This window comes from Clinocottus analis, unplaced genomic scaffold (assembly GCF_023055335.1).
Source record: "Clinocottus analis isolate CAN_PGR_092001 unplaced genomic scaffold, fCliAna1.0.p SCAF_13, whole genome shotgun sequence".
NCBI classification, from domain to species: domain Eukaryota; kingdom Metazoa; phylum Chordata; class Actinopteri; order Perciformes; family Cottidae; genus Clinocottus; species Clinocottus analis.
In genome coordinates this window covers 15,637,165-15,709,253 of record NW_027175854.1, presented here as the reverse complement: position 1 = coordinate 15,709,253, position 72,089 = coordinate 15,637,165, and the positions used below count along the sequence as shown (strand labels likewise).

The 72,089-nt window shown below is 44.9% G+C and overlaps 1 protein-coding gene across 2 annotated transcripts; it reads right to left on the bottom strand.

Moving 5' to 3' along the window:
- Positions 1-50,102: 50,102 nt before the first annotated feature.
- olfm1b (olfactomedin 1b) lies at positions 50,103-66,983 on the bottom strand. 2 transcript variants are annotated; one of them, XM_068573382.1, is made up of 6 exons: positions 66,833-66,983; positions 59,979-60,128; positions 59,133-59,288; positions 56,685-56,904; positions 52,790-52,896; positions 50,103-51,297 (listed from the first exon to the last, which is right to left on the bottom strand). In XM_068573382.1, the coding sequence occupies exons 1-6, from the start codon at positions 66,896-66,898 to the stop codon at positions 50,623-50,625; spliced, it is 1,374 nt and encodes a 457-aa protein (XP_068429483.1). In that variant the 5' UTR covers positions 66,899-66,983; the 3' UTR covers positions 50,103-50,622. The 2 variants fall into 2 exon arrangements, with proteins under 2 accessions (XP_068429483.1, XP_068429482.1); XM_068573381.1 differs by lacking the exon at positions 66,833-66,983 and adding an exon at positions 61,585-64,012.
- Between the last annotated feature and the right edge of the window lie 5,106 nt (positions 66,984-72,089).

Below are 72,089 nucleotides of genomic sequence, written 5' to 3'. Positions count from 1 at the left end.
AATAAAGATATAAATGATACAAGATGGTTTCTTTGTCAAGAACTTGTTGTCTCAGTACCTTGAAATAATCTGCTGTGAAGAAAGTCTTTGGTTCAACCCCAGTGTTACCCTCAAGGCCTCAAACCCTGAACCCTCAGGTTGAGTGAAGGCTCAAAAGTATTGTGTATAATTGTGTGTATTTTATACTTTTTACTTCCTGATTTTAAACGTCTTCTAGGATCTTTCCTCAAATATAATTCATTGGGCTGAACCCGCTCTTTGTTGAACCTTTTTTTCATCACGTCTCCACACTTTTAACTGCGTGTTTTAACGTCACGCTGCTATGCATTGTGGGTAATTCCCTCAGACAAAGTCTGCATCTAATGCCGACTTACGGAAAAAAGGGATAAAGGGCTCAAAATGGCTTCCAGATAACTAAACCCTCACGGATTTAGCGGAAGCGCGCCTCAAAGTCCGTGAGGGTGGAGACTGGGATTGGGCGTTTACAAAAAAAAAAAAAAGATGTTTTGCTTTTGTGTTTCCGGCCTAGAGAGACTCTTCAAGCTGCTCTGCCACGGCAGCTGTGACGGAGCGAAACAGGGGCACAGCATCATCATCTTCTTTATCATCTCCTTCTCCTTTGTCTTCTTCATTTCATAGCAGTTGGCAAAAAAAAAAAAAAAAACATATATTTTTTTAATAACTACCTCTAAATAAAATATAAATGTATTTGTGAATCGTTACCGCCACACACTTATCCAGAGTGTGGACTTAAGGAAAGTAAATCTCTTATAAGAAACCCAAACAAACAAAACAATTAAAAAACAATTAATTATCAGATTCTATTCATTAGTCTTGTTGACTCTAAATATTCCAGCTTCTCTTTAGTACATTCATTGTATTTCCCTCTCCCATCTCTCTTGGACCCTTTTCGTTTGTATTTCTCTTGCTGACTCGTATCTCTGACAGAACAATTAAACACAGTCCACAGTTTCTTCTTCTCCTCCACAGAATCACACTCTCCATTATTATGTTTTATAATAACACAGAGGGAACTGTCATGGCCGTTCCTCAACCGTTACCATAACCAGCTCCTCTTTTCTTGTTCGCCAACGAGATCCTGCACTCCCGAACCATTCGTTTCGGGAGTTTTAAAATGGATCCGACTGGCAGTCTGAGGGTTAAACGGTTTAAACCTGGCTGCTAATGAGATAACGAGGCACACCTGCTGCAGCAGCTCTCGGGGCCAGAAGGGCTGACGAGCTGACGAGCGTCAGGTGTGCGGGGCAGAGGATCGGCCGGGGTCAGCGGCTGGCATTGTGTACGTATGTACTGTATCGCTGCTTATGAGGTCAGTAAATCACATTAACATATTCATTAAGTACCCATTAGGCTTTGCAGTACATAACATGTTGTATTATTTGTCTCACCGGCACTTGCAGTGTAAACTTTTTTGGGAAGAATCCTCCAAATGTTATCGTCATCAACAGCTAAATTTGCACATTTTTTCTGCTTTTCGGTGTACATAATGCATTTTTAAAAGTGTGTTATGATGTATTACGCAGGATGGATTTATATCAAAGCTCCATCGAAAGGAAAGTGGGCATGATCCATCTTTATTATTAACGTTTATCTCGTTAATGTTTCCATCTTTGTGAGATTTGTCAAACTTTATCAATACAGAACTTCACCTTTACCTGTCAATGAGATAATGACATAACTTATCAGCAGCTATGCTCACCTTAAACCCCATACTAAACTGCTTTTTTTTTTGTGGCGAAAGTTGTGGACATGAAGCTGAAATGTCACATTTTAAGTTGACGTGGTGAACACACAGTTGCTCATTGACATCACCCCGTAGTTACATAGCAATATTCTCATGTATTTGTAGTTGTGTGCAGTGGGGATAGTTTTACACTCTACATTGATTCATTGCTATTCTTAGGATATTGATCGTAGCTTCTTTAGCCAAGTGCCTAAAACATAACCATTAAAATATTCATTATGCAGTTGCCGTGAACCGTTAGATTTCAAGAGGGAATATGTTTTCCCAAAAAACATTTCCTTATTAAAAATAATCCAGGTTGCGTTATTTGCCTCTAAAATGTATTTGATGTTTTAAAATGGGTGTGTATGAATTAAATTAGGTTGCATAAAGTGGTCATTTTAACCTTGCAGTTTAGCATAAAGTAAAAAAAGGATGTAAGAATAAAAGAAATGCTATTCTGCATGGACCATGAAAACTGTTTTAATGAATTTACTGAATTACAGCAACATGAACATGTTTATAAAGCACACGCTATATTATTATGTGCATAAATTAACACTATAATTGCTTTAATGTGACAGTGCAGTCTCCTAAAGCCACAGTGCAGTCTCTTAAAGGGATAACGCTTTTTCTTAAAGGGACAGTGCTCTCTCTTAAAGGACCAACACAATAAATCTATTTTACTCACAGTCACTACGTGTAAAGGTAGGTAATGTTTTAAAACATTGGAATAATGCAGTATGAATTTACATAAATGCCACTCATTTAAATACTTATAATGAATTACAATATATGTTTACTTGCATGATAAAGCGCTTTTAAAGTAAATTATTAGAAATGGACACAGTGGTATTAAATCAGCAAGATGTATGAAATAACATGTTTCAGGGCGCTAAACGATCAAAAGAAATGTTCTTTCCAAACGAGGAGCTTCCCGTCTCTCTGCTGCTCGCTCGCTTTATTATTTTTTCCCGTTCACATAACCGGCTTCACATTAATGAGTTTTTTTTATTTTTTTTTAAGCAAATGCTGGGTTCAAAAGAATTAATCTTATGGGTGATGCTGACCTGTGAACTGAGTCAACATCTTTTTTTTTTTGGAACATCAAGCCCCCATAGGAGCAGCCTGATCTTTTTCCATTTGTTCATGTTTGAGTGAATAAATACATCATTTTCCAAGAAAATTTTAAATCAAAGAATTAATTTGTTTTTGGCACAACACCGGATCTGAATCGCAGCGTGTACCTCGATGCATTTAGGATCATCCTTAAGTGTGTTTTTGTAGCATATTTTAACAATGAGACGACTCAAAGTGCGTCACATAAAACCATTAAAAACATCAAAACATAATGCAGAAGAAAACAAGATTTAAAAACAATTAAGAACATTCATTTTAAAACATAAAGAAGCAGTCAAAAAGCAAAAAAAAAAAGTTGCACTGCAAAGTGAAAGAAAATGCAGTAGTGAGATGCAGAAATTGATTCATATCCTTGAATATGGTTCAATGAAAGGAGCTGAGAGGGTCTCAGCAGACCTGCAACTTTCTTTAAGAGACCTTGTTTCCAGATATGTGGAGCAGAAAAACAGCGTTCTTTTGGAGGGAATCCAACAGAGGGGGGGTGGCAGAGCAGGTAGAGGAGCGTCTGCGTTTGATTGATGAACACGCTTTAACAAAAAGGAGCGTCGGCGACTACTCGAGGTCGAGGCTCCTTTTAAAGCGTTGGTTGCTCATCATCACATCCTGGATCATTTGCAGCATCTGAGCGTGCATCATGTATTACAAACATGTCAGAGTCAGAACCTGGTGGACACGCACACAACTTACTCTCTATTTGCTCCTTTCTTCTTCATCCTCTTCTTCTTCTCTGTCTGTCTCCTTCGCGGTGACTCATCCATCTATAGACACATATTTTCACAACTCACGGGGTGAAACTCACATTTCATTTACACGCCTCTCGCTGTCGCACCGAACACACGAGGTGTCAGATTATGTTTTATTCTTTTCACTGAAGTTGCATTGTGTGTGTGTGTTTGTGTGTGTGTTCAAGTGCGAGATCCGGGCCTCGGCGTAAGTTCCCACAAAGGCAAAAGAAAGGAGAATACGCACACTGTGTGTTTTACGGAATACACAAAGACACGCACACATTAGCCGCTCGGGTGGAAACGAGAACACACTTGACTGAGAGAAGTTATTTATTTATGATTCCATACTGTATCTGGTATTTATTCAGTTTTAAAGACTTGACGGTGGGTTCAAAGACCTCTCCATTTGAAGCGTTTCTTTAAAAGGTGTTTACTCTTTCTCTGTCGGGCTCGGCTACGCAGGCAGTTTTGCTCATTAGCGCCCTCGTCGTGAGACGGCGGCACTGACGACGCTGTGCCGAAAAAAAAAAAGAAAAGCAAATATTTGAAAGAATATCGGCTTTCTTGACCAGAAAACAACATGCGATGCATTCACTGCACTGGTGTTAAAAACGGAATAAAGGAAAGCTAGCGATCAACAATGACTTTACATCTGACCATCCCGCCACGTCACTGAGGCCTCAGCATGCTGGAGAGGAAAGAGGAAGTGCGCCTTGAGGGTTCGTTTTGACCGGCGCCGTTTGTTGGAGTGAGCTCAGTTGTCATGGAGATGGTTGAGTTATTATCAGTGACCTAAATATTGAATTTCGTTCCGTGACTGAATTCCTTGATCTTTTTTTTTTCTTCTTCTTTCTTGCCGTCCACTTGATTTCCTCGGCGCCGGCTAACAAAATGTCAGAGCGACGCACAGGGAGGGGAGGAGAAGATGCTCTTCCTGCAACTCTTATTCCAATCGGACTTTCCAACAGTTATTCCTGCAATCGACCAGGTGTGAAGCAAGGCAACGGTTCTCTCTCAACCTCTCTTTGTGTCGGTTTTCCTACGAACAAATATTTCACGAACGCGTCTCTGTGTTTCAGCAGCGGCACGCCTCCAGAAAGACTTCCTGAAAGGCTATAATCAATATGTCGTTCTGTCTACAATGGAAAACCTCTTTAATAATACGTTTTTATAGACAATACCACTGAACATTTACTATTAGTATTTAGAGCCTTAAAGGGACAGTGCTCTCTCTTAAAGGGAAAAGGCTCTCTCTTAAAGGGACAGCGCTCTATCTTAAAGGATAAACACAATAAATCTCTTTTATACACAGTCAGTATGTGTAAAAGTAGGTAATGTTTTTAAACATTGGAATAATACAATATGAATTAACCTAAAGGGCAAAAAAAAAGACCATATATGGTTACTTTACTAAATGATCTGCTTTGTTGGTACTAACTGCTTTCCATACAAACAATTATATATTGAATAATGTTGTTTTTTTCTGCAATCAGAGCGGTGGGATCTGCATTCGTCACAGTCCTCAACAACGACAATGAATCTGCACCGCCTCCTCTTTCTGTTTGCACTAATCTCCTCCACTCTTCTGCTCTCATAGCATGATACTAATGAGGATAAGTGTTTCTGCCACCTACTGCACCCGCACAACTTATTCCAGGACTCCACTGGATGACAACACACAGACATCCCCCCTCCGTTAGCATTAAAAGTGAGCGGCTAACCGCCCTGCGACTGAGAACTGCAGCCTTTCAGAAGCAAACGGACCACCTGGCCTGCTGGGACTTGCTAGCTGTGAGACTTGTTAGCACGCAATGAGTCCAAGCACTATAAATACAAGAGGATGAGGGAAAAAAGAAGCTCCGGGGCTGTTTAGTATTCCTGCTGAGGAATGGAGAATTTTAGTGAATAAATCAAAAGTGAAATGAAATCCACCACGAGAGAGAGTGAAAGGATCCCCACGGGAGTGTAAATGTATGGCGGTGTTGTTGTAAAAGCGTCATGTGTACAGTGATATCCCCTTGTGTGTGTGTGTGTGTGTGTGTGTGTGTGTGTGTGTGTGTGTGTGTGTGTGTGTAACCACGTCACCTACAACATCAATCTATCAATTCCTCAGCTTTTTACTCCTGTGTTATTAAATATGCTGAGGCGCCCTCATAGATAAATAAAGTGTGGCGGGGCTCGATAGACTTTTTTTTTTCTTCTTCTCCTTTTTTGCCCTGCAGGTCACATTGAGCGGCCTCATCACAGAACCAGGAACTACGGCTGACCTCACACGACTCGGACTAAATACATCGCAACAGAGGACTGTATCGGATTACTCTGTGTGTGTGTGTGTGTGTGTGTGTGTGTGTGTGTGCGTAAGAGCTTGACTGTGTTCATGTCTTTCATCCTGTCCTCCACCACACAGTGATAAAGGTTGAAATTGGGTGGTGTTTTTTGATCGATGTGAGGTAAGTGTGTGTGTGTGTGTGTGTGTGTCTCTTGTGGCCAGCTTATGGGGGTATTACTGAGAGTGGGAGTACTACGAGTGAATCTTTGTCCGGCCTCGACTGGTCACTGCACCTCCAGCCGACCTTCGGGCGACCTTGAGCACGTCACTGTGCGGTGAGTCTCGAGAGAGGAAAGATGTGAGGGGGAGGGAGTAGAAAAAGATGGCGAGGAAGATGATTGTGAGACTAGACAGGTGAAGACATACACTCCACTGGTATTTTGTAATATCAAGTAACACTAATGCACTGTTTTGCTTTTTTTGTGTGAGAAGACTAGAACATCCGTACTGCTTGTTAGCTGGCGGTTAGCTTAGCATTAAGACTGGAATCAAAGGAGGGAAAACTTGCCTGGCTCTCTCCGAATCAAGCTATCTACTTACACATTATATCTTTGGACAGAGCGGGAGGGAGGACAGGCTAGCAGTGTCCTCTTGCCTCCAGTCCTTATGCTAAGCTAATCACATTTCTTGCTGGCTCCAGGTTAATGGTGGTATCACTCTCATCAGCTCACTCCTGCCGAGAGAGCAAATCGGCTTTTTTTCCCCCCCACAACATATTGTGTTACCACCCATATGTGCAGACATTTGCTACTTAAAAACCACACAACATACTGAAAGTAGCCCACGAGCACAGTCAATGACAGTTAACCCGCCTGCACACACACTGTGAGCCGTCATAAAGCACTAAAATCAAAAAAAGACTATTTGCAAGTACCTGTCAAGGTCGAGTCCGTATTCCCTTCAGATCTACTGCACTACGCATTAAAAGGAGAGCAACATGATAATAAAGCGATTGAGTCATACCGCTCGGCTCGTAGCCTCGAGCCGCCTTTTCAGCACATCACTGATCCTCAATTTGGACCACAATGCAGCAGTCAGTCAGTCTGCTGCTCGCCATTGATTCTCTGACGGACCGCCGCGCGGTCCACGAGACGAGGTGTCGCGTCGCTCGGCTTCAAGTGAATGAAGCAGGGTCAGATGATTGACGGCAGGCGTCAAGGAGAAAAAAAGACGTGTGACAGGCTTTGATGCCACAATCTCTGCTGGCGATCCGACACGACTGCATGAGCGCGTGTGTGAAAGCATTTTCATTTGAAGTACCTTCCTCTGTGTGTGTGTGTGTGTGTGTGTGTGTGTGTGTGTGTGTGTGTGTGTGTGTGTGTGTGTGTGTGTGTGTGTGTGTGTGTGTGTGTGTGTGTGTGTGTGTGTGTGTGTGTGTGCATGATTTCTCTGGACTTCCTGTTTTTACCTCTAAATGAAGCGCTAAAAGGCTACGATTTTAGCTTTTTATCAACCTGCCTAAGTCCCGCCCCCTTTTGACTGTTTTCCAACACGTTCTCACTCCCAACTCACCCAATACTGCGTCTAGGTCAGTGGGTCTCCTGTGTGTGTTGTGTATAACAACCAACGAGTTGTATATATGTACCACTGTACGTTTTGATTTTCATATGCAACACGAACAAGTGGCCTCCTGGGTAAAAAGTCGTTTGTCGTCCTCTCTCTCCCACCGCCATGCTTGACTTCCTCGCTCTTTATACTACATAAGCGGCGTGGATTGTGTACTAATGATGTGAATTTGGGTTTACATTGTTGTAAGTGAAATGCTAAAGAGCGCTCCGGTGTGTGTTTTATCCTGTAGTTTGCATTAACCTGTACTATGTATGCTTGAAAAGCCTTCATATAGGCCATTGCCAATATGTCTGCTTTCAAGCCTCAAACTGCAGCTCTGATGAGTAATCAGTGCTCACACGGAACAAAACCCCGATGATCTTATCAAACAAGACTCTTGTTTGCAGCGTTACTTCATGCATTTCTACTTTGATCGGAAATCAAAATACATGGACCTGCAGATGGCTCGGAAAGATTCACGCAATATGCTCGCCAGACTGAATTGATGCAAAATAGTACTCCAAAAATAAAGCTAACTCAACAACAAAGCTTCTGACAGCCGCCATGAGGAAAATCTACAAGATGGCCGACAACATATTTAAATAAAAACTAGCCAGAAATCCATTTGATCGTCGGTCAACGTATGGGTGATCTATTTGACATTTCGGCCCCCGAGGTTGGTTCAAAGTAAGCGCTATATGTCGATTGCTTTTTGTACTTTGATTAATCACGCGCGCTAACGTCTTCCAGAGAGGCCTCCTGTGTCACAATCGGTTTAGATTCTTTTTTGGAGATGTTGCAGGTTAATCAAACTGAGGGCGGGTTGGTTGTTGTATGCAAATTAGGAAGCCCCCTGGGGCATTTTATCATTTAAGGATCCGTCACATTGTGATTTGATCCCTGAACGGATCCGGGCCCACCGGATAGACCTCGCTTAATTCCTGCACGGCGTCATTGGGGATATCGTTCCCAAAAAACGTGCAATAATATCACAACTGATGGAAACAATGGCCAGGACTATAAAAACAAGACGAACAACTGTAATTGTCCGGGGGGAGGATGAACCCTCCCGACTGATAAATACACAGCAGACGACCAGAACAAGCAACTCCCGTGTTTGTGGTCGTAGCCGCGAGCTAATGTTATTACACTATGACTCGTGTATTTCCCTGCGAGGCGAGAGATGGCTGAACGCAGTTCCCTGCCTCCAGCTAATGAGATCCCACCAGAGTGAGCGCGATCAACATTAAGACCTAAAGCAGCCGCATTACAATACTCTCCGAGGAGGCATAAGCTCTCCTCTCTGTCTTCACTTTCTACTTTCGTCTTACTTCCCTGATGCTCCTTCTCCTCCTCCTCCCTGCTGTTTTCCTTGTCCTCCTTTTTTCTTCTTCTTCTTCATCTCGTTTCGGTTAGCTCTTAATCAGCGAGCCTTGTTTGGCTCCTCTTGTCACAGCCCCGCTCTGTCTCTGCCATCGGGATCTATTTGATGTCGTTACGGCACAATGAGATTCCTCTACATCTGGGTCAATTTTTTTTTCTGTCTAAAAAAATTAATTTTACATGAGCCTATTTCTGGGGCTTCCCGGCGCACTTGAACGCGTGCACGCGCGACCGCGAGCCGCTAACACACCTATTCATCACCCAGCCAGTCGGAAATGAAATGAGACGCGTGTGTGTGTGTGTGTGTGTGTGTGTGTGTGTGTGTGTGTGTGTGTGTGTGTGTGTGTGTGTGTGTGTGTGTGTGTGTGTGTGTGTGTGTGTGTGTGTGTGTGTGTGTGTAGGAGACCCTCGCACACACACCTTTTTTTTTTTTTTTTTTTGCAGTTTCACCACGCAGGCATCGTGGTTATTATCCTCCAGGAGCAGAGTAATCTGCTGAGAAGGGGGAAGCGGGCGATTTGGATGTGTAGATAATTAAATCCTGGCCTGTGAGAGGACTAATGATGAGATTTTCCTCAAAGCCCGCGCTACCTTATCGTTTGCATCTGAGCCATGAAAACGGCACTGAATGCGAATCATGCCCGCGCTTTTTTTTTTTTATTCATCGCTCAGCAGTTCACTCCCCGAGATGAACCCTTCTGAGACCAGGAGAGCATAAACCTGATGCTTTGTAGCGGAGCCAACTGGAAATCTGACTGCCGGTCTGATTTTGTTGCGGGTTCGATAGCTTGCAGGCGCATGTGACTGATTCCTTCAGATTGCAGCGGGGTGGGAGGAGGGAGATGCTTCTCATCCTCTTCCATATAGTGTCCACCTTTTTGTTCGAGGTTTGACTGCAAGCACACACATTATCCTTCCTCTTGTGTAGAGGTTGCATCGAGGCTTTTTGTCAGGAACTTCCATTTCAACCACAAAGCTTTTTTAACTACATTATAAAAATAAACTGTAAATCACAGCTTGTGGTATGAAAAAAAAGCCCTAAACTGCTGTATTTGGATGTATTGAACACCATAAGTAATGTTCAAGTTTAAATATATGGTTTGGTGCATGAGAAATTTAAATGTCACAGATGCAAATCTTAGAGACTCTACCTGAATGTTCTCTGTACTAAAGCCTCTGTAACTTTGTTCTGCTTCTCTTTATCAAAGTCAAAGAGAATGTTCACATGTTGAATATTAAATGTTCACGTGTTGTGCTATGCTTCGGGTTAGTGTAGTGACCTTACAGCTGCATCATTTCAAACAAATAATCATCCTGAAAGTGTTTTTTAATTTTTTTTTATAGGCGGACATGAAACGTTTTTATTTCTGTGTCATCTTCATTCACTCGTAACCAGTAACATATTCTGATATTTACACATCTGAACAACAACTCACGTGTGTAGCCTTTTATTATAACATTAGCATTATTCAAACAGCCCTAGTGGTTGCAGAGATACACCCTTTTTAGTTTGGGGATGACATCATCCAGCAGAGGCCTGGAAATAGGTTGGTTTTCAAAGTGGTCTATGATTTTCACCACATCAAAAAATGTGCAAATTTTTTGAATTGACGCCTGCTACCAATACAAAATGATAAATTACTCATTGTCGATTGAATCAGCCACAGGCTGACATTTCTTTCCCCGGATCTGCCGGCTCTCGCATAGACTTCTGCGTATCGGTGGTCTCTCTGCGGCTCAGTGGAGGATTAGGTGTCCTCTTCTTTTATTCCAGCCACAGGGAATGCCCTGTTTGCTATTTCCTCGCAGAATGTTTTGGATTGTGCTCAGTCGGATGATGTGATATAAACCGTCTTTATCTGGTTTCCTCAGCGCTATTGATCCGCAGCTTTGTAAAGTATGGAGGCACGGCCAAGCGGTAATCTCAGACTGATCGTCCGATCGATGCCGCAGCGTCGCACGGGTTCTCTGGGAGCTCGTTTGTGGAAATGTTTTCGGTTTCCTCTGGTTTTTTTTAACAATTAAAGCACACAAGTCGCACACCAAGGGGACAGTTTTTCACGCAGCGAGGCTTGCTGCTGCGGACACTTTTAACTTTACAGTTTCATCCTCTGGGGACCAGGAGCAACTAAACAAAAGGTCGCGGCAATGGAGGCGTTTCAGTTCAGACCCCACGCGTTGACAATCTTCAATGTTACGCACAAACATCGATGTGCTGTATTTCAGCAATTTAAATGAAGTTAATCAAGGTTGTGGTTGCGGAGATCCTGCAGGAAATGTAGCAAAACGTCGTTTTGCCTTTTTTTTTAAAATTTCCTTGTCTGATAATGGACGCTGCGGGGCGCTCGGGGCTAAAAAGGTTAAGAAAAAATGTGATTAACATGAACTGCACATAAACGACACACTCGCATAAATACGCTTTCTTGCGTGTCTTATGCAGGCGTAAGAGACACTGAACAAGCATATTTCCAATTTAATAAATATGGATTCCACCTGTTGAACATGCAGCTTGATTGAATTCATTACACTGACGTTTTTCCGTCGATATGCAATTTGTATTGATTAATCGGTTGCAGAAAGCTGCACGGCAATTATGCCGAGAAACAATTCTGGATGAGGAAACTTAACCAGCTAAAAAAAAAAAAGAGAAGGTTTTTAGGCCAAAAAACAAAACAATTAACTTTGCACAACCTCTGCAGAAATAGCGAACGCACAGCAAGAGAAGACACACGGTAACGAGTGCTCTTTGAATTCAAGGGAGGTATCGCTGCTTTCCTCCTCACACCCTCCTCCGCTGGATATCTCCACCTGACTGCAGTGACTTGTGGAAAAAGTTGTTTCCTGACTGTGAACAATTTCTCTGATTACTTACAAATTGGCAGGTTGACGCGAGGTGGAGACGGGGGGGAGGTTTGTGATTTCATAACGCGTATCCCTTTCAGACGTGACCTTCACAGAGGGCAAGGCCGGACTGTTGCACTAATTACTGCGCAGACGCTGACATCTAGGATATTCATTACGTCTTCTGCAGTGGGAGGGATGGAGGGAAGCTGAGATCAACAGAGAGGGAGGACGGTGCACTATGGGTAATAAGAATAATAAGGAACCTCACAGCTGTCAAGAGGAACAAATCAAAAGAAGTGATCAGTATCTGATACGCGCCGGTCATCTGTTGCAAGCTGAGGTTTCCTCTGAGGGGCCGGCCGGGACATCCGTCAATGACTTCATTAGCATGGACAGAGGGTGATTGTGGGTAATGTGCCCGGCGCCGGCACTACACCAGTGTGATACTGCACATTATTACTTTAACTTTATTAGAGAGGTTTTGTCCTAGATTCCATCCTCATATATATATTCCCCCATAATCTTTCTTATTAAAATGAAATGAGAATTAATGTGGAGCAGAGAGGGGAAGGGTGCTGCATAATGGGAGAGTTGGGCCAAGAAAGGTGACTATGGTGTGTGTGTGTGTGTGTGTGTGTGTGTGTGTGAGACAAGGCAGAATTGGCCTAACAAAAAGAGGACACTGTTTCGGCGACAAACTACCAGAGAGGACAGAAACGAAGGGGGAATGGATGAGGTAGGAGGATGTAACGGGAAGAGGAAAAGAAGATGATTAGAGACTTTAGAGGTTTGCTGGATGATTTGTTCCAGCTGCACCTGATCCATCCGTCTGTGTGCAATTGGGCTTCTTTATACTGACAGAGGGGCCGTGTTGCTGCTGTAAATGTCCAATCAGTACTGCTGTTGGCTTGGGGCGGCTGCCATCTTGTTTCTTTGGCAACCCGAAGGGACACAAGAGGGCGGGGCTAAGTACAAACGAAACCCTAAATATTGTATAAAACTTAGGCAAGTCCCGGCGCGGACAACACCGTGGCAGCGACCTGTCAATCAGAAGGTAGCGCCGCCCTAAAGAGAATGCATATTTAACACATGACGCAAATACTTCTATACAACCAAAGGAGCCCCCCCCCCCTGCTGGTCAGGAGAGAGAATGCAGCTTTAACACATGAAGCATAGACTTCTATACAACCAGAGGAGTCGCCCCCTGGTGGTCAGCAGAAAGAATGCAAGTTAAAAAAAATAAAATAACATTGAATAAACAAAAAAAGAAAGACCTGTGGTCCTTTACTTTTTTCAGTCAGGCTGAAGTGCCGTGCTATATGTAATGTAATTCTTCTGCAACATCTTTGTTGTTCTAAATTATTGTACCTGATCTGAAAAGGACTCACAAAGAGAGAACACCGACCCACATCATCATCATGCTGAGCTCGGTCTATGAGCAGCTGCAGCTGTAAACAGCTGCGGTGCAATAAATGTCCTGAAAACAGAACAGAAACCTCTGAAAGATCAAACCAGAAAAAACAAGAATGAGCTTCTACGCCTTTGAGACCAATTTATAGAAATAATTGAGTGATGTATTGTAAATAGTACGCAGCCAGCAGGGCGATGGAACGACGCAGATGATTTAATTTTCTAATTTAATTCAACATCTGTGAAACAAATTCCTCTTTTTCATATTTTCCTGGCGTACGGGTTGATCAGAGGTGATCTGTTTGAATCCTGTTGTGCGTTACAGACGTACACAGAGTCGTGACAGCAGAAAGAGTATTTATGTATATAAAGAGAGTATTTACAGGGGCGGTCCTGCTCCTTAACTTTCACTAAATCATCTTTATTAATATCTCTGTGTTATTGGGCCCGCGTCCATTCCTCGCCCACATCACACAAGGTGTGCCGCGCACGACTTAGTGCCACTATCCACCATTTTGCCAGTTTCTTTTCACTCCTTTTTCAGCGTGAGGTCGTTGAGCGTCTTGTTTTTTTTTCCACTCTAAATGTTGTTTACCATCACAGCTTCCTGCAGCACAGTAAAACACAGTTTGACTTGCATGTATTGTCATTGATGTTACAGTATAGAGCTCCCACTTGGTAATAAGTCTTTTTATTTGGATTGTGACTTGCTTCTTTCTTGCCAGCTATTGTAAAGACATTACTGGAGATCTTGCAGGAGCCAGCTCTGCAGATATGAGTCTCGGAGAAGCACATAGAGACGAGGCCGCCGCGTGCATCCTGTGAGTCCAAGGGAAATTACGTTACAGATGCAATATCGTTTTCTCCAAATTAATTAATGAATCGTGACTCATCTGATTTATGACACAGGTTGTGTTTTTGGACGGGCGATATCAATAAAATACGGTTTTCCTGCTCTAACGTTCACCTCATATTGTGATTTCCACATTGCATCAAGTATATTTATCACGTTTTTTCGAAAAGGGCGGAAAAAAACAACAACTCTCAATAAGTAATTAAAAGCCGACTCATTCATCAGCTGCATAAACAAGCAGGTATTTCCAGACTGGAGGTTTATCATAATTACAATAAAGCAATGTGGCTGTTGCTGATCAGCACACACACACATTAGGCAAAGGACTGACGCGTGTGTGTGTGTGTGTGCTGACACTGACAGTGTGTAGCTGCTTGTTGCCAGTGGAGAGCTCAAACTCGACATATTGAATGAGTGTTATTCTGCACACCGACATGCCAAGAGAATATACGGCTTCAGGGGGGAGTATCAGTGAAATAACAAGGTCTGCACTTTTCTGAAAATGAAGTTATCCAGTCATTCAGAACTGAAGTTTCACATGTTCCATATCTGATTCCCTGCTGGCAGCAACACATTTCTCATCCTCTGTGTTCCTGCAGCAACAAAAACTCCAAATGCGAATACAGAGGATTTACAGCCTGGGTTCGCTGTGAGCAGGTTTTGTCGGATCAGCTTATTTTTTAATATATTTTTTGTCCAATAAGAGGAAGGGAAACTACAATCACATGCGCACGCGTCTCCTGAGCCCAGGATTTATGTTGATCACATCTCTTTGCTTATTTCATGTGACCGCCTCTCTTGACTTTAAAATCCAGTGCAGATTTATGGATAAGGGCCCTTCTTAGCCTCTTGACCCGCAGTATTCGCAATCCACCAGCGGGAGAGGGAGCAGTCGGGGGAGGGGAGGAGCGCTGAAGAGATACAGCTGGATCATTGCATTGCCTTCGGCGCTCTTCATCGATCAGAGAGCAGCTACTGTATAAGCTATAAGCACGCTCACGGCTAGGGAGAGTGTGGGGGAAACAAAACACCAGCCTGAATCTTTCAATATAGGCCCCTAAATAATTAGCTTTCTAGGTGGGTTTATCGGCGTGGTTTCAGCGTGAGATCAGACGTGCATCTGCAAAATAAACAAATGCAACTCAGTATATTATTACATTTACGTATTAATTAAGCAATAAGGTACGAGAGGCAGTGCTGTGTCGTCAATAATGTACTGTTCGAGGGTGTTGTTAGGCCTGACGCGCAAAATACTTACCGGCGACATTGAGATGAATTAAGGAAACCTACATGACACCAGAACACATGGCGGGAAATTGTGAAACAACAACAAGACGCGTGAAACCGACGAGGGCGAGTCACACCGAGTTGCAGCTGATTTATAAGTTCATTATGAAAGGCTGTGTTCCGCATCCATCTTTGTTGCTTTGATATGCATGAACCGTTGCTCGCCTAGTTGCGCACTCTCAATCAGAGCTCGCCGCTCCGGCTTGTGGCTCATCGGGATGTTTACAGATGGAGGGGAGTAGCGGGGGGGATGTAAAAAAACAACAAAAAAATGATGTTGGCGAGGAACAATGTGGATTTGAACCGAACACGAATGCATCAAAGAATTCCATCACAAAGACAGAAGCGCATTCATTCGTGGCCCGACGTGATCGACGCTGGGATAAAAACACAACCTCGGCGAACCTCAACATTAGCGGGAATCATCAAGCGTTAAATAAACTAATTACATCTTTAATTGCGTCGCCGTTTGTGTGCACGAGCTGAATGAAACAAAGGATGGCCGAGGCGAAACGGAAAAGCGTTAAAACGAGAGCGTACACTGGTCAAACTGTTGGGTGGATTCCAGGAAGACGCATTATTTCCCATTAAGAGGAAACTAATGGCCAAGTGCTCATTAGCTAATGGACCCTGCTCACACACAGACGGAGAGGAGGCCAAGCCGAACCCGCACACAGGCCTTCTGGCGGGGAGGTCTCTCTGGAAGAGACGCTGCATGTTTGATTCCCGGGCTATAAAAGGAAAAAGCCTCTCTGGGTGGATGAATAACTATCACAGCGCCGAGTAGAGGCGGCGTGAACATCGTGAGACTCGCTGCAGTTCTTGGCCAACACATCACACGAGACACGAGGTACATGAGAGAGGGAAATAAAGGCGTAAAAATGCATTGCGGGGAATACTTTTCTCTTCTGCTGCTCTCTCTCTCTCTCTCTCTCTCTCTCGCGCTCACGCGCGGTCAAAACAGACAATTTTCTAATCAAAGCAGTCGGCTGTGAAGATTAAATATGAAATGTGATTAGACGCTGCCGAGAAAATGATGTGTTTGTGAACGCATGCTTACACACTCACGCAGCATGTGCACGGTGTTGTGTACATGGGCGCTTTTTTCTTTAGCAGCTGTCCTCACTGGGATGAGGATCTGAAAGAGATCAATAAACAATTATTGCAAGTGTGTGTGTGTGTGTGTGTGTCTGTGTGTGTATGTGTCAGACTCACGGCTGAGAGCACTCCACTTTTCTTGTGTCTCCGTGTGTTCTTAAATCCTGAGGTGGCTTAAAAGAGTCCATGGACATCGAATGTTTCTAATGACAGAGAGGACACACACGTGAGTGAGGAGAGTCGGTGGATCGAGTCCCGACATGTGCCGCTGCATTGATGAGTGTTGGGCAAGTTAATGGAGAAACTCTAATCAATGACTCATGAACTCTCTGCGCCTTCTTTATCATTTACACCAGAAGATAATGCATATTTGTTTATTTTGCAGAAACAACGCACACCAATCCACAGTAAAACTGTAAGGGAGCTAGAGTTAGCAAGCAAAGCTAATTTTTATCTGCTGTCCCCTGCCACCCTTAACATTATAAAATGTCCAATAACAAGAATGTAAAAGTATAGCTCATCAGATGCTAACCATCACTGACTACAACAGTGTTCTCAGTAGCAGAAGAGCTAGTTTACTGTTAGCACAGTCCTGCGGCGTGCTAGGCTAACAGAGCTAACGGTAAACAGACCTAAACAGTTAACATGAAGGGTTGCGCAGTGAACTGCAGTTTAGCTGCACACAGATTGCGTGGATTCAAACGAGAGTGCGTCTGTGGTGCGAGACGTGCAAATGTGACAAAAACATCTTCCACTCTGCAGTCTCGGTTGAGGGGTTAACCGCCTCTCTGTAATCACACAATCACACATCACATCGGTGGTTACTGCAGGCGCTGTGGAGCGGAGAGCTGCGTATCAGACGGTTCCCCCACTTCCTTGATGGATTTGAAGAGCTTCCTGGCCGCGCAACACAGTGAACACGAGCGGCCATGTTGGCCAGCAGGTGGTCTGCTGGTCTTCTGAGGCCTGATGGACGCTGACAGGCTGGCTCCTCCAGATGGACGTGACATCTCACAGTCCACACTCGGTCTGATTAGCCCCGAGCTAATTTCTCTTCTCTTCATCCCCGAGCGCCTCTCTACTCACGTTAGCTCGCGATGTGGCAAATTTGTTTCATATCCAACAGATGAAGAGCAGCATTTTGCCTTAATTTAGATCTGCTTCTGTCCTCCTGATGAATGTAATTATAATATTTAATCTTTGTTTTGGTTCTCCACCAATTCTGGCTCTTTAGAAGCTAAAATGCGGCACCAGTTTCACTGACTCGCTGCTGTCTACCTCTTCTTGGAGGTGTTTCATTGAACTGGAAATGAGCTGAGAACATTCATAGAGAACGCTGCGGTAAAGTTGCCAGAAGATGCTCCACAGTGGAGTGAAATGGTAATTCTGTGCTCGACATATAGATATTGATGAGTGCAGTCTCTAACGATGTGGCATTATAAACCCGATCACATTGCAGGCAGAAATCCTACTCGGATTACTTTTGTTTTAAGGCGAACTGTGCAAATGGATCCACAGTTCGATCTCGAGGAGGTAAATTGTGTCGAGGAGCATGAAGGAGTGAGGGATGTTTTGCACAGAATCACTTTAATAGCCACTATTAGCTGTTAGCGTTCCTTCAAACTCTCCACTTCCATCATATCCATCCTCTCTTCCTTTAGGTTTCAGCGTGTTGCTGCTCCCCTCCCCTCTCATTGTCCCCCCAAAAAACTACTTACTGCACTGCACACTCTGGGACCGCATATTAAACCTCACCTCGCGATCGATCTCGGATATAAACACATTATGTTTCCTTCTCGAGCACAAAATGCAATCCTGATCGTGTCACAAAGCGAAAATAACCCCGGGTACAGTGATCATATGCTTCAGTTATAACCAACAGGTTTACCATGCGGATAAACACATGCCGATGCTCATGTTGTTGCCATGTCCTAGTTTCATATATTCCATTTTTTTTTCTTCTTTTTTCACACATTCTAGGTGACATGATGTGGAAGGTGCCTCATGTTAATTACCGAGCGTGTGCCTTTAAAGGTTGGCCAAGAAGAGGGAGCCCTCCATGCTCAAAGCCAGCTGGAGTCTTGGAGTCAGATCAAACATTTACTGGTTGCAGACGGTGGAAACATGGCCGTAGCTCGCCAGCACCGAGTCATTCGCAACGACATACAAACACGCAATGTGTGCATCTGTGCAGAATGTGCTTTCACATGTGTGTGAGTGTGAGTATGTGTGTGTGCTCGCTCAGCCAAACGTGACCGCTTGACAGCTCGCTGAATATCCCAGACTGATCTTCTGAGATATAAAATTCACTTTCATCAGAGGGAGAGTGTTTGGAGACATGTGTGTGTGTATGTGTGTGTGTGCGTGTGTGTGTGTTTGCATGCTTAAGACCCTCTCTCGTCATGTCTGCATGTTGTTTTGGGGGGCTTGTGTGTGAGCAGGAGAGCTGCAGTCCCGTTCCCACAGTCTGCAACCAGAAAAAAAAAAAGTGTTTGATCCGACTCCAAGGTTGTGAGCTTCGCTGTTGGCCGTGAGCATGAAGGTCTCTGTGTCCCCAGACCCTTTAATTCATCAACACACACACACACACACACACACACACACACACACACACACACACACACACACTAGCTACACAGATAGCAGCTGCTCATTTAAAATAAGGGTGCTGGGATATGCCAGGACCGACAGCAATCATGCTGTATTTCCGAAAAGGCACTCGCTATTAGCACCGAGGTGTCGGATAGCAACAATGCTATTTGCACTCTGGAACACATTAGAAACTGTTCGTGCACCCTGTAGGCCGTGCATATGTTTTCCAAACCATAAGTAGTTTGGTCGGCAATCTGTGACTGAAAACTGAAGATACTACCCGTGATGAGAGACTTCTCGCAGGACTTGACATCCTGGGTGAAAGACCTGAGTTTCACCCACGACAACCTACACATACTGCAACTATTACGACGGCTATGCTTGTGCTAGAAAGGGCTGTCTGGCTAGCTATACATATATTTAAGTAGCATATTGAACCAGTCTAAGTGTAAATAGCTGAATTGCTGCCAAAATAGTGCCAAAAGAGAGTGCACATATGCAATAAGATAAAGTATGACGATACACCTAAGCTAATACATATCCCAGTGCCCTTTAAATAATTTTATATAGAGATTTTTGGTAACAGAGTCTCTCTCCACCTTCATACAGTCCTAATCTGAGTGTAATTGCTTTGAAAGAAAAGAGAGAAACAGTCGAAGATGAATGTGACCGATAGCATCATTGTTTTTAGCCACCGTAATTGTTTAGAGAAAATCTGATATTGATCCCAATGAAAACAACTTTAAGAGCTTTAGCTTTAGCCACAGACTCGGTGAACTCGATGGACAATAACCGCCGAGGAATGAAGAGAATGAAGATGGGCTCATCTGAGGTTTGAATTTAATTCCAAGTCCACATAACAACATGTAAAAATCAATATGTTTCGCCCTTGCTGAAGGATGGAAAAGAGAGATGGATATTGAGATATTGTTTGAGGCACGGGTGGCAGGGATTTGAGGTGGGCTGAGACAAAAACACGACTTCTGAGTCTCACCTTCCTCCTCCTCCTCCTCCTCACGATAACTATGAATATGATGCACGCGGCACACAAGACCCAACAAAACACAATACATTTAAAGATATATCAGCACAGACACATTAGAGATTCAGTTTGAATTTTAAGTCCCAGCATGCCCCAGTGAGACAATGTTTTGCCTTTTTTTTTTTCATTTTTGAACCGAATGACACAGTTGGCGAACGCTCCAAGAGACATTTTTGTGAAAATCTTGCTTAGATCATGCCAGATATTCATAGTTATGATCAAAATGTGTTATAAAAGTTTGTTTTTTTTGAAAGTATGAATCTTTCTCAAAGTTTACCAAGTAATCGTATAAACCCCAAATTAATTATAATACTTGTGTTATTATGAAAAATAAATTCAGAATTTATTATTGAAAAAATTCATGCTTTCTAAAAAAATCCCTTTTTAAACATATTTTGATCATAACTATGTCATATGTCAAAAAAACTATCATTCGGTTGAAAAATGAAAAAAAAAAAAAAAGGATGGCAAAACATTGTCTTGCTGGGGCATGCTGGGACTTAAAATTTGCATCAGCCTTCACCCTTGCTGTATGACGTGTCTTTTTAGAATCGTGGGCGGTACAGAAAGCCACAGGAAGTGGCCGACTCGTGACTCTTCAGGTACTAACTGTTGCCATACTTTTGCGGGGATAATCAAGGAAAAGTTAAAAGAAAAATGTTGTTTTTGTCTTGCCCGATAACGGCCGCGGTTACTTTAAGGTTTACGAAGCAGAAGCAGAACACGTGCTGCACTTCCACTAAAACACCTGAATGCATCTTCTGCCATCGCCGGCTCCTAATTGCTCCACACGCAGCGACACTGAGCGGCGGCCCGCTCACCACCTGCTGATCCAAAGCGGCCGCAAGGTGACCTTATATATATATACCGACTCTTTACCTCCCCTTCACGTCTGCGGGGACTTGGTGGCTGTAACGCCGCAGAGACGCCTTAATGCCAGCGCCAAAGCCAGATAGAGAGAATAAGAGAGAGAGAGAGAGAAAGAGAGACATGGCTTTGCCTCCCAGCTGCTCATATTTGTTGCAGATTGAGCCGAGGCCAGCTGTGAGAGGAAGGAGGTAGTTTAAGCGCCCGTGGTGGATTGAAGACCTCTTGTTCCACTTTCATCATCCCCTTTCTCTCGCTCTCTCTCTCTCTCTTTCTGTTCTATTTTCCCCCACATTTCCTGCAACACATCACCCCATGAGCTGATGTGTTCCCTCACATACAGCCGAGCAAAGAAGATAAATAAAGAGACACTCTGGTCCCGATGCGGAGGGATGCGGAGGGATGCTGCGGCGTATCAGCCAGACAAGAACTTCTGCTGATGTCCACGGAGAGGGGGAGTGAATAAGAAATGCTTGAGATGACATCTTTAGCCTTTTTCGATTTAATCTCTCCCCCCCCCCTCCCTCCTCCCGCCTCCCCCTGCTCACCCCTACTCCTCGCGAAAGTTAGCTTTCTCCTTCCCTGCCTTGTGTGTCAGACGGTGGAGAGGAAAGTGTGAGCAGCTGTGAGCGGCTTCAGGGACTGACACGGGGAGAGTGCTGCAGAGTGCTAACACTTTGAGGGTGATATTGAGAATGTGGGAGTATGAAAAGCTAAGATGGAAGGCGGCGGGAGCATCGGAGGAGGAAACCGACAGAGGAAGAGAGAGCAAGAAATAATTAGGCCAAGTCTGTCTCTTTTTTTTCTTCTTTTATTTTTAAATGTTTGCCTCCTCTGTCTTCCCTTGTATCCGCTTGTGCATTGTATGCATTTGTGTGCTTGAAGGGTGCACATGCACAGCCACGCCTGCACATGATTGATGATGAAGAGGCTGCTTTTTGCGGCACAAAGCATTTTGAGTATGATATTCCAGGAAATTTAACGTATGGATTAAAGATTTAAAAAGCAACATGAAGACAGATTAGACTTCACGCTCCACACACAGAAGACAACGACGCAATACAGATTTCATGGATGAGAAAATAGGAGTTTTATTGCATTTTCATAAGCATGTGCTTTATATTTTAGTCCCCATTTATACATAATTCATATTCCGTGCAGAAGTTAGAGAAATAAATGATTAGGTTCATGCGTCATCGCTGCCAGACAGCACCCATCTGCGCTCCATGGGAACGTTGGTGAGTGTCAGTGTAGGCTGGTGTGTCTGTATTTATGCAGGAGGGAGAAAGAAAGAGCAAAAGAAAGGGACAGCAGGAGGGAACATACTGCCAGTGAGCATGCACAGCTTGAGTATATAAATATATATATTGTATTTTTATTTTTTTTCCAGGTTCCCCTTAACACAGAAAGAGATAGTCTGGATGCTGCTGGGTGGAAGGCGTGTCATTAAAAGTTTCACGGGCACACTGGATAGCTGTCAGAGCCCATGCCAATTAGTGCCACTTTAGGTGTCAGTCTGGTGGGAAGGAGAGAGGCGAGTGGGAGAGGAGAACCACGAGAACCCTGCTGACTGAGCCTTCCCGCTCAGCCGAGCGTCCTTCAAAGCGTCGGCTCGGCTGGAGGCAAAGAGAAGCAGAAGCCTTCTGTTTCATCCGGGTGGAAAATCCAATTTCCATTCATTCACGGGCTGCATCGCTACGTCTGCATCTTTAGTTTCTCTCTACGAACTGCAGCAGTTCTGCCTTTTTCCTCCCAAAAAGTCAAGAAGGATACTCCGGGTTTGTTCTTGTGATGTCATATTAGCTTTGACAACCTTTTTTTTCAAATTTTCTCGGTGTGTTAAAGGCCCCCGTGAACCTTTTGACTTCTGGTCTTGCCGTAGAACGATGTTTTGATGAGCCGCCGCCTTTTACTGTTTGCACTGCGCCTCGCTGTTAATGTGCACGCGTGCCCTTCACGAGCACCCGGGCGACAGGGAGCTGTTGTCGGTCGTGTGCTGTAAAACGGTACAGTGCACCAATAAAACAGGAGAGGAAGAGTAAATAAGGAATAAGGAAATGTTTTATTACGCTTTCGAGGGGAAATTATTAAAGTGTTTCGGTGAGAAGTGTAGTCCAAACTTTCTTTGTTCAAAATGAAAACTCCACATGGCACTTTTAATCCATCTTAATCTTTTAAAAGGAAAGATGAGTCACAAAGAGGATTAAAGTAATACAGGCCAGGGTAATAGCTCAACTTTTACTCTATACCATCACACCGAGCGACAAGTATGCTGATGAAAATGTGCAAATAGCGGCCGTAAATCTGAAAATCAAATGCGTTTGCTTTTCATTGATGACACTACAAATCAAAAGACTGGGGCGAGATCATTCAAATCTCAAGTTCCACATTGATAAACTAATCTTCTTCCGTTGTGTTGACATGGAAGGCATTTGACATTTAACACAAACACGGGTTCTCGAGCTGTTGAAAGCTCATCATGAATACCAGCTCTTTTGAAAATGAATTCACCAGGGAGGAGGAGGAGGAGGAGGGGAAGGAGGAGGAGGAGGAGGAGGAGGGTGAAAAGATGCCCGAGCGGAATTAGCAATGCCAAGGATAAAGAAACATGCCGGAGCCGACCGAGGGGTCAGGGCTTGTTTGATAATGACGCTGGAAGCGGACAGGCGGCGGCCTCTTGTTTCAAAGGAAGCAGAGGCTGAGTGCTAATTCAACATAATGCTACGGCGCTCATTAAACCGAATATGTGCTGTTGAATGCACAAGCAGCGGAGCGAGCCGTGGTTTCACAGTCGTACTGCACTCCTCCGGAGTACCAGCAGGTCACAGCGTCCGCCTGAGGACAACGCAGAGTGCAGCCACGATACTTACGCGGGTCTAAACGCTGTAATGAAACTTCACATGGACCGGCATCCATTATGTAGAGCAGCGCTGGACATTATAGAGCAGCCTGTGGCCACAGGCGGGTTGCTAACACGTCGAGGAGCTTCAAATGTAATAATATATTATCACTGGATTCACTGAAGCATTGTAAAGCAACGTTTAGCTCTTGTCATTAGCACTCAGTTCCCCCAGTGTATTCATTTAAAGGTGTGTGTGAGTGTGTGTGTGTGTGTGTGAGAGAGAGAGAGAGAGAGAGAGAGAGAGAGAGAGAGAGAGAGAGAGAGAGAGAGAGAGAGAGAGAGAGAGAGAGAGAGAGAGAGAGAGAGAGAGAGAGAGAGAGAGAGAGAATGTGTGTATGTGTGTGTTTGTGTTTATTTAGCAACACTACTGCTGTGTTTTTTTTATGGATGGATAGATAGATAGATAAATACATAGATACATAGATAGATAGATTTTTTTAAAAGAAATTATGTCAAATCCAGAAAATGACCTCAGTGCCCAGAGGAATAAACAAACTTTGAAAAGTATAGACTGTGTGTGTGTGTGTGTGTGTGTCATTTGACTCACACTCACAACTTTTGGATGTGTGTATATTTATCCACGGTGTAGATGACAAAGAGCTGGCATGAACAGATGCTATCCCAGAGCAAAATCAATGACACAAAAGTTTCTCCCAGAGAGTATTGACTGAGAACATCGTCTTCAAGTGATGAAAGGTTACAAAACAAAGACGCGGCTGGGATCAATTTAATATTTTTTTTTCTAATTGTTCCCAGCCTTCCGGGTGGGAGGTTTGTCCACAGGCCGTGGTTAAGTTGTTCTGCTGGTGACACGACAAGCGACCAACTGGAACTGTGAGTGGTCTCGGTAATTAAAAAGCTTCCCAGCTTCAGAAAAGTAGCTTTCTTCAATGTGTTTGTAGTTTAGCCATTCAATAGGGAACATGCAGTTTTTTAATTCTTCTTTTTCAGAAATGATCTTAATCTGCATCTCTCAAGTATCCCGATTTGTAATATGGGCTTTTCCTTTAGGGCATTGGCCTTTTTCTTAAAGCTAGCCAACGAGCTATCGGGTGTTTTTACAACCTTAGTCATGCTAGCATGAGCTAAACATGTTGGTCCGTGGCAATAATTCACCACAATGAGGATCACATTTATTATTTTTACTCGAGTGTCTCAACAATTTTTAGGATGGGTTGCCAGGATTTCTGAAATATTCACGATGTAATGAAGTAAGATTCTCTTAATCCTTTAGATTTGTGGCCACCAATTCAAAATACTTTGACATGTAGTTTTGTTTATGACCAAATAACTGCAAAACTAATGGACTCAGCCTCAGTAGTTCTAATTCACACATATTTAAGTATTGAAAAGTTGGGTTACAAACCGCTACTACATTCGGTGGGTGTTCCTGCTAGCTCCCCGATTTAGCCAGCTAGCGCTGGTTAGTTAGCAGCAGCAGGGAGCGAGCAGCAGGGAGCGAGCAGCAGCGTTAGCTTTCTACAGCGGGGGACACCCACCACGGTACGAACGGCTTGTAACCCGACTTTTACGGTATATGTATACAGTGCCTGCATAGCATCAGCATGCTAGCATTGCCATTGTGTACTTATGCTGCACATGAGCATGTCTTGTTCATCCGTTTCGCCAAAGTCTTCTGCAAGCAACTGAGTTGAGTTAGAAATAGTGAGAGACTTTTGAACTTTTACAACAGTCGGGTCATATTGCCAACGCGAAAACAATCCCACGCACTGACTTCAGGTCCACCAGGTTGTTCGGACATTTTGGCTAACGGTCAACAACTGCATCTTTCTCCTTGCCTGCAGCCGCCGCCGCCCTGCAGCTGTACAGCCAACTGTAGCGTGCACGCCGACAGCATATTGATCGCATAACATCTTGTACAGGTCATTTGCATTGTATGTGATTTCCACATTGTCAATCAATACTGGAGCAACTTGTGAGGAGAAATTCCATATTTGGAAACGTGCAAGTGTAGCTACCTTGCGATGAATAATACATCTCTCTATTTAGCTATCATCATTAGATGTGTTTTTTTTCTTTTTCTTCTCTTTCGATAAATCAATGACTTTATATCAGCTCAGTCACTCACGGCCCAACGCCGGACCTCTGGTAAATATCTCAAATGACACTGAATTATGCATAAACACAACTTCATTACCATAAATATTGCTGAAAGTAATTATCTGCAGGCTGTTCAAGACGGAGTTTGGCTTTCTGAAACGTTCCTCAGTCAGATGCCCTGTTCATTATTTGTCAATTTGAAAATTACCAGGGCATAAACATGAAATGGAAATGGCCAACATCCTTCATCCAACCCTAATGGAGCAACATGAGTCTTCATTATTCTGACATCAGTACACAGGCTCTGATGTATGTGTCCACTGTGGATGCTCGATCAGATATCCAGTTGGCGCGTTCGTGAGAGATGAGGCAGAAGAGAGCTGCAAATGCATGCGGACAGTGAGCGTCGATGTACTCGGGCACACGTTTAATGTTCATATGCAAAAATGGCTGCATAATTACGAGGATGGCTTGTTTCAAAGCCCATTTTATTTGGGGAGCCAGTAACTCTGCTGCAGCTGAAGTTGACCCAGTCATGAAAGGAACAGTTTAGATCAAATCCCCTCTCACGTCTGTGTGGTCGATATGAAGCTATAGAGACAGCATGTGGGTTAGCTTAGCTTAGCGTAAAGACTGGACGCTTCTGTCATACACCCACAAATTAGGACTGCATGATGTCACGGCCTTTGGAGGGAGTTATTCTTGGCTGACGGAACCTGTTTCATTGTACTCACGTACTGCAAATCTGAAGACAAAAAAACAGAAGAAACTCTGACAGAAGCAAAAAAAGGAAATAATAAAAAGATGGAAAGAGCAAGATTGAAAGTTCGCCAGGTTCATGGAATTGTATCGCACCGTATACCGACACGCTGACACCATGGGACTTAAACCAATTATATCAAAACAAGTTAACGGTGTTATTGAAGAAGTTAGCTGAGGGCTGCGAGAGAGACGGCACTCTCCTGCTGGTGTGGAGCTTTGGAGCAGATCAAGGATCTCTGTATATTGGAGGAGGAGGAGGATGAAACGAAGGTTGAGGACACTCATACGTTGCATGTCATACATTGTATTCCTTTTGGCGGCTGATATTGCTTTTGAGTGGAAAATCAGATGTCATACATGTGCAACAAGTTTCCTTTAAATATGTGACAGCAGTGCAATGAGTGTCACCCCTGCTGGGAACAGTACGCCCGTCTGCACAGCGATCTCTAATGCAGACAAAAAGATGGCACCTGCTTCCTTGTCAGATTTTGACTTATTCACTTAAGCGTTGACATTCAAGCCCACAACCTTCCCGTGATGTTCACAACATGAAACACCGCATGCGAAATCTCCTTTTGTTCCTCAACAGCCGTAGTTTTTTTTCTTTCTAAAATTAATTTGTGCTTCCGACTGGGCGGAGACGGGGAGACACATTCCTCGACTTAGCTCGCACCATAAAGAAAAATAATGTTTTTTTTTATTTACTGTGACGGAATGAAATGCGCACCAGGAGGAGGGATTAAGCTGATCCCCAGCAACAAGAAAATGTAATGATCACGGGCATGAAAATCAAATACAGAGCAGAAATCCCTTCCCCCTGAGGCAACTCACACACACACATATACACACACACACACACACAACAAACTACTGGCTTATTGGTTGCAACTTTAATGGACCACAATGCACCTGAAGCTAGATTTGCTGTACTCTAAAAGGAACAACATCCTGTCAGAAGAGGCCATTTTGCCGCCGCCTCCAGGTCATCTGCACCGTATCCAACTCATCCTCCCCCGGACACGGTCGCGATTGATAACCTCTCGGATGCCATGTAACGGCTTCTCCCATGAGGAATGGCTGCCAGATCCACTGTGTGTCTGTGTGTGTGCGTGTGCGTGTGTGTGTGTGTGTGTTCGGAGCAGAGATGCACATCAGTACAGCTGAGCTCTTTTTTTCATAGAGAATATTGGAATTATTTCAAGTATTACATTATATATGTCTGTCTGTCTGTCTCTGCACTGAATCTAATCAGCAGTTATTGTAACCTTCCCCGTGTTTAGACGCACATTGATCACAGCGCTACCGAGGTACTCCAGATGCTCCTAATGCGTGCACTTCACCGCCACTTCTGACTTGAAAGAGAGGCGCTTCACACCCTCTGAAACCTCTCAATAACGGACCAGGGCCCCTTAAGTGATCTCTAATGGAAGCTCTTATAGGAGGAGGCACTCATTCATATTCCATATTTCATCCCGCAATACCACCACCACTGCTGCAAATTGGTAACACAAAAAAAAAATAAAAGAATGCCGTCACACACATGCAGAGGCTTTTGACTCTCCAGGGAATCGCCGTGGCCAGAGGGGATGAGGCTGCTGGTAATCCAGATTATATATTGGGATTCTTCCCCCCGCACCCACCACCCCTTTCCTAATCTGTATTAATCCAAAACAAGCAGTGTGTGGCATAAGACCATGCCAGGGCATATGTGATGGTGTTGACAGACGTAGTCGTACGCATCGTGCCCAGACGGGCCGAGGGAACCGGAGTAGTTTGACATTTGGAAATATGCTGTTTCAAATCGTTCCTCGTGTTCATTCGCGGCCGCCGCGGCCGCTCTGCCAACTCCCATCAGTTCGTGTGGGCGACTCCCAAAAAAAAAAAAAGCGCTCTACAATTTGTGCATTAAGCAAATGCTTTGCTTTGCAACCGCCAGCGTTCAGACGAAATGGATCAACGCTGCAGTTGAAAACAGGAACAGAGTTTTGACATGCTGGAAAGAAGGATCCCGAGGGAAATAATTATATATAAATACATATTTATAGAGAGGGAGAGAGAGAGATGATGATAATATTATTGATTGAATTATCAAAATCATTGTCTTTTTTAACATCCCTTTGTTTTCATTAGACTGGGCCATGAGAGAGAGAGAGCGAGAGAGAGAGAGAGAGAGCGAGAGTGAGAGAGAGAGAGAGAGAGAGAGAGAGAGAGAGAGAGAGAGAGAGAGAGAGAGAGAGAGAGAGAGAGAGAGAGAGAGAGATTCTATTCTGTAGGACGGAAGGAGAGAGAGAGAGAGAGAGAGAGAGAGAGAGAGAGAGAGAGAGAGAGAGAGAGAGAGATTCTGTAGGACGGAAGGAGAGAGAGAGAGAGAGAGAGAGAGAGGGAGCGCCGTAAAGCAGATGTGAAATACATGAGAAGAAAGAGAAGAAGAATAAGACAATATTGGCATATCAAGGGAGATAGAAGGGGAAAAAAATAGTTTCCTCTCCTATATATATATATATATATATATATATATATATATATATATATATATATATATATATATATATATATAAATATATAAGAGCAGGCATTGCTAATTGGCCACCTGCAAACAGGCACGTTGATTATCCCGCTATTGCACGCTCACCGTTGTGACTCGTTTCCTCCATTAAGCAGCGTGAGGAACAAGACTCAGGCCTAATGCCTCATCACAGACTCAGCCACAGTGGCTGTTAGGCCGACATGAATGCCAGACGCCAATGTCACCCGAATACAAAATATCATAAAGGGAGACAGAGAGCGTATCAAATATTGATGCGCTTTACAACGACATCTGCTGTGTGCCATTTATGAAATATTCAGGGATACACACAGAGAGAGAGGCAGATACATGGTGGTTTGTCATGATCTGGGTGCTCCATATTTTACTTACTGTATATATATATATGAACACAAAGCTACTGGAGAGAAGAATACGAGGTGTGTGTGTGTGTGTGTCATTTGACTATAAACACCTGGTGTAAGAGTAGCAGCAGGCACGGTGAACTCTCAGAGGTGATTTAGGTTTTTTTGGGGCGTCTCGTCTGCACGTTTATCCTCTAACAGTCAAGTCGAGTGTACGAGAAAAACAACACAACGACACAACATGTCTGTTGCGTTACAGCCTGCCGATCCCTCTGCCGTGTGTCAGTGCTGCAGGAGACCAGAGAGGATCATGGGCCGCTCTCTCTCCACCCGTCATGTTCTCCAACGTTTCCAGCTCCCTCGCGTCCTCCTCTCCTCTCCCTCCCCACCTTCCCTCGCTTCTCTAGTCTCCTCCCTCCTCCCTCTCTTCCTTCCTTCCTTCCTGCCCCCCCCCCCCCCCCGCTGATTCAAAGACCGATGCAGCGCCTCCTCATATCCACGATCAGTCGGGTTTAACCAAACCTCCATTGCCTGTCGACACATCCCGAGTTCAAAGGAGACAAAGAGAAGTGTGGATGTGGGCAGAGCCGCTGCCTCGCCTTCAACTCCCCTAAATCTTTTAATCATGACACTGACAGAAACTATTTCTCCCTTCTATCTCCCTTGATATGCCAGTATTGTCTTCTTCTCCTTCTCTTTCTTCTATTGGATTTCACATCCCCTTTACAGCTCTCTCTACTTCTCTCTCTCTCTCTCTCTCTCTCTCTCTCTCTCTCTCTCTCTCTCTCTCCCTCTATCTCTCCATCTCTTGCTCTCTCTCTCTCTCTTTCCGTCCTTCCGAATAGCCATCCTCTCTTCTCTCCCTCTCTTTCTTTCTCTCCCCCTCTGTCTCCCTCTCACTCTCTCTTTCTCCCTCTCCCCCCTCTCCCTCTCTCTCTCTCCATTTGCCCCCCCCCCCCCTCTTCCACCTCCTCTCCTCTTCTTCTGCCTACTGTAGAGCCTTAATGAGTACACAGGCATGATCTGTAAATTATTCAATAATCTCTGATTCTTTCTCCCTCCTCCCTCCTTTTGTTACTCTAAAAATAGACTTTGTGTTGGGAGCCAATCCCGCGCAGCCGTTACATATGGAGGTGCTCATCGTTCCGTCCCGATGGAGCGGCGAGCGCCACTTTGATGTTTGAAATATCGGGACGATCACGGTCCATGTCGCTTTGCATTTGCGCAGTAAAGCACTCCTGTGGATCGCTCTGAACACTTTAGGACACAACTCTCGATGACGTCATCAGAATAAATGATGATGTCATTCATCTGGGTAAAGACGAACTGAGCACGACGATATGTTTGTATATTTCTGCAAACCACAGATAGTCTACGAACGCGTGTTGCCCAGAGAGAGAGAGACGTAGTATAAGTACCTGGTACAATATTTAATAGAAGTGAGCTAGTCAATCAGGGTGGGAGGCAACAGGTGCTAATGGCTGGTGCAAGGGTCCTAAAAACACTGCTGTTCATGTTGACTTAATGCTGATTAAATTACATTGTTACACTAGAAGAGGTGAGAAAGTCCACTCAGACAAAACATGACCTTTTGCACCATCGTAACCGGCATCATCCCCGTGGCGTCGTGCGCTCATGCAAGCGTGATATGAACCGTAGTTATGAGAGCGTTTATTTATCGTTCACTGTGTCCCGTGCTTTGCAGAAATGTGCAATGCAAACTTTATTTTCTTTGGGTAATGTAGGAGACGAGGGTTTTTTTGGAGATTGACTATATACTATTCTATAGAAATGAGCACGAAGTAAACATAACAACAAGAAGGAAAAATGGGTCAGAGTGTCAGAGTTGGCGGTGTTTCATCATCTACTCTGAGATCTAATCTGGGAGTACCCCAGGGTTCTGTTTTAGGGCCTTTATTATTCAGTTTACACATTACGGATTTGCAGGGTTGCAATGGGTGTGATATTCAATTGTACGCTGATGACACAGTGATTTATGTGCAAGCTGCACTTAAGCTCACGTCAACAATGACAAATATTGATTAGTGTGCATTGTCTGTGCAAAATAAACAAATAAAATGAATAAAAATAAAATAGTATGTGGATCTTGAGTACGCGAGGAAATACCTGGATGTAAATGATATTAGAGAAAGCGTGAGATGTGAACTTTCTGGACTCAACGACCCTTAAAACACATCGTGGCTCTTCAGACGCTATAAATAATGAACTGACAAATTAAATAATTATGACTGACGGTGAGTGACGTTAAGGTACAGTCGGTGGAACAGCGCTGGAGCCGTAGAAAACATTTTTTAACACTTAAATATTTAATGATTTAAATCTGCCTTAAAATAATTCTGGAAAATAATACATTTAGATAAAAAAGTAATGCACATTTGTGATAAGAAATGTTGCGCAATCAGGCATGTGTTGCACAGAAAATGTATTTTAGTGTGGACAGTCTTCTGGTAATGGCATACTTAATTATTCATTTAGCAGACAGTAGAAAGTTTGAGATTGAATCTGACGCATGCTGTATGTTAATATGAGGATTCGACCGCAGCCCGTGGACGCGTAATAAAAAAAGAAAGTCAGGATGTCTTGTCCTCTGCTGCCCGAGAACAATTGTGTTTTCAAACTTGCATCCAAAGTTTTATTAAAATCCTTGTTTGTGATGCAGAATGTGTGAGATGTTTGTCTCCATACATAATACATTACAATATCTGTTAAACGCTTCGTAATATAAACTCGGCTGAAGCTATTTATTACTCCAAAAGTAATCAATAAAACCCTCTGAACTCAACGGCAGGCCATATTAAGGAAAGTGGGCGATTTCTGATCCCTTCATTTAGCTGCAGATACAAATCTGAGGAGCTTCATGGTCAAAGTAGTTCACACAGAATATAGGTGGACGTATTTACATACATATATATATATATATATATATATATATATATATATATATATATATATATATATATATATATATATATAGAATATATACCACGTATACATGAATAGTTGGCATCCTTCTGCAATTGACATGTGGGATTGATTTATCTCCCGATGCATGAATAAATAACTCTCCCCCTCCTTTTAAAACAGAGGGTTTAGTACAGAGAACATTCAGGCGAGGTCTTCAAAATATGCATTGAGTCACATTTGCGCACATCTGTGACATTTGCATTTTCTCATGGACCAAACCATATATTCAACTTGTATATTACTTCTGGTGTTCAATACATCTGAAGACAGCAGTTTCTTCATAAAACAAGCTATGATTTAGAGTTTAATATAACAATCGATCAGTCTTACCCCCCCGTCTCCCCCCAGGGTGATATTAAAAGGTTAAGAAGCCTCGTCATAATTGACCTTTCATGCCATCATTCTGTGATCTGCTTGTGCACACCAACAACAGCCGAGCTCCACAGCTTCTGGTCCCGTCGCACCCTTCAATGCTTCAGACTGATTGGCGATAACACAACGCCATAAGCGGTGGGTGCTAACCTGAAACTGTCAAAGAGTATGTTTTCCAAATGTGTTTTTCGTACCATGAAATGTGGAACGTTTCCTCCGTTGTGATATTGTCGAAACGAGCCGGTCGACTCGAATCATGGCGCCGCCGTGAGGAAGAAATGCCAGAAACCACCGCGCCGAAGATCACTAAATGAATTGGCATTTGTTCAGGCTCAGCATATTCATCTCAACCGTGATTGTGCACACACACACACACACACACACACACACACACACACACTCACACACACACACCTCACCCAGAAACCAAGCACTCCATCACATGAGGTGTCAGAAGCGGATCAAGAGATGATGAAACAGCTTCTTGTGCCGTATAAGACGCCGAGCTTTTTGATCAGATCCTCCAACCCTCCCTCCCACCTCCTCGTTTCTTTTCCCGCCTGCTGCGACGCTCCCTCTCCTCAGCTGATGCCGGGAGGAGAAATGTGCCTCCGTGAAAATGAAACAGAACAAACAAATGAGATTGGGTGTGTTGACCTCACTTTGTAATCCCCTAGTGAAATTTGACTGCGGATGCAGGCGGGCGCAGAGTTAAAGCGGGAGGACGGGTGCATTGGGGCGTGTGGGGAGAGAGCATTCTCCTGTTTGCAAGGGAGGAAAGAAAGGAAATTCATAATTCATGATTCTGGGATAAAATGTATGACCTGATTCATTAGCAGATGTACGGTGTGAGGAGATGAAGACGGAGATGTAGAGGGAGGGAGCAAGCGTGCGATAACAAAGAAGATGGATGAGCCTGCTTGGATGTGAGCAGAAGGGGACTTTATTTCATGTACTTTACACTTCATTCTACGTGTATGTTTGTATCTGTAGCATCACCAGTGGCACGCACAGGAAACATCCCACACTGCATGCAAACCGTGTGGCTTTACTTTTCTATTTTGCTGCTTTAGAAATGTATCTGCGTCCGGCACATATGTTACCCACAATGCAACTCGAACCGTTGACAGTTAAAGTCAGCGATTCGGGCGTGTCACGCTAGCGGGAGGCTAACGTGGCCTCGAACAGCTGACAACCGACATCCGATATCTGCCTCGGGTGACATCATTTGAGGCCATTCATTTGTATTTGGCACGTTTTGGTGGATTTCCATCAGGGTCCAGAAGTCTGAGACAACATCTCAGAATCAATTTTTTTTTTTTAATTGAAAGCAACCTCATGGTGAGGAACATGTTTTGTTGTCATTTGGGTGGACCTTTCTAAAAGACCAAGAAACATATTTAAGTATCTTATTTAAGTGATAAAACCCAATATGTTTGTCCGTTTCATGTTTTCCTTTTGCTGCTCGTTAAGAAAACAGTGCCTTCTCTGAACCAATCAGAATTCAGCACCAGCGTGGTCGTTAGCTCGTGTTGACAGGCCACTAAATAAAAAAAATGTAAATCACGCACCATGATGTTTGATCAGTGAGTTTTTGATTGAGCAATAAGTGACAAGAGGCAGCACTGTATCGTCAATAATGTACAACATCCTTGAACAGTACATTATGGAGGATACAGTACGGCCTCTCGTCTCTTATTGCTTCAATAAATTACCCAAATGCCTTAGGATGTCTTTTTCTAAACGTTAGCTTAAATTGTAGCATATTTAATCATTCATTTAAAGAAATAGTATTTACAAGGTATAAAGAGGTGAAATATATATATATATATTATACCCATAATACCTCCAGATGTTGGTCTTTTTAAACTTTAATTGCGTATTTAGATATGAATATTTCATGCCATGTGTAGCCGGGTTTTCAGGGGTTTTATAGTGAGGTGAGACAACAGAGACTTCATATAATTACGGCTATGAGGTTCATACAAAACAAAGTTCTTGAGGTTGTTGTTTTCCAATTCACGATCTCCTCGATCAGCTTCGCTCCTCAAACAATACGTTTGACATTCCCGTTGATTATCAAGCGTAAATAAAGTGCAGCCTCAGTTCTGCTCCGCTTCAAGCCGCAGAAGACAAACAATCAGTGGAAGAGATTTCTCTCTCTCTCCCTCTTTGTGTGCAAAGAGCCGGAGACGTCCTGTCACCGGACAGAAAACACGACCTCGTCTCGCCCATCGCTCTGTTTGTGTATCTATCATTATGCCGTTTCAGGTCCCCGACTCAGAAATCCATACTCTGATGCTGCAGCTGACAGCAACATGAGTCGGCGGAGAGAAAAAGACCAGCGAAGGCTTGGTTTCACTTATTCTAAAGATTTGTCATTGTATGTCAGAGAAAGCTCAAGATACTTTTTTTTCTTCTTCAATACGCTGCCGGGCAGAAAGATCCGCTTCACTCTTTGAACAATTCGACCCGCATGGCGTGAGAGAAATCTCCCCAAAATAAATGGTCAATTTAGATTAATCCCCGTGCTCTTTGTTAGGAATTTGAAGTCTTTTAATGGGAAAGATGGAATGGAGATTTCAGGATTTCCGCGTCGCTGATAAAAGAGGGCGAAATGAAAAGAAGAAATGAGCCAAGTCGAGGAAATTATGATTGTTCTACTTTGCATAAAAGAGAGAGAGAGAGAGAGAGAGAGAGAGAGAGAGAGAGAGAGAGAGAGAGAGAGAGAGGCCTTTCATGCTCATTCTGCTTTGTTAGCCTCTACATGGTGCCGTGATGCCAATGCAACAAGGATAACGAATGCATATCTGAGGCGTCAACAGTGTCATCGCGTCACCTGTGATTTCACTGCAGTCGTTGTTTTTCTCTTTTCATGCATGTGCATGTGGTCTAAGGGATTTCTGACCGTACGAAACCTTTTTCAATTAAACGCAGTGGGCTGCTTCACTACCTTTTTTTGTTCCGAGTTATAACGCCAGCGGTCTAAAGCCCGATCCAGACGAGGCCATAAAACGCTGCTGCCAATTTCCTGTCGAGGGTCGTCGGAGGCTTTTAGTGGAGACTTTGGCTCCCGGCGATAGGATAGTGCGCATTAATTCCCTTCTTTCTTTGGGATGACACCAGTTTCTGGCCCCCGAAATTCCCCACGGAGCTGGAGGTAAAAGTAAATGTAAATCACTGATTAATACAGACAAACACAGAGGTAAAAAAAACAACTACCAAACAAAAAAAAAAAGGCTTAAAATTGGGTGAAGAATAGGGGAAACGTCAATAAAACCTCTGCTCGTTAAGAAAACAGTGCCTTCTCTGAACCAATCAGAATTTAGCATTAGCGTCGTCGTTAGCGTGTGTTGGCAGGCCACTAAATAAAAAAATTAAAATCACTGGCCCTGATGTTGGATCAGTGACTTTTTGATTAAGTGATAAAGGGCGAGAGGCAGTACTGTATCGTCAATAATGTACTGTTCAAGGGTGTTGTAACAACACCTTTTGCCGACCGCAGGGCCCAACAACACCCTTCAACAGTACATTATTGACGATACAGAACTGCCTGTCGTTCCTTATTGCTTAAATAAATTACCCAAACACCTTAGGATGTCCCGAATATGCCCCACGGAGCACGAGATGAAAGTAAATGTAAATTTACCGATTAATACAGACAAACACGGAGGTAAAAAAAACCCTAGCTAACAACCTCAACCTGGCGCTCTTCTTGAGTAAGATTTGGTGGGAAAGTGTGGCACATATCAATAAGCATCTAAACGCTAGTTACCGTGTAGAACATCCCGTCAGCTCATTTCCTGTGCGAGTCCTTCGAGGGTTGTCTCAGTGTTCACACATCTGTCTGCAGCTCACTGGTGCTTCTCTTTCTTTCTCTGTAAACAGGCTCATACTCCCAAAAAATCTAATCTGCAGAATCATTGTTCATTTTAAATGTGTACAGGCGCCAGTACAGCTGAATCCTTAAATAATGCATTTCAATTTGCACTCAGAATGACAGCTCGAACTAATTCTGTGAGATGAATACAAATCTGCACACACACAAAAAGGACGAAAGGCCCGTTTATTATTGTTTCGTTGCTAAAGCTGACCAAACATGAATCATATACCGTTAGCTAGTTTTCTTTTGGCCACTCGAAGAGGTTTTTCTTTGTGGCAAAGGTACTGCCGTCGGTGTCATTAACTGCTTTGTTTCAGTCGAGAGTGTAGTTTTAACCTTCATGCGCCTCTAAAACCGTGTCATACGGCATAGCTCTTAAATATTTCAATACCCAGCATGTCCCAATCGGACAATGTTTTGCCATAAAATAACTATTTTTTCAATTTTTGAACTGAACGACAGAGTTTTTTCGACTGAAACTCCTTCCTGCAGGCAAATGCTTTGTTTTATTGTGATTTTTGGTGCCGATTCTGATTCTTTAGCTACAATTTTTTCCAAAAAAGGTGTCTTATTAGTATGTGGGTTGTTTTTACGGCCCTGAACCATACGGCTTGAAAAACTCGGAGAGCGCTCAAGGAGGCATTTTTGGGGAATCTTGCTCATATCATGCTGTTCACAGTATGGTGTAAAAGTGTTTGTTTTCTTTTCATTCCAAAGAAAATTCTGAAAGAAATCATATAAAACTGGACATGTGTGATTTTTTTCACGTCAATCAGACATTCTGGGTGAGGGGCGTCGCCGGTCCAACTTAGAAAGACATTTTTTTTACACAAATTTGACGCCTTTTTATACGTCTATATTCACCAGGCCTGACAAGCGTGCGACATTTGGTGACTTGTGGAGTATGACAAGTCCCCCAAAAAGCAGTCCAATGTTCTAAAAGTAAAAATCAGAGGAATGATACCCCGAACAGTTTCAATCGGGTCCTCTCGGACTGAGCTGGTTTGGTTTTAAGAGAAAGAATCGGACAGAGGGAGATTCAACCTTGAGCTCGAGAACTCAAAGCAACCAGCGACTCCTTGTGTTCCCGGCTAATTAAACGCCACCTAGCACCCCGCCGCCATCCGCCATCCGCCATCCGCTTCCTCCCAGGGAGCAGCGGGTTGAGCTGTCCCTTTAACGTGCCTTAATTAAACCGAGATGAAAAAAATGCAACAACCGAGAGGGAGTGCGGGCCACAGGAAGTTGAAAAGCAGCTTTCCACCTTTTGTTTTTTTCACCGTACCGAGCGGCTGTTAATTGACGGCTCGTGGCGATGGAGCTGTTTGAACGGCGGCTCCTGCCGGCATTTGCGTCGCTTCACCCACGTGGGGAAGACGAGCAATCAGATGGCGCAGGGTAATCTGAGAGCAGAAAATCATTTCACACCAATGGGACTTTTGGGATTAACTAAACACAGAGGAACGATTCTCCCAGCCACATTTTGGGACGCTCGCGTGCCAGTTGCTGAGGGGCTGCGTGCCAGATCGGTCGACTCAGATGGAGGCGCAGCTCAGAAGTACATTTGCTCCAGACAAGTCCTCCCTGGCGTTTCTTCTTGGAGTCCTGCCTGACAAAGGAGGAGTCCCGGCAGGTCACGGAGGGTGACGTCCGTGGCTCCTAGGCGGCAATTAAAGGCTCCGTCTTTTACGGTCGGCTACATTTGTAGCAAAGTCGGTACTTCTTTGGGCGTGTTACCGATTTTAACAACGGATCAACGTGCATTTTTCCCCCTGAGCCAGTCTGCTATAACGTAGTGATGTTTACCCAAATAAAAAAACCCTCTCAACACGATAGAGGGAAGTTTAATTTACAGGAGAGCTTTTTATAGAAATATCCTTTGGCTGCTTTCATTGTTATCACCACCGGGCAGCGAGGAAATCACTCTTAAACTGTGCTCCATCATTCAGGAAATTAATGAAAGGCAAAGAGAGCAGCTATAGGCCCTCAGCAGACAGAGGACAAGCACGCGGTGGCCGGCGCTCAGAAAACAAACGCTTTGTCGTGTGTGTATTTACACACTCGCGTGCCGCTGTGAGCCTTCCCCATTTCTTCTTGTAAGTCGCACAGTGATTTATGAAACCTGTCGGTCCCTCGTTTCAAAGTGAAAAATGCTCCGTTGAAATATTTAAACGCCGTCGAGTCTTTATCGGCGCTGAGTTGAAGGAAACTATACGTTGTCGTGATGCAGTAAATGAACACAATGGACCAGATTGGAATACATCACAAGCATTTATCTTGTTTGAGCAACAGATTAAAAGGCAAACTTATCATATTTAAGAGGCAAACGTTGGTGTCTTTGTATTGCGTGGCCTTGTTTTTTAAGTGGATGGATTGGATAGAGAAGTTGCTTCCCTCTGTCATCATCATCTGACCCTGTGACCAGACTTCAAGCCCTGCAGCCAGGTGCAGAGATAACTACTTACAGACGACAGAAGAAAAAAAAGAAAAGAAAAGAAAATCTTCAATTTACAGAGTAACACCTGAAGTAAGCTTCTCCCTGTTTTAGTTCCATCACTTAATGTCGGCGCCGATGCCGACCCCGCTCAATTACTGAGTGTAAAAACCTTCATCATTTGAAGTTAATGTGTGACGGGACACTGATTGAGGCCCGGCAGCTTGTAATTGTGTAACGCGACGTCTGATGGAGACACTTCTGTCGTCTGAAAAAGTCCTTTTTGCAGGAGACGAGCGGTCGATAGAGATTTATGATGGTTTTCAGATCCGTTCTTTGGTCACTATGAAGAAGGAGGCCATAAAGAAAGGGAGGAAACGTGTCTGAGAAGATGGGAATTCACATTTAGATGAAGTTTTGCTCATTTCATCTGACATATTTAGTGGTGAATTCAAGTGTAAACAAATAAGATATATATAGAGAAAGGCAATTTCATTTAGAGGGACCCGTTGGATGAGGTTGTTAAAGGAAATCTATGCTTCAGTTTAGAGTCAGGTCTTTTTTAATCTGAGCCTCGATGTACTGCACAAAGTGTTTTGCACAAAGTAAGTGTGATTGGATGTGTTCGTTATCACTAAATGAGAGCATAGAGGACAATTTTATTTATTTTTTTATTGTGACTTTTCCTGAGAAATATCTGCTTTCTGCAGACTTTCCACACCCCAAAACTAATTGCAAGCAAAAACATTAGAGAAGGAAGGAACTGCTTCTGGAAATAAACTAAAAATAAAATTTACATATAAATTTACATCAGTAGCCTCCATGCCTGATCTCTACTGCAGGTCTCCCCTTCTCTTCATAAACCCTAGACCACTGACGACACAAATATTAACGCCACCACCAAAAGAATACAACAATACAAGGCAAATTGAAGTACTTTTACCTTATAGATCTTCTCAAAAGACGATAAACAGGTATCATAAGAGGACCCTAAAACTTCAATAAAACATGGTTAAAGATGTAAATAATAGAGCCATGAACTTGTTCTTTGGTCAACATGTTCCTGGGACATGTGACTCATGTCCTGTGAAGGAAAAGTCTCCCATCGATGTTTTCACCCTGTATCACTAACGTCAGGAGAAAATAACCCGAACACGTGCCTGTTGAAAAAATCTGAGATTTGAGCAGAGAGACACGCCCACTTTTGATAAGACACGCCTACCTTCAATAAGACACGCCCACCTCCAATAAGACACATCTCCCTCCAATAAGACACACCCACCTCCAATAGACACACCCACTTTCAATAAGACACGCCCACCTTCAATAAGACACACTGACCTACATTAAGACACACATACATTTAATAAGACACGCCTACTTTCAATAGGACACACCCACTTTCACTAACGTCAGTGAGCAGCATAAAGTTATAGCCACACAACGTGTGTGGGTATAACAACATTTGTCATCGCGCAAATGAAATTAAAGCTGTTGGAACAAAAGCCCTGTCCGTGCACGCTGACGTGACGAGCTTCCACAGGATCCTCGGTGGTTTCTCTGCAGCTGCAGAGCTCCCTCTCTCTCCAGCCCCGGGGCCATGACGCCTTCCCACATATTGCACATCCTCCAATCTGGGAGACTGATCATTCCAACTGGTGTTCTCGCTCCTGCCAATGCCTAATTCACCTTTTTCTCTTATTTGTATGCGTCCGCTGCTTCCCTGACGTGGGCTTCCACCTCCTGATTTGTAGCTTCCCTTGAACAAGCTGAGAGCTTTGAGAAGCGTAAGAGGCTTCTTGTGAAACACCTTGTGCAACAGAATAGGAGCTAAAGGGAAGTCTCGCAGCTGAAGAAGAGGAGGATGCATCACTTACCCGAAAAAAATAAAAGCTCCCCAGCATCTCTTGTTGAGAGGACCCTTTAATCAGCGTCTGTGTGTTTACATCACAAACCCAATTGCCGGAATGCTGCGGAGAAAATTTAATCAATACCAATAAAGAGACTTGTCAGTCAACAATCTCACATTAATAATGCACTACCGCATTAGCGATGTCGGTCCACACACTCCAAGAGATGATTGAATACTTTATTGAATTTCTAATAAAGCAAAAAGGGGACGATCAAGTGGCTTTCTCAGCCTGCCTCTCGGAGACAATATAGGACTTAATGAAATTGACAGAAATTGCATTTTGTGCCATATTTTCACGGCGTGCGGCATCGGCAGTCGAGTCACACACACCAGACAACTGAAAGCGTCTTCAGCACTCCAGAGCTCTTATTGTATAAAACCTCCATCTACAATAAGCTATTCTGCAATACTTCATACTACTAATACTTTCACAGGACTTTGGGACATCCTGATACTAACCTTTGTGTTTAACCCTGAACACTAACGTAGAGCGATTGTGTTCACGACATTTTTATTGTGTTGCTTTTGTCTGAGTTGTGTGGGTCCTTGTAGCTTCATGCTGCTCACTGATGTTAATAAAGGTAGGCGTGTCTTATTAAATATACCCGTGTCTTATTGGAGGTAGGTGTGTCTTATCGAAGGTAGGCGTGTCCTATTGAAGGTAGGCGTGTCCTATTGAACGTAGGCGTGTCTTATTGAAGGTAGGTGTGTCCTATTGAAGGTAGGCGTGTCTTATTGAAGGTAGGTGTGTCCTATTGAAGGTAGGCGTGGCGTTTTGATGGTAGGTGTGTCTTATCGAAGGTGGGCGTGTCTTTCTGCTGCAATTCTTGTTTTTTTCAACGGGCACAGGTGATTTTCATAGCTCCATTTTTTATATTTTTTATCATATTTTATTGACGATTTCCCAATCGTTCACCTGATCTCAAAACTTTTTTCAGGTTCACCCATGATGTTTATAATTTTATGAGAAATTCTATAGGGTAAAATAAAATAAAAAGTACTTAAACTTGCCCCTTGTATTGTTGTATATAAATATATATATAAATATATATATATATATATATATATATATATATATATTTATATACAACAATAGTACTTTAGGTGTTAGTGATGGCGTTACTATTTGTAATGTAAGCATTCGAGGCTCATAAAAGTCTGTTCGCATGCGTGACTGTGACGACGGGGGTCCTGACAGGAGTTGCTTCGGCTTGATGAAGGCTTCCAGAGGGAGGAAATGGAATTGGGTGACATGGGAGCGTTTAGGGAAGCTGGCGGCAAGTCGAGAAGGCGGCTCTGCGTGAAACACGGGCCGCTGAAGAGAGTGCCAAGCGAGACAGGAGTTATAGACCTGCTCAGACAGCGACTCCACGCACAGGAGTCTGAGTTCAGACTCAATCTGATGCGAACAGGAGATGCAAATCTACCCGGAGGCTATTATCGCTTCATTTCTGGTGCCGCACAAATAAAGAGAAAACTCTCATAATCAGACCTTTGTAAATTCTGTGCTAGAAATAGCTTTTTTCCTTAAGCGGTTGTCCTTTAGATTGTATAATTGGAGTGCTCTTACGGAGCTTTTAGACCACTCTAATAAGCTATTCAGTTACTATAAATCCTAAAAAAAAAAGGAAAGAAAAAAAGGATGTCCTTTAAAGGGCAACAAGTCACCTTATTAGCTGCCCGGGAATTGTACGGCTGAATTTGAATGAGGAATACCATGACGGGGCTGTCACAGAGGCCACCGCGGAGCATGGTGTGTGTGTGTGTGTGTGTGAGAGAGTGTGTGTGTAGTGATGGTAGAATGAGGTATAGAGATGTAGATGGCGAAAGAGGACAGAAGAGACCGATGACAGGACGCGAGATATTAGCTGCGTCGAGGTGATATGTGTGGGAAAAAAAGTGTGGAAGTGTAGGTGAGAGAACAGGTGAGAGAGTGTGTTGGAGAGAGAGAAAGAGAGGGAGAGAGAAAGAGAGGGAGAGAGAGAGAGAGAGAGAGAGAGAGAGAGAGAGAGAGAGAGAGAGAGAGAGAGAGAGAGAGAGAGAGAGAGAGAGAGCTGTGCTCCCCTGTTGTATGCACCAGATGGTGTTCATTGATTATTCATTGCATGCGATGGATGTCACTGTCACCGCACACGGCTCGGCTCCATTCTGCTCTCTGCCTCAGTGCACCTGGGGGCAGGAGGAGGGTGCGGATGCTGCGGGGTTTCTGAAATTGCATCACAGCATCTCATGCACACGTATGTATCCGGATGCCAGCCGATCATCATGCATGTGCACAGACGTACGTATACGTGTACAGATCAGTGGGATTTAGACTGGTTTGTGAAATTGGTTTAGGATTAGCGGTCTGGTCCATGCTGATTGGTGCTCGGGCGTCAGCTGGGAAGCATTAACCTGCGTCCGGGCTGTGCGTCTGGTTTCAGGTGGATTTTGCATGTATGACAATGTCAGAGTAAGGATTGACGTCGTTTGTCATGATTTTGAGGCTAATCCGAGATTTATGGCCTGAGTTTATAGATGACATCCATCATCACACGCGCACCAAAAAACATGGCAAAAGAGTTTGAAATCTCCAACACTCGGATAACTTCCTCCCACAGATCACTGATCACAGCCACATGTCCATCATGTGATATGCGATGGACTTCAGGACTGTTCTGTCACCACTAATTTGCATCTATATATATATATATATATATATATATATATATATATATATATATATATATATATATATATATACTTTATTGAGGAGAAGACATAAAAGGAAAAACAGGGAAGTAAAGCAAACAAACAAAAGTAAATAAATAATAATAATGACGAATCAAAAAAACATCCCTCTCTCTCTCTCTCTTGTTCCCCCTCCCTCCCTCTTTCTCTCACTATCCCCTTCCCTTGTTTCCTCCCTCCCTCCCTCCCTCCCTCTTTCTCTCGCTCTCCCCCTCCCTCTTTTCCTCCCTCCATTTCTCCCTCCCTCCTTCCCTCGCTCCCTCTCCCTCCCTCCCTCCTTCCCCCTCTCCGCATGTGAAGGAACTCAGGATTGCTCTGTCACTCCCACTTTGCATCCCTGATGACTGAGGCACGAGACGGCGAGAGCGATGAAACGTGGTCGACGGAGACGAGGCGGCGCGATTAGGGATTCCACGAGAGGCGAGGCGGCGCGAGGGGAAACCTTCAGGGGCATGAGGCGAGATTGAGGCGGAGAGGTCTGGCACGTAATCACGCGTGGACGCTGCACACGGAGGCCCGAGCTGCCTGCAGGTATCGATCCGGTCGTGTCAAACGCTGTTCTCCCCGGATTCAGCCGGGCCTCTGGCGCTGTCAGGTGAAGCTGAGTCCAATCAGACCGGCTGACGGGACTCCTGCACAACAGCAGCCACATTAAAGGGACGAACGCCACCAAATGAAGTGTCCAAATTGGAGATATTTGACGAAAGCGGGTGCGTTGTCTAAGTGAACGGGCCCTCGAGGGTTCTAAAGTGATACCGGCATGTCACGTTGGAGTGACCAATCAGGAGAGACACGTAAAAAAAACTCTGCTGGAACGAGCGGCTGCAGGATCCCCGTCTGAAGTCCCTTATCGCTGGCAGGAGGTGATTTCTCTCCTTGATAGTCTGAAACAACTCCGGAATTGAGATTGTTTGTCAGCGCCCCGGCTCTTTTAATTCCCCTCCACATCGTTTTTGATTTTTTTTTGTCCGCTTGGTTTTGTTCCAGGTGAAACAGCCGATACTGAATAATTCATTGTTCCCGAAAAACAGCCTGTCCTCGCCATCATCTGGATGCGGGGATTAGATGCGCCTGTAGTGAATCACAACCTGTGAGTCACACACAGAAGACTCATTTAGAGTCATTAAAGATCCTAATCGCACTGATTCTGTTACAAAAGGCCCGTCGGAATGAGATCCACTCTTCTTGACTTTAATGCCAAAAAACAGAGAAACTATCCGACTTATAAATGCTCCTATTGTTTGTGCACGCGCCATGGATTTAACAAGGTTTAACATGAACTGGAGACCATCTTATGGGGGGATCTGCTAGCATGTTGCAGCTGAAGGAGTCCTCCAAGAAAAGCAACACAGAGGAGAGCGTCACGGCGGCCATGTTGCTCCGTGACCTAAAACAAAGCCCTCGCACATGTGTACACAGCTGTGTCTGGTAACAAGCAGGCAGAGGCACAATTCTGTCCATATCTCTCTCTATATATATATCTCTATATAAATTCATGATGGCTGACATGTGATATCTGCTAACAGGCTGGTGCTTGTTGCTCTTTGCTTCCCCGCGATGATTGGCCGGTGAGAATACTGGCACAACCTCGAAGATGAACAAGAGTGTGAAATCTCCCGTGTGCACAGATGGCACGTATTTTGTCACCACAGCTTGTTAGTAATACACAACCACACACACACACACAAATACACATGCATGTACACACAAACACACACATACAAAGCTTGGCCCTTGGCACAAGACCTCCCATATTGCCGAAAATGGGTGTTCTGTCACAACCGTCTCTGTGTACCGGCTTATTAAGTGTGAAAGCAAGTGTATGCACAGTTATGGGTATTACACACTAGAGTACATGAGCGTTAAACAACATTTGTATATAAAGACATGCAAATTTTCCACCCCAAACATTCCCAAACACACATTGCCCAAAGCCTTTTTGACTGAGGTATAGAAATGGTGGGAAATATTAACAGTGCTTTTTCTAATTAGTCCTCGGCCGCCTGAGGGCTTACCTTGGTTCAAAGCAGACGCTCTTTGAGATTATTATACACAAATAAAAGAAAACTGAGCAGTTTATGTTTGTGTGCTGAGAACACTCTGCATTCTCAAAGTAATCAGTAACGCCGACACTTCTTTTCTCAGACAAACATGTTTCCTGTCCTGGACAAACATATTTCCTGGGCAAACACGTTACCAGTGAACAAGAGTCTTAAACAAACACCAGTCTTCTTGTTAAAAATGCTTGTTTGACCCATCACACACACACGCACACACACACATACACACGCACACATGCACATTCGCACACACACTTAAATGTCTTCTATGTAACTCTGCTTGCTTCTGCCACAACCACAAACCCTCTGGGGATGAATAAAGTATGTATCCATTTTTCTATCCTACACACACACACACACACACACACACACACACACAGACGCGCATCGTTGTGATAACGGCGCGTTAAAGTAAATGCTAATTAAAGGAGACATTGTGCGACAGAGCAGGTGTTGCATGGTAAACCAAACCAGTGCACCAAGAACCGCAAAATCGTGAAAATCTTACTTTGCCTTTTTTTATTGCGCCATAATTAAAATAAATTGTCTTTACTGCTGTTGTTTTTTTTCCCCCTACCTCGTTGATTTACTATCGGCTGTTATTCCAAACCACACCGGGCCGGTAATGGTTTCAGCTCGGAGATTGCTCGACGGGAACGCGAGTCCTCGGCTTTATTTCTCTTTTCGCTCCCCCGTGTGAGGAATCTGAATGGAACAAATTTGTCATGCAACAGTAAAACAGTTGTGTTTGAGAAACAGCATGTGTCTCCCAGCATTAAATTTTAAAAGGGCTCACATTAATTGCTTGAGGTCCGAGGCTGTGGAAATGCCATTACTGCTTTTGTTCTCTCCACGGTTCGAGATTCATCGCCTTTTTTATATCTTAAATGAAACTTGGAGAGGAAACCAAACCCCCAAGATGTGTCAGCAGCTTCTGGACAACAAAATTGCACATTTATGGGAATAATCCAAACTAAAAGCCAGCGATGGATTTAATATTGCTGCAGTGTCATGGAAATTTGGCAATTTGCGGATTGGTCTGACCTTTTCAAAGTCAAGTACTTGGCACCAACAGGCAGGTTGTGATTTGCAGTGATTGCAGCTGCATCTCGAAATAAAACATTCAGGTCACAGACTGAATCTTCATGAACTGATTCTCTCTGACAAAAAAATAAAGAAGCGTGCGGGCGTTTGCGTGTCCGTGACCAACGCACACGTTAGAAGTAACCCATCTGGTGACGCTTATGAATGTATTGATTGTGAAGCTCCCGTAAAAGTTGGGTGATAAGCCACTTCTATTCCTTTGGTCGTTGTTTCCGCTAGCTCCCCGCTGCAGCCAGCTAGCGCTGCTGCTAGTTTGCGCTGCTCGTCCGCGTTAGCTCCACGCTAGCTCCCCGATAACTAGCAGGACCAGCCCCGGCTCGACACCCAACGCGGGCAGGTGGGACACAAGCAGTAGCTAGCAGCAGTGGGGAGCTAGCAGTAGCGCTAGGTTGCTAAAGCAGTGACACCCACCGAAGGTAGGAGCGTCTTATAACCCGACTTTTCTTTATCTTATATGTTGACGGTAAAAACATCCCGTCGAGTGTATTTATGATCCCTGTTCCCTTTGCTGCTGCTCTAACAACTTCTTTTGCTTGTTTACTGCAAAGGGAGCTGCACAAATGTGTCACGTAAAGTTGAATATCAATTACCGGAGCAGTTTGTGTCAGCTTTAAAAACATCAGTCTGACAGTCAGAGTTCTCGAGGATACATCACTCAACCTTCAAATGTACAAAGAGGCCAGAGAGAAGCTGCCTGGGAGTCATTTTCAAAGGTAAGTTATGTAACGTGGCGCCAGGAAGCGTCTGCAATAGTGACAACAATCCATCACATTTCTCCTTTCTTTTTTTTTTTGCAGCAACATAAAGTGTAAACTGCAGCGCTGTGCAGCAATTTTTTTTTGCAACCCCTTGCGTTGGCACATGCACACTAAACTTCTATCACTGATAAGTGGTTTTGTCCTTGGTTGCGGATGATGCACCTTACAGCTGGCCAAAGCAAGGTCAAACCTCTCACTGTGTGCGTCCTGTACTCCCAGAAGTGCTGCTCTAGGTGCTCATGGCATTTAGAGGGCACACGCCAGCATAAACCAGATAATTAGCTCCGTGCACTTATTCAAGTCTGCAGTAAACAAGACAGTGGTGCAGACATAAAAAGAAGGAGTCGATGTTCACGATGATGAAATGAAATGCAACTGTCAGGTTCAGAGGCGTGTGCGTGTGGTTGGAGGAGGGGGACTAAAGGGAGTACTGTCAAGTCTCTTGATGTGCCAATCACAGCGCAGAGAGATATTCAGCTCCTGACTGACAGCTCATCAGTGTCAGTTCCCGCCGAGCATGTTTCTCCGTGCGTCTCTCCCGAAATCTTTTTCTCAGATTCTTTCTGGGGGAGCGAAGCCGCTCATGTTGGCCAAGCACTGGGAGTGAAAATAGAAGCAATCATTTATTCATCGATTGAAACATCAGAGGGCTGCGACGAGCTCAGTGGGGGAGCGACAAAGAGCGGGAAAATGAGACAGGCTTGAGGAGGAGGGAGAGAGGGAGGGAGGGAGGGAAGGAGAGAGAAAAAAATGGCGGCGGTGGCGGTCGGGGGGTGAAGTGAAATTGAGCGGAGAACAAAGACGGGAGAAAATTGTCGAGTGAACAAAGAAGTGGACACTTTTACCTCAATGGAAAGACACTGCAACACAAAGAAATGTCAATCGAGGGAAACACAAATTGGGTGTTTTTCAGTTAGTGAAGCAATCCTTTTTTAAAAAAGTGTTTACGGTCACAGAAGCCAGTATTAGTACATACAACTGTAATAGCTCTAACGCAGTATGAGGTCAGATGATCTATGCATTTAAAGCCTTGAAATAAGTCTAAAGAACAGCAGCCAAGCTAACATTAGCCACCATGAGCTAGCGGTCATAGCAGACTTACTGTTAAGCAAGAGGAAGAATGTGTTATTCCTTCATTCAAAAGGTACAAATCATCACTTTAAGACTGTGACCCACAGCTTAGCTGTTAGCTTAGCCATTAGCTTTGATGTCAAAGTGATCTCCATATGGACGGCCATGCACTCAGCGTATGCCGGCGCACAGCAGCCGGCGGCGGCTTTATTTTTAAGGCAACAATCCGAGCATCAGATTTCTCTGTTTTATTGACACGAATCATTAACTATCTCATCTCAGATACAACACATGTCCAGCAAAGCGCAAAAAGGGTGAAAAGCTTTTGTCCTCTGCGAGGGTATACATTTAAACAGCATTATCCTTCACTAGCATTGTGGGGGTGGGGGAGGGGGAGGGTGGGGGTAGGAGGGCATGACATGAGACAGGATTATCATCCATCCCTCTCCCTACTACAGGCGCATGATGCGAATTGAAGATCGGAGGACCGGGTTCCCAGGATACAATACTCGATACATTCTGTTATTATTATTTTCTCTTTTTTTTTTTTTCTTCAGATGTGAGAGATGCGAGCTAGATAGATAGATTCATCCCACGCAGTCCAAATAAACAAAACACAGAGAGGCAGAATCCGGCGCCAAAACAGTTACGGGGACACGACGAGAACATTTGAAAAAGAAAATGATTGCAAAAAAGAAAAAAGGAGAATAAACAAAACAAGGAGTAAATAGAAAGAAGCGGAGGAGAAAAAAAAAGGAAATATCTTTTGAAATCCTCAATTCCAAAGGTATTCTACCTCGTCCCCCCCTCCCTCCCGCCCTCTTTTTTTTATAGTATCATACAGCAAAAGACATTCAAAAGAGCAGACCGGAGTGATAGAAAACACTCATGCAAAGAAAGCCTTGTTCACACGTAGTCACTAACACGGGAAAATCATCTCAAACGACAGCGCTGTCAACAGTCAGTGCCTTCAGGTCTTTTTTTTTTCGTGGATGTTCTTATTGTTGTTTGCTGTTTCTCTACAGACTTTTGATTTGCTACTTGATAAAAACAATATGACAGAGTCTTCTGATTGGTGACCCCGACCCCGATCTTCTGCCTGTCCACGGGACCCCCGGGCGTCCAACAGTTCATCACCAGCAGTGTTTTGCTCTGACGACCCCCGTTGACCAAAAGGAAAAGTTCTGCTTTTCGGGGAGGACTTCTGCAGAAGAACCGGAGCCACAGGAATGAGCGGAGGTTGATATTCCATAATATATATATATATATATATATATATATATATATATATATATATATATATATATATATATATATATGTATATATATAAAGGCGTGATGATTTTTCGTTCTTTTTTTTGGCATCTGTTTCTATTCTTTTTAAATCTGATATATTAGTCTACTTTTACAATCATTTTCTATACGGCAAAACAATTAAAGAGTTTCATTCCAAAATAAAATGATGGCAGCTATCAAAATAAAATCTACTATAGGGAGTTATTAAAGTTATAGTAAGACCTCTATTTACAAAACTTCTCTTTTATTAACAATCAGCTGTGATACTGTGATATTAACTGATAAAGCTGTAATAAATATATCACATTTTGGAATGAAACCCTTCAATTTTTTGGATATTTCTTTTTTTTTCAGTCATGTATATGCACATTCAAACCATGTTGCATTCAGTGTTGATGCAGTCTCTCAGTAAAAGTTATCTGATACTATAAATAGAATGGTCTCGCCGTAGTCTTTTTTCTTTCGCGGATATATTTTTCGTATAATAGGGCGATCTCTACACAGACAATATGTACTGGCGCATGTAATCCATCATCCGCGGTTACAGTTCCTCTGAGCGGATGACGTGGAACAGCGTGACGTTGTAGAGGACCTGGTGGCCATTGTTCCAGGCGTAGAGGGCTCGGTCGCGCGGGTTGTAGTCCAGCATGGAGATGTGCGAGTACTTATTCTGGAAGGCGATGTCGATGTACTCGTAGGTGGAGGAGTTAGTGGAGTAGGCGTAGTACACCTTGGTACCTCCCGAGTACCCGTTGGTGACGTAGAGCGTGCCGCAGATCATGAAAGACTCGCCGGCGCTCCTTTTCGGGTGGTTAGTGGTCCAGCTCTTGACAATCTGCAGGGTGGTGGGGTTCAGCTTGCTGAGGACGATGTTGCCGGCGTTCTGGTTGGTGGCGTAGACGGCCCACAGGCCGCCCTCGTCCACCATCAGGTCGATGTCGGAGTGGCCGCCCCAAGCGTAGTGGTACGCGTTGTTGAAGCCGGCGTAGTCCAGCTGCCGGGACTTGCTGATGGAGGAGGTGCGGAAGTCGAACTTGATGATGACGTGGCTCTGGAACTTGTTGAAGTAGATGGAGCCGTTGTAGACCACCTGGCCCGTCCCCGACCACGGATGGGGCAGCCGGTGGGACGTAAAGTTGTCTGACGTCATGAAGTCCTGCATCGACTTGTACTCTCGCACGAAGCGGTTGTTGTGGTAGCCGTCCATGTACCAGACCTAAAAAAAACAAAAAACCACGAGACGGATGGAGAGGAATTAGCGTCAAATACAGCAGGGAAAAAACAAAAGAATGACATCATCGTCTAGGTGCCGAGGACGCCTGAAGCAGATCTTGCGCTCTCTCACCAAAAACAAACCTAGCCTGCACTCAGGTGACATCGTGATCAAAATCCAAGAAATAGGTAAAACACAAATCATATAATCGTGCAGAATCCAAACAAACCCGCCACTCAACAAGCATCCCGATTAAGTCAGAGCGGAGAGACTCCCCACCCTCCCCCCGGATGGGGGCGACCGCAGAGGAGATCCGGAAGCTCCCGAACACAAACAGTCAGCGTGACGGCCCACAGGGAGGCGATGCCCATCGTTCAGGATAAAAAAAAGGGCCCGTCTCAAGCTGCTTCCACTCGGCTCCTCAGCTCTGACTCCTGGAACTAGCGTCTCAAACACTTCCTCTGTCTCAGAGGGACTGAGACACCTGAAGCACTTCCTCTTCCGATGCGCCGCCGTGATTGACTTAAAGAGTGATTCATATCAGGGGGGAAGGAGGTCTCCGAGGAGCCCGGAGAAAGAACCATAGTATGAAAACAAAGAGATGAAAAAGAAATGGCGCAGAACTGTCTGCTGCCGTCAATTCTGTTCAATCCCCCTTTTTTCTTTCGGCCTTTGATAATGCAGCACATCTTTCATGTGTTCAGTTCAAAATGTATTAGTTTCTACGCCAAAAAAAAAGAAGAAGTTGCCTATACAGTATGCTGATATCCAACCTCAGTCAGCAGTAAGTTTCACCCCTCTGCTGCTGGAATATTTAAAACAAATACAGCCTCCGTTGTCATGAAAATTAGCCTGCAGGAGGCACAACTGTTCATTTCGACAGCTCCTGCACCGGCGTGCTGCTGGTTTGCATCCCCTTCCCTCCCATGTGGCAAAGGCAGTTCTGTCTCTTATTAATGCCTCTCTTAAAGCCGCTGCACTGAGAGCGAAACTCTCTTTATCTTGGAGCGACCACCCGTCCCTGTCCGCCATGCCGCTTCCTGTCAGGACCCTTTAGATTTAGCATTTCACAGAAATGAAAGACTATCAGATTTGATCAGCTGATAAAAGGACAGTGACACAACCCCAGCATTTAATTCCCCACAGCGAGAGTTGAGCTTCACCCGCGATCAAGGCAAATACTTTAGAGTCGGCATCCTGTCACTATTTGAGTTGCCGATCACCAGGGGACTTGTTGATGTTTACAGCCAGTGTGCTCGAGGTAATGCTCTCAATCTGTGCACGTCAGATATACTAAATACACATCAAAGATTAACCTGCAGGTCACTTCACATTGTCACAGACCCAAGTTGACTCATTGATATTCAAGTTTACCTTCATGCTGTAGAAGACAGAGGCAGTTACGGCGACATTTGGAACCATCCCATCAAAATTGCCGTTGATCGACTAATAATTCCCGCTCTACAACACAATTTGCTTTGCTCGCCGTACGTACCCGGGTGTCTCCTTCCGGCGCCAGCGGGTCCGTCATCCAGGAGCCGAACCGGGACCCGGACGTTTTGATGGTGATGGGGTCGCTGATGCCCGTCAGCTTGCCGCACGCTGCAAGGGAAAGAGGTGAGACGGGGAGAAACACTCACAGCGACACAACCACCGAGGTATATTTTGAACCCAACTCAAAGTGTCGACATCCAGCTCGGAGGCGGTTGCCCTTCGGCGCGCCGCTCTCTTATCATGTTGTTCACACGTGCCGATGCCTGTTTTTAGCCTCTGTGTGTGTGAGGAAGAGGCAGAGCCGCTGTGTGTTCAGCTCCAGTGTGTGTTAATTAGTGTTGATTAAGGTGTTAATGGGAAGTTGACAAAACTAACACTGGGTTTCTGAGAACAGCGCCTGCAGAGCATCCGTTCCTCATGACATGGGCGGGTTTTTCAAGACTCACAGTCAATTGGATGATTCTGATGAGTTAATTTTATCCCCGTAATGAGTCGCTCTGATGCCATAATTTAAAGAGCGGGACTGTGACGGGGCGGATGCTCACTTTAGGCTTCTTTTTTTTCCATTAGCATTTTCGGCTGTGAAGCATCGCTCCCATTACCTCCTTATTGTCGTACTCATCATCCCTCTTTCGTCACAGCCTCTCTCTTGTTCTTCATCATTTTACTTTGAAGTCTCTCTCTCATTATCTCATCAAATTGGGTAAAAGGAGTGTGTGTGTGTGTGTGTGTGTGTGTGTGTGTGTGTGTGTGTGTGTGTGCGTGTGTGCGTGTGTTTGTGTGTCTTTATGTGCAGCATATGCGTTGCCTGTGAGCGTGCGAGGGCATCACACCGGGGCACAAACACATGGGCACGTGAGCAGCGTCTACTATATTCCCAGCGGGGGGTTGGTTTGAGTCTCTTACGTAACACTCAGCGGGATTAGAGGCCCCAGTCGTACATCGGCCATTGATTTATTTAATTATTTTTTTGCTCTAATCATGTCATCTATCTTTAGATGGCGCGACCACCACTGATGGATCTACATTCTGGAGATGCACACATGGGGTCTAATCCCCTTTTGACCTGAATTTGCCCGGGCCGGAGCAGAGGTCAGAGCGAATGGGAAACCTGATGGGAACTGGAGCTGATTATCTGCACACACAAAAAACACCATCAGCCCTTTATGTGGGGATTTAGATGTAGAACGGACACTAAATTCCTGTTTTTCAAGGACGAGTTCGAGCTGTAATTCTTTATCGGTCACGGCAACGAGGATTGATGAGATCTGGGCAACGGCACAACAAAGTTGTCATAAAAAAAGAGGACAAAGTCAGTGCGACAAAGTCAGTGAGCCGTGATTGTTTAAACTACTTTATTCTGCCGTTTATGTTCGTGATCAATCATTTCCGCGTCAAAATGCCTAATTTTGTTTGACAAACGGACCAAAATCAACCTAATATGTAATAATTTCACCTTAATATGTGATCAAGAAAAGCCAGGAATTTTCCTTTTTTTTAAAGATTTTTACAAAAACGATTGTTTGATCATCACAATAGTAGCCGGTGGGTTTACAGACGATCGACAAATTGATTAATCCACTAATTCTCTGCAGCGCTAGTCGGTGGTAATCACCCCCTGCGCAGAAAGCACCGTGCGCACGACTATGGCAAGTGTGATGGGCCAAAGTTGAACCAGAGAGTCAATCTGTAAATGGCGAATGTTTAAAATTTGACCGTTTCCCTTCGTTTATTCCTCCAAATAAGTTGTAAACCCTAACCTTCATCCTAGTGCTTCATGATAATACTTCCGAAGCAAAGACATAGAGGCAGAGATGTCTATATTGCTCTGTGTTTTGACGGGGGAGGGGCTAATTTTGGACGCATCCCTCTATTATAAAGATGAGGAAGAGGGGGAACTGAAAAAGAGACGCGTTGAGGCCGTTTGCGCGGAGAGAAACGTTGCGTCTGTGCCAGGTGAACCTGGCGACGCATCACGCCGCGTAATTGCATTTTTCTCCTGATGAAATGGGAGAACAATGGCAGCAGAGCAGGTACAGCAGAGGGCTTTTACGCGCTGCTCTGACTCGCTCTCTCTCTCTCCTGCTCATTCATCAGTGTTTTTTGATGTGACGGGCATGGCTCTGGATTCGCCTCCAGCTCTCTGGGCCTCGGCGTCGCCCGGGCCGCGGCACGGGGTGATTTATTTATTTGATTATTGCCCCAGCAAGCTGGCATGTCCCCTTGATCGATGGCCATTGTTTTCCCCGCAGCCTGGCGGTCTGTTAGTCTCTCCGGCACAAAGCGGCTTGGAGGACATCTTTGCAGGGACTCCAGTTACTCTCCTTCACTTTATCACTCTTTCTCCTCCAGCACCTCCTATCAATCCCTCCTGTCACTCCATCTATTATTCAATACTCAAATTTATCCTGCCTTCTTCGCTATCTTTCACCGCCCACCCCCCAACCCTCCTGTTAATCTGCGGATGCAAATTTGCGTGAGTGACCTTTTGCAAGTTTAATCTCAGTAACGAGAGTGCAGCCGAGTGTATTTGTGTGCGCCGAGCTCGAATGCCTCTGCAATCGCGTAAAGATGAAAGGAAGAGCAACCCTCTGTTCTGCCCGAGCCGGTCCCTCGCTGGGTGACCTCGCCTTTATCTCGTCTGAACTCACACACACACACACACACACACACACACACACACACACACACGGCAGTTCCCCGCTCTCCTATCTTTGGCAGCCCGACCACAGATGTGAGCAGCGGCGTGTGCATCCAGCTGAGAGCAAAAACACCAGACAAGACTCCCGCTTCAGTCCACAGCAGATGTGTTCAGGCTTTCAGGATACAACTATGTGTGCATAGATAAAGAGAAATGTAATAAGTGTCTGCCTTTTGTATTTCAATAAAGAAGTCACTGTGTCTTGACTAGCGGTCCAAAATGAACAGTTTGTAAAAACTGACAGTTTTTTTTTTTCTCTTCCCGAAATCTTTTTTGTCATCTTTACACCGTGAATAATTGGAAACAGGGACACAATATACCCGCGATGTGCCGCGTGTAAGTGTCTCTGCTCTTGTAATTCATCTGAGTCACTGCAGTGTGGGTGTGCATCTATTAGCACCGTGGGCTGTGACAGAGGTGTGAAGAGACGGAGACGGGGCGAGAACCAAAGATAAGACTGCGATATAGAAACTTCCTGTCGGCGTCTCTCTTCCTAATCCTAGAGTGTGTGTGCGTGTGTGTGTGTGTGTGTGTGTGTGTGTAAAACACCTCATGTCGGATCATGTTCAAACACGCCATCTCTCTCAGTTTTGTGGGATGTGACCACAAGATTCAGGCATGTTGGCAAATTCTCTGTACTTAAATAAAGCTAAACGTTGGGCCTCAAGGACTGACACCAGATATTTTCATCATCAATTAATCAATAAATGACTTATGAAATATAAATGTTCTCAAACATCAAAGAAACAGCTGTCACAATTTTTACAGAGTGAAAAGAAAAGGCCCAAATATGCATAATCATAATATGTACAACAACAGAAAAGCAGCAATATGTTGTTTGTTGTTTGATAGATTAATGCCTTGAAACACAGTCGATGTAGAAAGTTACCTGGACGTAACTCCAGTTCTATGAGTGCAGTAAAAGCCCATTAGAGAAGGCGGGCGCGCTGCAATGCAAACCCTAAAAGGGTGACTGGCAGTCGTGTCATGAGTGGTGTGTAACGTGCATGCGAGTGCGAGATCTTACGTCATGTTCCTGTGATGTTCTGAGTGTTGTGCATAACGTCTGAGGATCTCTTGTCCGGCCACAACATATGCTGCATGTCAGTGGGGTGTTCGTGCATGCACATGTTTGAAAGCAAAAGAGTGTGTGTGTGTGTGTGTGTGTGTGTACCAACAACTTTTCTGGGCCTACCTAATTTTTGCATGCATGCTCGGAGTCTCTCCTCAAGATTTGACACTCTGTTGTGGAGCTCCTCGTAGTCATAGGCCCCCATCTCCTCCTGAAGTTCGCTTAGAACTGACGTCAGATTCTGGACCTCCTCCTTAAACTGCAATACCAATTTGGCATCGGCTTTGTACTCCTCCAACACTGGTATCAACGGTCTAAGCTCCTCCATTTTCGCTTTTATGGCCTGAAAGGATTAGAATAAGCTCATTTGAGTGTCATGCGCGACAAAAAAAGAAGAAAAAAGAAAGAAATGAAGGAGAAAAAAAAACACCTGTCTGAACCTGACTACTCTACCTCTATCCTGCCTCTGCCTCTTCACTGACCCCCCTGAGTGTGTGTGTGTGTGTGTGTGTGTGTGTGTTCAGTGTGATGAGTGTGTGAGCAGCTGTGTTTCGTCTGTGCAGGTGTGTGCAGGTGTGAGTGTGTGTGTGAGCAAAACAAACCCAGGTAGTTTGCTCCAGAGCAGGTGCTCTCGCCCGGCAGTGACCAGCCGTTTTTTTTTTTTTTTAAAAGCAAGCCCTCGGTACACCGACAACAATTTGGGAAAGCTCTTTATTGGTCATCATCGTTTAAAATGCAACATCGTATTAAGGTTACATGCTTTTACATGTCACACACAACAAAGTGACTCCAAATGTTTTTTTTGTTACGTCTGTAGTTTTTTTACGTAGAGATTTGTTGAGTAACCAAAATATGCAGAGAGACAAAAGCCAAAAAGAAAAATAGAATGAATAACAGCAATCGATAATAATAATAATATTAATAATATTAATAATAATAATAAATGTTTTTACGTTTGAAAAAGAAAGCTTTTAAATGGAAAACTTTGACAGCAGTAACATGCAGGAAGAGATCAGTGGTGGGTTGGTTTGGGGACGAGGTTTCTTAGTCTCAATGGTGCTAAAGGTAAATTAACTGTTTGACGCCCAAATGCTCTCAGTACTGTGGCCCAGTTCAGGGGGAATCTGGAAATGACCTGCCTCTTCTTCCCTGTGGCTCTCTTTACATGTCTTAAAGTTAGCCCTGCAAGCAAGAAAATGACAAACTGTTGACAGGGCTGGAGCTTGCTAACCTCGCTGACAAGACACACAAACAAACGCACACGCACTTAAGGATATATGCACTTTTAGACATGTTACAGGAAATTGCGCACATGCACTGGATGTGGAGGAAGGGCGGTGGGCATGCGGCGGGGATTACACACACACACACACACACACACACGCAAACACACACACGGGTGGCACGGGTGAGGATACAGTTGGACTGAAACAGTGTGCGTGAGTAACTGCGGCGTTCGACCTCGCGACGCCGGGAATGAAGCAAACCTTTAATGGCTTCAAACGTGGCTTCGAGTGCGCCTCGTCTGCTCATTCATTTTGAAAGGTGCTTTTTTTTTCAGCTCTACAGAACTTCTTTTTTGTCAAAGCTTGAAACGACGGGTCGATTGTGCAGTTGCAAGATAATCGTCAACTGTTTTTGAAAAGTGGTTGATCGTTAAAGTCATTTTATCAACGACGGTGAATGCCCAAAGTCCTCTATTCCAGCTCCTCGGCGGTGGAGACGTGCTGCTTTTGTCCTTTGCTAATGTTACCTTGGGCTTTAAGATGCTGTGGTAGTTATTGTTTCTATATCTTACAGACAATAATCGGGCGCGGTGAAAAAGATAATGAAAAAGATACGTCATTTGAAGTCCTTGTTGGATGAAGAAAAGTACAAAAAACCAGGCATATCAGCACGAGTTTACAAAATATCGATTCAAAATGTGCTTATTCTATTTTGATTGGACAGTACAGGTCTTAAAGGGCCAGTGCGTGTACGGCCCTTAAAGGACCGCTGCGCAGCCCTTAAAGGGCCAGGGCGCAGCACTTAAAGGGACAGTGGATGTGCGGCCCTTCAAGGGCCAGTGCGCGTGCAGCCCTTAAAGGGCCAGTGCGCAGCCCTTAAAGGGCCAGTGTGCAGCCCTTAAAGGACCAGTGCGCGTGCGGCCCCTAAAAGGCCAGTGCGCGTGCAGCCCTTAAAGGGCCAGTGCGTGTGCGGCCCTTAAAGGGCCAGTGCGCAGGATATCACAGTGTCTAGCAGTGAGTTTGCAGAAACTTCTCCCGTTTGCCAACAGGGAGGAAAACTAGGGTGCAACATTTCACCCGTTAGCTCCTAATTACCGAGCTGATTTAATATTCCATCGCATGGTTTCAGAAAGTGAGTTTGGAGTGAAACGAGGACACGAATATCCAATTATTAAACCTCTTTTGATTATGCATGCGTTATGGATTTCTTAGTGTGTGGTTGTTAGAATGCCGACAGTGGGAACACAGACACACACACACACACACACGATGGGGGTGCGATGGGCTATGAAGCAGTGGATGACAGAATGGCGTTGGGTCAATGTCTGGAGGTCTGGCTCCGTACCTTGTATTGCTTGGCAATGTTCTGCTTGTGGTTCTCCTCCACCTGCCTGAACTTGGTCTCCAGGCCACGTAGCTGGACCTCCATCTTCTCCACGTACTGCAGGTCCCTCTGGGTCCGCTGGTCCAGGACCTGGATGGACTGGGTCATGTTCTGGACCTGCAGTGGCCATATATATAGGAGGACACATGAAGTCACGCTCTACTTTATCGCGGTCTAATTGTAGCTCGAAACGCGTATACGAGATGCAGGGAGAAAACGCAACAGACTGCCAGCGTGTCGCGTTGGCTCGGCTTTCCTCTCGCATGTGAGTCACAAACTATGACATCAGGCCAACTAGTCAGGGGCCTCGAACACATGGTGGAAGTGTGGGACGCATACTGTTAAGACATTCGGTTTCTCCAGAAACTCCAGAAACTTGGCACATCTTCTGTTTATTCACGACGTCGCCGTCGAAGTCTGTATCGTGTCGTGTGAATCTGATTTTTTTTTTTGCTCTAAAAAAGGTTGTTTATTTGTTCCATAAATGTGCTTAAATGTTCCTTTTTTTTTACCAGCAGCCAGACTGCGTGCATTGGGTCGGCGTTGCATCAGTAGAGGTGTTGCTTTGCCTCTGCGCAACAATAGACACTCACGGTGTGTGTAGCTGCTTCCCGTGACGACGCATGTTAGGTTTCCAGGGAGCTCATTAGAGCGCGATTCCTACCCGTGTCCAACGGGCTCACTGCAAACATGAGCCTGCGTGTGTGTGTGTGTGTGTGTGTGTGTGTGATGTACTATAGTCTAAAAGGAGCACTCTGGGTATTGTACGACTTTGATTGCTATGGTCACGAGTCGAGCGGCGTTCACCTTCTCCAGCAGCTGCCTCAGTTGTTTGGTGCGGGCGTCCCGTGAACACATGGACTGCTGGGGCGCCACCACGGTGCACACACACCTCCCCTCGCTGTCCTGGGCCGAACTGTACACCTGCCACGACTCCTCCGGGTTCGCCGGCAACACCTGAGGACAAAAGGAAGGACATGTTGGTACCACACACACACACACACACACACAAAAACAACATCCTTGTGTTTCTCTATGACATCACAAAGGTCACTTTGCTGCTATTTTTTTTTTCTTCTCCTCCCCCATTAAAGGGCACTGGGCCTGTGGGATGCTACACGGAGCCGCATTGCATTCATCACCATCAGGACACCACGAGCCACCGTGCGTGCGGGCTCCACCCGCTTTGCACCATCACAGAGCGTGTGAAGCCACACAAAGAGACGGAGGAGCAGACGATCAAGCCAGCTGGAGCTGCTCCTGTCTCTCCAGCAGGTCGGTGTGTGTGTGTGTGGAGTGTATAGTCTACGTCAGAGAAAGGTGTTTTCTTTCCTTCTTTTTCCCCGAGACTGAACGAGTAACCAGCTGATCAGATAAGAGTGAGTGACTTTGAAAAAGATGTTCACCGCTGCATCAGCAATAAAGAATGCAATCATTGGACAGATCTGCTGATTGAGTCAATTAGAGACTTCACAACCCCCCCACCCCCCCTTCCCAAAAAAGGAGCAGCCACAGCGGCTCAGTCTTTCTACTGGAGGATGTGCTGACAAGCCAGAGAACATCACTAAGCAGCTGTCAGCGAGCGTCTGCAGGGCCACTCAGGGTTATTCCACTGGCAAAATGAACATTTCATCTCATAAGTCACGAAAGAGCCGCTTGAATCTTCTCATAATCACACAGCGACACGCGTGGGATAGCTCGAGTTAAGATGAAGAGCACCAATCTACTTATTTTCCTTCCAACAGCCATTGTTCTAGGCGTCAGTGCAGATCTCCACTTGATGGAGCGCTCCCATCAGCAGCCGGCACAGAGGCAGCTCCGTCAGTCTGCGGGAGGAACAAAGAGACGCTTCATCTTGACTCCAGCAGCAGAACCGGGGGCTTTGAACGCCTCTCTCGTTCACACAGGCTAAGGGAAGGAAGAATGACCCCCTGCGGTTTCAGACAGATGGGGGGAAGATAATAAACTGCTTGGAAATGTCTCATGTCAATCGGTTATTACTCTACAGCGGATCTCCTGTTTCATATCAATACCAGAGAGAAATGAAAAAAAGAGCTGATAACTTTCCACTTAGTGCAGGCTGCGCTACACACCAGCAGGAGCAGCAGCAGCCCAGTGGCATCTGGAGCCTCATCAGAGGCAAGAAGATCTCTATGATGCCTCTCCAAGTGGCAGCTTTAAAAAAAATAATAATTAAAAATTTAAAAAAAAAAAAATCTTCCACTTGTGCATGCGTCCAGCTGCGCGCGTCACGGTGACAGGACTCCGCACATATGGCTGGCTGTTTGGATTGAAATGCCATCGCAACATTCATTCAAGAGAGAATCCCCCCACACACGCACACGCGCGCACACGCACACACTCCCTCCACCCTGCAGCCGCATAGGAAAATATGCGAAACTTGCGCACTTACTCCCGTGCTCCGGTCCGGGTAGCCTCCCTGCGCCGCCGTGAGCTTGGTGGTGTTGAGCCCCACCAGAGAGGGGAGGGTCTGCGACATCCAGTTGGTGATCATCGCCATGGTGCTGAGCACGACGCCGATCTTCAGCAAAGGAACCGACATCTTCGCGCGCGCTGCTCGGGACTTTTTCCCCCCCTTTTTTGCTCTTTTTTTTTTAATTTTAATTTACGATTTTTTTTTTTTTTTTTAGGGTTATAAAAGCCGTTTTCATTCTACAGACCCCTGCGGTGAGAAATGAGGTAGGCGCGCCATGGTGCCCGGAGCGGCTTGCTGCTGCTGTTCCACCACCCGGGACTCCGGCTCGCCTGGTCTTTTTTTGGACATCTCCGACGAAGCACTGGCGACGAGAGAGTCGAGACGCGAGAGAGATGGAGAGAGAGAGAGAGAGAACAAACCCCTTCCAAAAAAGAAAAGAGTAACTGCAACACTTTGCTCCAGTGGAAGAAGAAGAAGATGAGGAAGAAAAAAAAGCTTCTCCTGGGTTATAGCTCCTCTGCGTCGCGAGGTCCCGCTCACTGCCGCCGCCTCTCCTCTCCGGTTCCTCCGTTACTATCTGCTGCCCGACGGTCCGCCTCCTGCCTTCAGTGCGCTCTGTGATGAAGTGCCACCGACTACACACACGGAGGCGGCTCCCGGATGGAGGAGAGGAGGGGTGAGGAGGAAGAGGAGGAGGAGAGGGGGAGGTACTACGGATCCATCTGTATCGCCAGACGCAATGATGTCAGCCAGGTTGGGCTCCCTTCGTGGTGATATCTGGGATTGCGCCCCAGAGGGAATGACAATGAGCAGTGCGGCTGAGGTCGGCCGACCCCTGATTGCTGGGGGAGGGGGATGGGGATGCTCTTCATCACTGAGGAAAACACTCACTCACTCTACTCTCATGTCACGAGTCCACGTGGCAAAGTACTGCGAGGATGCAGGAGGAAGAAGAAGAACTAAAAATGTCGCATCTTGGCGACAGTGGGGTGAGAACTCGGGGCTACGTGTTACTGACGGGTAACCGGATGCCTCGAGCTCACACACACACACACACACACACACACACACGGAGAGCTTTTCTTTTTTTCTTCCCTTCTTCTTCCCTCATCCGCGTGACTCTGGCGCCATCGTGTAGCTGAGTTTGAGCGTTGCAGAAATCAAACAGGGAGGCGCTTTTAAGGTGCGAGGAAGCGGCACAAAATATGCACACAAAAAAATACTAATTATGTATATGTATTGAAAGCAAAAGGGTCATAAAAAGACACTTTCTAATGACTTTATGCACCGAGTGCATGCAGTCAAACTGGGAGTATTTTTATCAAGTGCAGACAAATTGGGGCTGATTGTGAGAAGAGACATAGCTCCCAAAAATAATAAGCCAGAGGCTAATGCTCCAGACGAGGGCCCTGAACGCCCCGCTGCATGATGCATGAGGCCCCTCCCCAGAAATAGCAGGAGTGTCTCTGTGTCCACGGCTATTTCCGTCGGCTCCATAATGCATCTTTCTGGTAAACTGAAAGACAGACGGAGAGAAAGTCTCTCTGCACCGCCACATCCCCTCCTCTCCTCCTCCTCCTCCCTCGTCTCTCTTGTCTCTCCCACTTCTTTACGGCCTTTGAGGTGAGAGCTCGCAGTGTGTGATGGCTCCACAGATCACTTTGAAGCGTCAGCGACGGGAGGGTGGTCCGGCTCACCGCTGTGCACCGCTGTCCACAATTCTCCTTGTTTAATGTGGCGCCGTTCAGCGCAGCCGGGCCTCTCATCATCTTCATCTCCAAGAGAGCTTGCACTCTTCTTCTTCTTCTTCTTCTTCTTCTTCTTCGTCTTCTTCTCCTCAGCATCACAGGTGCGGATCCCAACTCTGCTTTAATGGCGGTGAAAGCAAACGATCAAAAGCTTCGGTCCCACCTCTCTCATGAAGCCAGCGTTTAAAACACAGCAGCTTCTGGAGGAGGATAGACGCCTCGACTCAATGAAAGAAATCAATTAATCAATTAATCACCGGCTAGTTAGAGAGAGAGAGAGAGAGAGAGAGAGAGAGATGTGTCCTTTAAAGCTACCGCGCAGGAGGATTGATCTGTAAAATCAACACTGTGACATAAAAACCTTGCAGAAATAACACGTAGTCGGAGAGAGGTCGATCACATGTATGACGACTGAGAGAGAAGAGCTGGAGGGCGGTGGACTGGAGGTGTGCAGTGCTCTTCACACAGCTCCACCATAGAGATGTAAGGTCAGGGAACGAGCCCATCTTCATAATATAATGCAATTAATAATATAACAACTGTAATAGTGTTATTGACTGGACTGTTGTACGCTATTGCATCATCGTTAGCAGGTGTTTAGACTGTATGTATATATATATATATATATATATATATATATATATATATATATATATATATATATATATATGTATATGTATATGTGTATATACATACACACACAGTAGGATAACCACAGTGACACACTTAGTATCCAATGCAATATATGATTAAACCATAAAAAAAAAATCACATTTCCAGCCTGCAAGTGAACCACAAAATGCACCGTGTTTCCACCTACTCCTCCTCTGCTCTCGCTCTCTCTCTCTCTCTCTCTCTCTCTCTCTCTCTCTCTCTCTCTCTCTCGCTCCCTCTCTCCACTTGCTTTACCAACCATACTGAATAATAAATAGCTTCAACCCCAGCTGCCACGCGTATTGCAATTCAGCTCAACTCCATCTCAGTTTCTCGCATAAAAAAAAGAAGAAAAAAAGAAAGAGAAAGAAAGATTGATTCCTCTGGTTTCATACATTAAAAATCCCACTAACTGTCTCCAAATGATTCCCTCGCTGGAGCCCTTACACGTAGTCTCATCTCGAGACTCTCTAACGAACAAGATTGAGCTGAATCGTGTGAATTAAATTACATTTTCATACACAAATAAATGCATTCTTGATTGTGCATCTAAACCCCCGACATGTGCGGGTGTTAACCTTTGCAGGGCGTGTGTGTGTGTGTGTGTGTGTGTGTGTGTGTGTGTGTGCTGGTATGTGGGTCGCGCGGTGCCATCTGTGCCGTCAGGTGTCGGCGCGATGCTGCAGGATGTGGAGGCCCGAAAAAGGCCACGTGGGAGCCGCTGGCCGAGGAGCAGATGCCGCCGCTCGAAGGCTCGCTCGCTCTCCTCCTCGTGTGGGAACGCCGAGTCAAAAAACACCTCCTGCAGCGCCGGGGGGGGGGGGGGGGGGGGGGGACAGAGGTGGGAAAACGCCGGGCGGAATCAAAGAGGAGAGCGCGGCTGCTAATCAGGCGACCTTTCCCCACTCCCTCGGGCCAGATGTTGAGAAACGGCGCGAGACTTTTTGAAAGCGAGGGCTTTCGTTCGGAGGGCAAAGGTCGAGGAATTATCCTGCAATCGCTATCTTACTGTCTCTGGATACACCTCTCACTTGTTCTTATATATATATATATATATATATATATATATATATATATATATATATATATATATATATATATATATATATATATATATATATATATCAAACAGATGCCTGGCCTTCCCACAGAGGAGTGCGTGCCGTGGGTTTCTACAGTATAAATAGAGCCCGTCGGTGTCTCTGGTGCTTCTACATCGACTTACCTTCAAACACATGACACGAGCTCTCAGGCCACCAGAGGAACACTGTCACTGTAACACCCTCTCCTCCTCCTCCTCCTCCTCCTCCTCCTCCCTTCCCTCCCCCCTTCACCCCCCACTTGACCCGACTGCCGTGCAGAACCAAAGTGAAACACGCTCCTCACTTCCTCTCCCTGACGGCTTCCATCAATCAGTGCATACATACACACAGCGCCATTGTTCCACCGCGTCAGCATTTTGTGTGTGTGTGTGTGTGTGTTTGGTATGCTGCACAACTCATGTCCAGTTCAGATTACAGGCGTGCACATTATGGGAGGCTTCAGTCTGTAAAATGGCAGCGGCTATAATGAATACGAGCACACCGACATGCCTCGTGCATCTGCTGAAATCAATATCGCCGGTGTATTTGTGTCAAGGTAATATTACATCAATACTCCCTCTAACACATTGGTGAGCAGCAGCCGTACCCTCAACACATTTGTATTGAGTTTGTCACTCGCAGTGTACTACAGACACTCTGGGAACAGAGAATAATGTATTGAATATGTATGTATATATATATATATATATTCCTCCGTGGCAGATATTTTGTTATTTTTTGTTGTTGTCTCCAATTACCAAAACACAAGTGGATTCACAGAGAGAGAGAGAGAGAGAGAGAGAGAGAGAGAGAGAGGGAAGCCAAATGAAATGTGACTTTCTGTTCGAGCATGGGGCAATTACATCGTCACATTCTTCAATCCGGTTGGTGAACAGGGCCTACACACACACACACACACACACACACACACACACACACACACACACACACACACACACACACACACACACACACACACACCATAATGCTGCCTGTGAGGATTTATAAAGGCACCAGCGTCATGCTACACTAACTATTATATGTACTGCTGCAAATGGCCTCTCGGACAGCAGGAAGTCATTACTGGTTCCAGTAAAGCATCACAGAGACGCTTTTCTTTATTGACTGCTACATTTGTTTACTCCTGCTGAGCATGGGAGGCTTTACATTGTTGGACTAAATGTTCTTTCTTGTCTATATATATTTATATTTATATGTATCTATCCCTCCCCTCCCTCTCACAGGCAGACAGTAAGTCACACTGTGCTCATGGAGCTCCAAACACTCTGCATTTTGATTGTGGAGCTCTGATTTCAAAGCATTGCAGCCCATTCAACAATGGCCTTTTTTTTTCCTCCAATTGTTTTTTTTAAGAGGCTCCAGACAACATGTAGTATCGGAGCAGAAAGCCTGCGGTTGCCTGCTCCTCAGCTCCCGCAGTAACCCCCCTCTACGTGGCCGGTAGTCGTCCCCGCGGTGGGAGGACACCGCGCCGGGCTTCAAGCTGGATGCGTCCGCGCCCCGTCAAGCTCAATGTATTCACATCATGTAATCCCTTCCGTTAATCTGGTTAAACAGCTAATTCACGGGGACCCTTTTCTCTCTTTTTTTCTCTTTTTTTGTTGAGGTAAACGGGTATAATCTCTCTCCCGCGTGGAGATAAAGCCAATTAACCGCTGCTTCTTTTTTCATTATTTATTTTTTGTTGCTTTTTTATTACAAAAAAAAAAAAAAACCTACTTGGGTGAGTTCTGTGCCCATGAAGATGAGGAGAACCAGACTCAGGAGCTTGCTCGCGGGCTGCATCTCTTTGCCTCCGGTGAGTGGACCAGCGGTCTCACATGCACATCCAGTCCCACGGCGGCGCTCTCCTCCCGGCTCTCTCTGGCGATGCGAGTCGCTGGATTCCCTCTCTCTCTGTGTGTCTCTCTCTTTATTACTATTATTAGTATGAATAATATGTGCTCCCCTCAGCAGCCCAGTGGCAGATAGCGTCGGCTCGGTGTCACGGAGTCGTCTCTGTGCATGTTCATCTCATAATCGGTGGAGTCTGTATCTTCGGTGCTTCTCTCTCCTCCTCCTCCTTCTCCTCCTCCTCCTCCCCCGTTCAGGGTTCCTTCTTCGTGGCCGCACTTTGTGCCTCGCTGCGACGGACCGATGATGATGAGCACCGGGGCTGGAGACTGCGCGCACGCACACTCACACACACACACACACACACACGGACACGCACACAGACACGCGCGCGGACGGACACCGCGATCAAACCTGCGCTCTTCGGATATTGCCAAAAGTTTAGCTCCCCCTGCCTCGAGCCTGCCGTTGGAAGCTCTCGATGGAAGAGGGAACAAAATAAATGAGAGTGACGGAGCTGTACGTGGGGATGAAAACGGAAGTAGCATCGCCAAGAGAGGGAGATTTAAACTGGCAGGAGGGAGGGAGGGAGTGCTGAAAACTGATCGTTCATACAACATGTACAAGAAATAGATGCATGAATTGCCTTGTCAACAGGGTTTTCTTTAACCCTCCTATCACCTTTTGGGGTGAACTTGACCCCATTCAATGTTTAACGTCTCTAAATAAATAGTTCATATCATTTTTTTTGTGGCTTCATATCTCATGACTTGAACTGGGTAAAACATAACATGATATGTTTACATTGTCCTGTGCACATCTTGTACGCATCGTCTGTTTTTCACTGTGTAAAACATACAAGACACGTCAGCATTTTACACACGTTGGTGTTGGGATGATGATGATGTCACTGTAACATACAATTGTATAATCTTCAGAAAGTTGTAGGGCCTTAACCTTACATACATAAAAAAAGACATTTTACATTTCATTTTTCAAACTGTAAAACCAATTTTGGCTCCAGACCTCTTTTTCTCTGTTTGAGTCATTGTAAGAACCCAAAATTAATTCCAATACTTGTGTTTATTGAATGTGTGTGAATTTGTTCAGCAAAGTCTTGGAGAAAAAAAATGCATATCTGCAAAAAAAAAATCACTTTAAAAAAATATTTTGATCGTAACTATGAACATCCAGCATGATATGAGCCAGATACCCCAAAAATGCCTCCTGGAGCGTCAATAAGACACCTTTTTGGAAAGATTAGGACCTAAAGAATCAAAATCTGCAACAAAAATGACAATAAAACAAAACCTTGGCCTGTTAGGAAGAAGTTTCAGTCAAAACAAATGTGTCATTCGGTTTAAAAATGGAAAAATTACGTATTTTATGTCAAAAGATTGTCTGAGTGGGGCATGCTGGGACTTAAAATTGGCATAGGAGTTGAAATTTTCTACTAAAGTAAAAGTAGTGATAACGATAAATAAAACACGGCACGCTGCAGGTCAGAGTTATGCATCCATAACTGTACTTAACTGCAAAAGTATTCACGGAATAAAAGTCTTGATCAACATATTTAATAGGATATAAAATATTATTATGCTAATGCATCACTATGTTGACGTTTGTATATGTTTCATCAGCGGTATAGTCGTGATAGAAACCTCAAAATGTGTTGCTCTCCACCTGAAAATAAAGACTCAGCTCCAGAGTAAAGAGTCATCACGATGATTATACTCTAGACTCTTCAGGACCGTGTGAAGTACAGAGTTTGATTGACGTCTCCCTCACCGGGACCAGGGCGGGACAAATAGCAATTTTATCCGACCGAATGTCTCTTTATGCTAATAACTTGACATAACTTCCTCATGTTATCAGTGCGCTGCATACCGCTCTGTGAGGGCGGGACTTAACCAGAGTGGACGTCACCGATTGGCTCTTAATGTGTCGGTGACGTGGAGTCTGAGGGACGATCTGCTCCGGCTGTCTGATCCACATTAATAGCTCAGCGGCCTGTAGATATAGACTCTCAGCTGGAATGAGTTCTCTTCTGGTGCATCAATCACCTCGGTAATCCCACCCTTAATGTGGACTCTCATTTGTCTGCTAGCAGATTATTTTTTGGGCCGCAAGTCTGGGAAGCTCCTGAAGGTCCTGGAGGTCAGACCGAGGAAGAGGTTTGAAGCTCCGGGAATGTTCTCCGTTGCATCCTGCGTGTGATCATCTGACTCACGATGAGGATCGGATGATGGCGGGATCTGGAACGCTGCCGACAGAAAGAGGAATGTTTGTTTGTCCTCCTCTGCGTGGTGGGAACACGGCCCACACACACACACACACACACACACACACACAAACCGGACAGCCGGCGACACCGCTCACCGGCTCTTTGGCACCATGTTAAAGTTTGTCTCTGTTGCATTGTGGGTACATGCATGCGAGGGCCGTTGTCTTTATTATGAAGAGCTTCAAAGAAGAACAGGAAGAGGCACCGTGGGCCTTTTGGGTCTTTATTGATTGATCTACATCCAGGACACGGTAAACACCTCACAGCCCGGCTCGGTCGCTCCGCTAAGCTTCCGCTAATCAGCTGGTAGCTCCGTCGCCGCGAGCTGAAGTCACGGCTGTCTGCTGTCCCGGCTCCTCGATGGTGGAACGAGCTCCCCATTGACGTCAGGACGGCAGGAAGTCTCTACATCTTTCGTCGCAAACTAAAAACACATCTTTCGTCGACTACACCTTGAATGAGGAAGGTAGCGCCGTAGTAGCACTTCGACAACACTTTGTAGTTTGACTTTATTGAAGAAATTGTACTTTTCTTGATTCTCGTTGTTCTGAGTTTGTGGTCACGGTTTAATGCACTCATAGTAAGTCGCGTTGGATAAAAGCGTCAGCTAAATGTAATGTAAAGAGAAGACACACTGCTGCAGTTAGCGGATCGTGGCACCTTTTTTTTTTCCCTTGCAGCTTTCACCCCCAAAAAGAAGCGAAAATCCAATTAAGATGACAGGTTTGGTTGACGTGCGCGCTAATTAGTGTGAGTCGAGGACACAATAACGTGTCTAATTGCTTCCTAATCGACTGACGCTGTAGCAGACAGAGGATTGTGGAGAACAAGCGATCAACGTAGGGGATTATGGGGGAAATGGAGCGCCGCGAACCCGCCGGAAAAGACAGCACGGCCAAGCAGGGGGTGGGGGTTTGACTTAATGTGGACGCCATCGTGTTGGATATTCCTCCTGGAGATGTATTTCCTACCCGTTGAGCTCAAAATGCAAATAGCTGGATTGTCTTGTTTGCATGCAGATGTATTTAAATTGTCTTCATCGCAGGTGCATCAGGGGGGGAAGTCGCCAAGTAAAATGCACGCGCCGCATTAACGCTCTGTGGAGTTGAATTGAATTTGTGTGGTGACTGAGACTACACTCACACACACAGACAAACACACACACACACACAAACACACACACACAGGCCTCAGACTTCCTCTGACTCTCTTTGCTTTTCTATCTGCTTGAAGGATGAACTAAAACGATGAAATTTGGCAAATATCTTTCCCGAGTTTCACAGAAAAAATAGATTAAACCTTCCAAAACCGTCTCTCCGTTTGAGAGAGGCCCAGTTCTTTTCGCAAATTGAGTTGTTTTCTTTTCCAGTTTTTCGCGAGTGTGCAGTGTGTGTGCAGTTTGTGTGTGTGAAAGAGTTTAAATTTAGGTCCCGATAGATTGTGTGTCTTTCCTCTCAGGCACGCTGCCATTACTTCCCCCTTTCATCACTCTCTCTCCCTCTGCTCTCTGCAGGGTTGATGCTAAAGATGGCTATCAAAGATACGCTTTGCTCGTCTGTTGCGGCTCCTTTCATCCGGTGTGCTGCAGACCCGGTCTGCACGGGTCCGGGGCCCGGATCTGTTCTGCACAGAGCTCCCAGAATTCATAGCCCCGCTGTGTGTGTGTCAAGTCAGTATGAATGCATTGGATACCCTCTCTATGGGCATCCAGGAAATTCATGAAAATGCCTCAGTTGTGTTAAAGAGGAGAGGAGGAGACAAGGAAAGGAACGGGAGAGGTGCTGCGAGGATAAAAACATCTATTTTGACAAATGACAAGTAGCGTTGTTGGTCAGATTGGGGAGAGAGAGAGAGAGAGAGAGAGAGAGAGAGCGAGAGAGAGAGAGAGAGAGAGAGAGACAAACAATTATCAGTTTGAATAGAAGCAACGCCTCTGCACTTATTGAGATTCATAGCTGGCATTTATGGCGCGGCTTGCCTTTCAGAAACTGGAGATGCCCGTTAGACAAAGAGAAATGTTCTGGCACAAAAGAGTGTAAATCCTGGATGCCTGCAATTGAAAAAGTGTGGCGGAATGAATCATTTTTCTCTCGTGTGTCTTCATCCAGGCAGGTCCGTGTGAAATCCCCCCAGTAAAAAAAAAAAAAAAAAAAAATGCAGCTTTTGACTGTTACGCTGGCTGTCAGGTGCCAGATGTTAAACGTGGTTTTTGGGTTCTGGAGTGATGCGAGCAGCCATCGAGCGTGAAGCGCGAGTTCAGATGATTGCCTCGCCGTGATTGTATACCAGCTGAGGACGGGGGTATTAGGCCGTGTTTATGGCAGCGTAGTGGGGGAGGCAGACAGCGCTCCAGTACTCTGCAGGATGGTAATGCCACCAGACACCCGCGCCGGAGCAATCCAAGAGCCGACGTCAGGATGAAGTCAAACACATTATAACGGCTCCCTCCAATCACCACATCCAAAAATCATTAAAGCCTTTATGGGAAGTTCGGAATCGCAGAGACGAATGAGGTCATTAACATCTAACGTCTCGCGGCCTGACCTCGTCCATCACGGAGTTGGCGGCCCTCCTTCTTTTTGAGGACGGACTAATATCTCGCTGAACGCGGGAGGACGGAGCGCTGACATTTCTGCAATTGACAATTTGCGGAGCAGAAATTATCCAATCCATCAACCGGCACTCGCAACAGCTGATCAAGCTTTGGACTTCCCCTCCACGAAGGCACGAGAGCTTTTTAGTCAAAGAGTCTGTGTTTTTTTTCATAGCCGGTCCAAAACTAAAAAATACAAGCCCCAAAAGTGTGAGTTTGTCTGCAAACAAGTCAGTACAGCTAGTCGCGTGAGCGCGTACGAATGT

What these genes read in the sequence shown, in the direction of transcription:
- olfm1b (XM_068573381.1), bottom strand. Translation starts at nt 61,734, where the DNA reads ATGTCGGTTCCTTTGCTGAAGATCGGCGTCGTGCTCAGCACCATGGCG. An exon ending in ACCCGGACCGGAGCACGGGA is followed by an intron (nt 60,129 to 61,584) that starts GTAAGTGCGCAA and finishes TTTTGTCCTCAG; the next exon opens with GTGTTGCCGGCGAACCCGGA. An exon ending in TGAGGCAGCTGCTGGAGAAG is followed by an intron (nt 59,289 to 59,978) that starts GTGAACGCCGCT and finishes TGGCCACTGCAG; the next exon opens with GTCCAGAACATGACCCAGTC.